This window comes from Lepisma saccharinum, chromosome 1 (genome assembly GCF_977018435.1).
Source record: "Lepisma saccharinum chromosome 1, izLepSacc3.1, whole genome shotgun sequence".
Taxonomy (NCBI): Eukaryota; Metazoa; Arthropoda; class Insecta; order Zygentoma; family Lepismatidae; genus Lepisma; species Lepisma saccharinum.
Window position 1 is genome coordinate 178,148,117 of NC_139229.1, and position 70,368 is coordinate 178,218,484.

Genomic DNA, 70,368 nt, shown 5'->3' on the forward strand with positions numbered 1-70,368 from the left:
AAAACATGTCCTTAAGAAGACTAGAAGCAGATGCTTCATCCTCCCATTTGATTTCTGAAAGTCGTCCTTGCTCATCAAAGCATGCCGAGAAACGCTGAAAATGGACACTCACAGATGAACACATCGTATACATCCAGAATTGTGTTTCATGTGACAAAAAGAGGAAATACAAGAGAATGTGAAGATCAAGGGAAACACTTACTCAGGTTCCTGAGCTAGGAATTGATAAGATATTGCATGTGACTGCAATTGAGAGAAGAGTGGAAATATCATCGCAATCAAATTCAGGGAGATCTTAGGTGCAGAAGAATGTTACCATAAATCTTATTACTTTGCCTACACCAAATTCAGATCAGATAAACCTGGAAATATTGGTGAAAGTAGTTAAGCAAGACAATCGGCATGTAAAACTTATGGTATATATTTTATCCTAAAAATTCAATGGTTGAACCTCAAAGTTACTTCCTTTCAAAATAATTAAGGATGATGATAATGAAGAGTCTGCCAAGAAAAGTTTCCGTTATAGCTTGTACTAAGAATTTGGTTCCTCCTTATGTATTCCAGCATTGACGGTACGATAGATAATCTGACTTAGAATTTGCTACTTGTAAACTATTTGAGGACGTAAATCATATTAAAAGCAGCTCTTGAAATGGAAAAATGTTAGCTGAAAGGGTGTTTGGTCGAGACTTGTAGTTAGCTGAGGGGATGCTTTTATAGAATGAGGTAACTGGGGAGATGATCAGCGAAAATTTTGCTAGCTTTGGGGATACCATTCCCAAGCACCCCCCCCCCCCTTCCCTTAACTTTGATCACTGATTAGAAGACCACATTCTGGCTAAGGTAGGGGGCAACCCTATTCAGGGAGCTGCTAAAAACATAAAGGAAAATGCGAAATGTGTAGAAAAACCCCATCATCATCTCATGAGCTTTACATGAATTACGTAATCATACTTCCTAGCAAGATTGCCTGGAACCTTTTAGATAGTTGCAATTTTAAATCACTTAAGCTAGAAATGTAACTACACTAAAGTTTCAGAAATAGATACAGCGTTGTGTATAGAACAATTGCCCACAATTTTTTCAAAGTATGTTATCTTGCATACACGAAACTGATATTGCAATACTTTCTTGCTTTCTCCGGATAACTAGACCTTTGTTGCAAGTAGACGACATTTTTTTTTTGGCAATACCCTCACTTAATGTTTCCTCTTTATGATGTATGGTGTTTGTCACACAAAACACAATTCTTGATGCATGTATACGATGTGTCCATCTGTGAGTGTCCGTTTGAACGGTTTCTCCTCATGCTTTGATGAGCAAGGCCTTTCAGAAGACAAATGGGAGGATGAAGCATCTGGTTCTACTGTAGTCTTCTTAAGGACTTGATATTGGTAAAATTGGCTCGACAAATGCGATAAAATTTTTCAGCCGATAAATCATGCATCTTTATTCTCAATCAAAATTTCTGCTCACGGCAGCACTGTACAAAACTGTATGTCTCTTGGTGAATGCATTTCCCCCACATAGGTATAATATAACTTCTCTGGTCCATCTTCTGTTTTTACAGATTTTTACTTTCTTGAAAACAGACATTTCGGCTGTAAAAACTAATAACGAGTATACACGTACGTATGTTACGATGTTCTTCTGAACACTCCCAAATGTTAACCTCATTTCCACGTACTTCACCTCAGCAACTGCAGTCTTGGAGACCAACGAGGTTCTGGCATCTGAACCTACGGCCAGCACAATCCTTTGTAGTGTTGTTTGATTTGAGATTTTCTTTTTAAGTACACTTTATGCACAGATAGGAAAATCCGGAGTGGACGTACAGTTTAAAGTGGGATCCAAACAACTTTGAGCCTCCACAGGGTATCAAACCCGGGTCCCCTTGATCACAAGGCGACGACGTTACACTAAGCCATCGGGGAGGCTACCTTTGTATGGTTGTATGTATGGTCTCCTGTGTATTGCTCATAGGAATATATGTGCTGAATGCTCCAGTACCGCCTCGGTTTTTACCCTGGGTAACGAGATTTTAGAGACGCGCATGGTGATTATTTATACATTGTAAGGGACCTGGCCTCATATAATATGACGGGTGAAAATAGCCTTAAGTGCGGATGCATACAAAATTTTAATTTCAATCAATCAATAACATTCTTTAATGAACATCGGTAAGAATTACAAACAAAATTAATAGCTAGTTAATACTACAACAATAAAAACAACTATTATTATAATTAATAATAATAATAACAATACTAATATCAATTATTATGATTATTATTAAATGTGATTGTATGCATATAACAATAATATACTATTCAATTGTCAATACCAGTTACAATACGTGTAATTATATAGGACTAAGGACACATGCTGCTAGAATAATTCGATGCACACACTACATAATTCATTTGCTTTATATGAATTCTAAGCTGAAAACCAACATGCGTAATATGTCAAATTAAAGATAAGTGTTTACACTATAATGTTTGTTTGGAATATTTTCTTCTGAGATGCCTAGATTATTAATTAATGATAAATATAAAATTAATAGTAAAAAATATGATTTTTTTACTAATCCGTTATTAAGTACTTAACGGTTGCTCCTATCAAAAAACTAAAGATAACATTAAATATAGAACATATATTATGCTTTATTTTTAACAAAAAGTTCGATGAGATCCGGCCGTTGGTTTCAGAGATATAGTCATTTCTTCAAATGTCAACATCCACCATCTTGGATTGGCCGCTATCTCTATTAGCTACCACTTTGAGGTGGCAATCATGGCTTTTTGGCATCCATTCATAACCATGCAACTGTGGTATAAAGGGAAATTAGCACCCCCCAAATTATACCAACATCTTGATTTATAAGAAGCACGTTATGAAATTAATGTAATAATCAAATGATAGAGCAACAATTCCTGCTAGTGTTTTGCTAGCTAAATATTTAAGGCAGATTTTTAACGTGAATTACAAAAGTACACCAAATATCTAAGTAGTGTATGCTGTGGTGAAACAAATGGCTTGATAGCTTCATAGTAACTTGATGGCACAGAATTACAGAGATTCATGTTGCATCATAAGGTGAACCAAATTTTCACTAAAATCTTCAGTTACTTTCATGTTATGCTTTATCAGCCTAGTACATGAAAACAAATCCTTCACCAAAATATATCTCTCTCCACGATAGAAGCATGGTTAAGAATGGTAGTTTGCTGGCAAAGAAATATGTACAAATTGTCCAGAACTTCCTGAAAAGAAACTATGTAGGTCTCCTGGAATATTTGGACACCAAACACAGGTGCTCTTTACCCACTTCCAAACAGTGGTTGAAGAAGATAACTGAAGACAACTGCATAAGAAAAGAAAATATTCCAACAAAGAAGATAAGGTATCACAGCAAGTACACCATTCTCCAGTTCAATTATTATGATTATGATTATGATATGTCTATCTTATACTTCAATGACAATTACAGTCTTCCATTTCAAGAGTGATGAGTTCAATAAGTTAGCTTATGTGATAGAAGATTATCCATTTTTTTCTTGTTAACATTTTGCAATTACATTATGGTGATACCAGCGGTCAGAACAAGCATACAACTGAACCTGCATCTTTACTGCAAAATTACTGTAGCTTGTATATTGTGTCGAACCTTACTCGTCACAATTTGTACGGGATCCACCTCTATATACACAGATTTCTAAAAATCTAAGGTAATTGAAATTTAATATTGTTTATCGTTAATATTTAGGGTTGGATATATTCTTTGGAGTTTGCGATTCTTCTACTCGGTTATGCTATCGTCGCCGAACCATTATAAAGGCGAGATCTCGGCTAGCAGCTCAGTTGGCCTCCGCCTACAGGCAAGAGTAAGACACTCCATCTTAGGGTGAGAGAACCCACTCCGGTTCCTAGCGAGAGAACCCCCCCCCCCCTTGATAGCGAGAGATAACGTTGGGAGATTATGGTGATACCCCATCATATCGATGCTGGGAAATTCACAGCTTCTAGATCAACCTCTCATGGTACACCGTCTCTCTGAAGCAGGAAATAAAACCATGTTTCCATGGTTACTCTCAAACGTTCTCTTTTGGGGACTTTATCCTAAACATATAATATTACAGCCTATGAGTAAAGGCATATTTTAAAAGGGATATTAAGTATCATACCGTAAGAGGTAATTATTCCTTGTAGTTCAACTAATACACAAACTAATACTGTTCTCAAAATGTTCTTGGTATTCAGGTAACCGATTCAATGAAAGTTAGGTCTGTAGTTCGAGGACCGGAAGGTTAAAAAGTTTCTAAATGGTGGTGACTTTCATACATGTAACTATAATAGTATTGTTTTAGTGTATCACCCTACTGTAATGGGTAAAAGCTTCGTTATTGTTTTAATTTTGTTTTGAATAAACCTTATATGTAAAAGTTCTTTTTGAGTTTACTCAGTATCTCGCTGGCAAAAACTTCATTAGCCTGTAGTGAGTGCACATAGCACCCAAACCATGAGTGTAATAGATTTTCATGCTCCGTCTGGAGAAAGGCTAGCATTATGAATCAACTTGCAACTAGGTATCTCCATGTGTGAAGATCTTTTCCACCCGATCGATGTGTGAAATTTTGTGGTGACCATGACATGCTGCATTCCTGGAGAACGTTGCACTGACACTTAACCCTTATAGAGATTTCACACAGAAGTGACAAGCAACACTTCACATGTTGCTTGAAACCTAAATGAAATTAACCTTAAGACACAAATTTACCCTTTGGCAACAAAGGTTGTTTTTATATTATCATGTGGCACGTAGCTTTAATCAATTTGTTCCACATATGCAGAGAATGCTTTTTCGAGACAGGAGGCGATTGTTCACAAGACTGGTGTTCTTGACGATTGCGTACATCCAGTCAGATCATGTAGGAGTTCTGCTTAATTTTGAATACTAACATTTATATTGAACACGTAAACAACATTAAGTGTCTCATGTGTACGAGTTAATAAAGCCTAAGTACCCCCGAAGTTTGTTACTTAAAGACCCTCCCAACTGAAGCCCTTTGCTAGAGCTTGCCATCCTACAACAAATATCTCCATAAGGTATCCATCTGATATGCAATATGATTCTTACTTTGTAACCTCACATCTCTGACCAGTGTTAGATATCATGAAGTATATACTGTGGATACAAAGTTATCGACAGTACAATACTAAAAGGGCTAGATTTGGAGCTAAAAGCTCCTTGGGGCATTTTCAAATTTTAGGAGCAAATAAGTGCACGAAATAACCACATCTAGCTCCAAAACAGCCAAATTGGCAACTGCGCAGGAGGGGAAGACCTCGCGTCTGATGATGGAAACCCTTCCTACATACCATTAAGTCAACTGATCAATCTGTAAAATGTTGGAGAATTGATCACTTGTTTACCATAGTGAACTTGAATTGCATCAGTGCTCAAAGAGAAGGTTGATTGTATCCCCCAAGTTAAGAAAATTTTATGCAAATAATCCCTCCCATCTAAGTTCAAGGCTTGAGCAAACACCCTCCACCTAACAATTTTCACTTCACGCGCTGAATTGTGCCAGTAACAAGATACTACCAAAATGCAAGTGGGTCAGATCAATACACGTGAAATCACCCGATTGAAAGACAAAAAGTTGCTTCATAGTAACAGATTTGCCTCCAAATTTTTTACTGATAGTTACATGATCCAATATGACAAATATGTAATATTAGACTTGTCCAACAAATATGTTGAAAGTTTATACATAAAAGTGTGCTAATGATTCACAAACTGTTAACACTATTATGATCAAAATTCACATTTTCGGGGAATCTTTTGATTTGATTTAGTTTATTTTACTTTGCGTTTTGTGCCTCTTGGCTAATTTGCGAAGATGGGGATGACTGATGAAATGATGAAATTAATGAATGGACATTCACAAACAACCAAGCCCGAGCGGGATTCGAACCCGGGACCCTTGGCATCGCAGCACGATGTGCTAACCACTCGGCCACAGGGTCGGGCACATTTTCGGGGAATCGTCAGTTAAAGTAATTATCACATAAAGAGCTTGTCAAATGTGCCAATTTGAACAAATGACCTAGTTTCATGCCCAATTGTTCATAATTGGTGAAAAAATAATTTGCACCCTTTTAACAAAAAAAAATGTTCTAATTAATTTCTCTCTGAAGTAATTAACTTGTGTTACCCATTGTGCTGAATGCCCACAAATTTTTCACAAACAATTGGCAATGGTTTGAATCAAATCTGCATTTGCAGGAAGGCTAGGATAACACAACCTGGTTAAATTAAAGCTTTTGCATTTTTATTTGCACGAGTATGTGAGCTGTTAATCTATGTATGGCATTAAATTTTAGAATAAGTAGCATCGTTTGACTTAGTGTACTTCTCTGTACGTAACACAAGGGCACTACACTAAGTTCTTTGCAATACTTAGCACTGTTCTATTTAGAACTGAGGTCATGTAAAATGACGGCTCATCACAGTATGCATTGTTCACCATTTATCCTTGTTTCTGAATAAAGCGAGAGGTAGAAAAACATTTTCAGAGGAGCCAGAAATCACATCAGCAGCTGAGAGTTTGTTTTTTAACAAGGCCATTATATAAAACCATATGTCTACATGTGGGATAAAATATTTATTTGTAAAGTAATTTAATACAAGCTTGACAGAAAATTACCTTCCTGTCAGTGGAGCCGATCTCTGTGGCGAGGTGGTTAGCACAGTATGGCTATGACACAATAGGTCCCGGGTTTGAACCCTGGCCTGGGCATGGGTGTTCTTTGTGAGTATTCCTTCATAAATTTCCTCATATCATCATAATCGTCGTGATTAACCAAAAGTATAAGACAATCTACACTAAATAACAAAATCAAATTTTACGTCGGTGCTAAAACAAGCTCCTGCATCAATCCTTTTTTTTTAAAAAAATAATACACATCTGGTCATCTTGTGCTTTTGAATTTTTAAACATATGAACACAATATCTCGACAGATAACTGTCTACTTCCTTTCACACACACACAAAAAAGCAAATGAGTACTGATTGACTCCTACAAGCTTGCTGATGGAAAAAAAAGAAGGGGGTGGGTTGGTGTCGTCTTGTCAAACTATGAGTCACCAACAGGTTGTCCAGTTTGCTTACCCTGATTAACCCCTTAAGTTGGTGTTTCGATTTTATAAATTGAGTTACAAGCAGGTTACCCAAGCTGTGTTCGGGGTTGCAATGTGTAACGTTAAGTGGGTTGCCCAAGCTAGGTTCGGGCAGGAAAGTTTATTCCAACTTCAGATCGAGTAACGCAAATTGTTCTCGGTTATTCTTGTGTACACTATGCGGAATTCGATGTGCAGTTGTTTTTGTACTTTTGTAGTTTTGTAAATGGCAGCACGGTATTATTAACTGAGCGGGAATAGCTTGCGTTTCTTTCATGTGAGAAAATAGCTGAGCAAATGCAAAGCACCGACCAAATTCGACTTCTTCTTGAGGATTCCAGTTGTGATGAAAGTTCGGAATTTGAAATTAGTGATTGCGAAGGAGATACAAACTATGATATTTCATCAGAGGAGAGTGGAAGTGAAGAAGTAGAAGGTGAACAAGAAGAATATGAAGCTTGGACCATTATGCCTCAGTGTCAATGATCAGAGATTCCTTTCACAGGTGACTCTGGAATAACGGTAAACTTTACAAATTCTTCTGATCCATTATTTTTTTTCTGATATTTTGTAAATGATGAACTAAATGATGCAATAACGATGAAATAAGTATATACATAAATTCCAAGATGAGATTGTATTATCCAATGCTACTATTCAAAATGTTGAATAATATTTGACGATATTTTTGTTTTGTCAATTTGCAAAATAATTAGTAAAAGGAATAATTATGTACATAAATTCCAAAAATTATTTCTGTTTTGTCAATTTGTAAAATAATAACTCAAAGGAATAAATATATACATATATTCCAATATGTAAAATGAAAACTTTGAACAATATTCAATGGAAGTTCTGTTATGTCAATTTGTCAAATAATAAGTTAAAAGAATAAATATATGCATATATTCCTAAATGAAAATGTATTTTCCATGGTATTATTCAAAACGTTGAACAATATTTGAAGTTTTTTCTGTTTTGTGTGTCCGCTAATTTCTCTGTCTCACTACATTGTCAAGGAGAGACATAGAGTGAGAGAGTGAGGGAGAGTGAGTGTGTGTGTGTAACTTAAACCTAATGGGAACTGAAACTACTGCACACATAATTTAAAGTAAACTGACTCACTACATTGTCAAGGGGAGGGAGGGAGGAAGGGGGAGGGAGAGGGGGAGAGAGAGAGAGAGAGAGAATGAGAGAGAGTGTGTGTGTAACTTAAACCTAAATGGGAATTGAAACTACTGCACACATAATTTAAAGTAAATCGTATGTTGAATCTTAGACCCCAAGTTCAGCGAGCCCCCAGTCCGCACCTGTCCAAGAGGGCACATGGCTCTGGACAACATTATAACATTATAACATTACATGTCTTGTAAATGAGAGAAAAGTGAATGAACACACAAACATTCAAGCAAACTGTACAAAACGAAATGTATCTATGTATGTACTACTGTATATACATTTAAAGAAAATAATTCCCCGCTACAGGAACATTGACTGGATCTGAAATGCACAAAAAGCTGCCAAATTCAAATGCCCGAGCACAATTCGGGGCTCCCCGCTTAAGGGGTTAAGCGACATTTTGAATTTCCAAAGATCTGACTCTTGAGATCTTCAAATCTGGCGAATACCAGATTTCAGTCAGTTCAACATCAACAAAGGCTTAACTTCTTCAATGTAGGGAAAGCCAAAGGCATATAAAAAAAATCTGAAGTAAGCAAAAATTGCATAATAGGCATTTTTAGGCATGATGAAATAGGCACTAACCTTCAAAATAGACATTTATAGGCACTATTAAAATGTGTTTTTGTACTAGAAAGACTAGGGTGACCAGACGCCCTCTTTTATCTGGACATGTCCTCCTTCTTACGTGTCTGTCCGGTGTCCGGGCGGATTTTTTAGAAATCGGTAAATGTCCTCCTTTTTTGGAAAGAGTATGGCATCGACCATAGCAAATGTACTGTATAGAGAATGCTTCCACACATAACGATCATCATATCACTTGGGGTGCGTTAAGTATTCGAACAATGCTCACGTAGCATCTGGGAGCTCAACACGATCACTTTCCCATCTGAGTCATTAGTAGGGTGTGGATTTATAGGCACTAAAAACCTCTCAACTGGGCACCAATATGATGAAAATAGGCACTTAAAAAGGCACTATATACTTACAAAAATAGGCACACAAAATTAAAAGAAGACATAAAATGGGCAATGAATATGAACTTATTTCAGTTTTCCTCTTACAATATAGAGTTCATGCGCGTGCACTCCGGTACAGCAAGGTCAGCAGTGGTTGCACACAGCATAACTGTTACAAATTACTTCTTTAACTTTTGTTTTCTTATTATTTCTTCCAGGTTGCCTCAATCTGCAAGTTTCCAAGGTTCGTCTCTTTCGGATATGGGGCCATCAACACCCTCTCGCGGTGCGTTGACAAAACATGTGCGTAACATCACCCTTGCCAGCCTGTAGGCAGCCAATGCCATCAATGTCCCCAGGAACCAACGGGCGACCTTGACGGATTCAATGGAACTTTAAGCTATGTAGGGGGAAATTTGGTTTCCCAATGGGCAAGCGCTGAATGAAAGCCAGAGTGCCATCGTTTTACTCAGTTGATGACTTCAGTGTTGCGAACTTCACGATAAGTGTCCAAGTGCGCTGTATACTGTCAGGGATGTAGCATATCCATGGGCGTCCGGAAGGAGGGCAAGGGGGGCCGTGGCCCCCTGGAAAAAAGTCAACCAAAAATTATGTATTTCACACATATAATTTCATTTTAGCCACAATAATATGTGTTAATTATTGCATTAACATCATAAATTCAAATTTAAGCAATGTTTTTTTAGGGAACTACACTATTTTTGGAGAAAATGTGCCTCGTTTGCCTCCCCCTGGAAAAAAATACTTTCCTTGCCCCTCCCTGGAAAAAATCCTGCGGACGTCTATGAGCATATCCACCAAGCTAGTTAAATTTATATTCATAAATAAACTTTGAAGTTTTCTAAACACAGGAGAAACACAAAAATATGATTGCTGATATACGGATGACATATTCTATGGGAAGATAAACGTTTCTGAGCGTTCAGTCTATTAAGACAGCTAATATGTCCATGGACCCATCCGCCAAATAGAGTTGGTAAAACTTGGTGGCCTCGGTCACACTTTTTTCAAGCACTTTGCGAGGTGAACAGTTACGGTTTCTCAGGCGGGTGAATTTCAATTTGTTTGCTTCAAAAACTTTAGTGTTGGCATTGTTTACTATTTACTATGGGAAGAACTGCGTGGTGCCAGAGTGGATTTGTGAATATTGCAATGTGTGAAAATCTTGAAAATTGTTTAATCATCCCCGATCGTTTGTTGCATTAAATAAGTTTGACAACAGACCAACTGAAATTTTAAAAATGAACAACTGCACCAGGACATTCATCTTTCCCTTAGAGACGTTATGGAAACAGTATCAGGTAGAGTGCTCATTTTTTCAGTATAACGTACCATGTAGAAGCAATGAATTCTTGGTTTTCTTATTTTTTCTGGATCTGCCTCCCAGGGTGCGAAATCCTGGGGAAGACGGGGTATCCCCCCACCAAAAAAATTCTGGGGGGAAGAGTTTTTGTTACAACAAACGAAAGATAAGCAATTACTTTTAATTTTAAATATACTGTACTAATAATAAATCGAAAACATACACAAATTAGTGTAGTTGTGAGTGTTCAATGCTTTTTCTCCCTCAAGAGATCATTAACAAATCTACACCAATACGCACAATGAAAGTAAAAAAGAATGAAAAACAATAATAACTATGAAATCTACTTGATTTATATTAACATAAAGCAAAATCTAGATAAAAACTTACACACAATAAAACCACTTCAACTATTTCATAATTTATTAACATCTTTAACCAGTTAGTAAAGGATTTAGTTTGCTACTTTATAATATCTCATATATAACAAATTTATTTCTTTTTTGTAATTAATAATTTTAATTTAGTAATTTATTTTTACTTTTAATAACATTATAAATATGTATATCGCATAATTTATATGTATGTTTGTGGGGGAGGGGATTTGTAGATTAAGATCTTTCTCCCCCCCCCCCACCAGTCTTAAATGATTTCGCACCCTGCTGCTTCCCCAACGGAAAATGTCACCGCATGCCACTGATACAGTTATACTGTATTAGAACTTCAGTTTATACACAAAAGTGCGATAACGATTAATATTTAACTATTAATACTCTTTTGGTCGAAATTCACATTTGTGGGGAATCGTCAGTTAAAGTAATTCTTACAAAAAGAGTTTGTTCTTACGACTGTGCGGATTTGAACAAATGATGAAAAAACAATTTGCATTATTGTGACAAAAAAAATGAAAACAGTGTTCCAATTGAGACCCTCAAATAAACAAAACCTTCTTCAATGTAGGGAAAGCCAAAGGCACGTAATAAAAACCTGAAGTGGCCTCCGCAATGGCGCAGTGGTAGCGTCCTCGCCTTGTAATCAAGGGGTCCCGGGTTCGATACCTGGTGGAGGCACATAGTGGTTCGGATTCCACTTTAAACTGTAGGTCCAGTCCCGATTAGCCTAACTGTGCATAAAGTGGACTTAAAACACCAAATCAATCAATCAAAAACCTGAAGTATGCAAAAATTGCACAATAGCAATTTTCTTGGTACAATTAAGCTAAATAGGCACTCGCCCTCAAAATGGGCATTTATAGGCACTATAAAAATGAAAGAAATTAAATAAGAAAAAATTCCACACCCTAGTCATTAGTATTATTCTAACATGTTGCTTCACCCTTTGAGACTGCAGGAACACACATAGTCTATAAAAGTAAAGTGCTTCCCTGTGCTTCGCACCTTGCCATGAAGACGTATAGGGGGTGTGGAGTTAGTGCCCCACACTTCCTTTGCACATCGTGCTGCGATGCCAAGGGTCCCGGGTTCAGATCCTGCTCGGGCTTGGTTGTTTGTGAATGTCCATTCATCAATTTCATCATTTCATCACTCATCCCCATCTTTGCAAATTAGCCAATAGGCACAAAACGCGAAGTAAGATAAACTAAATCAATCAATCAACCCACACTTCCTTGATCACAGCCAAAGTTGGGGGTGATGTGATGAGCACCAAGCCCCTGGCCACCTTACCCCGCAGAGTTTCTTCCAGGTATCCACTTAATACAACACTGGGTGAACGTCGGAGCCGCTTGAACAGGTAGAAACAATTCCGGATCTCCCCCACCGGGGATTGAACCTCTCTCTCGCATGGTAGTCAGACACCCTAACGACTGAGTCTGTGCAGTTCCTTCTCAATTGATTGATTTGGTTTATTTTACTTCGCTTTTCTGCCACTTTTGGCCAATCGTGAAGATGAGTATGAGTAATGATATGATGATTTTGATGAAGGGACATTCACAAATAACACCCATACCAGACCCGGGATTACAGAAGGTTGTTTCACGTTGATGGTAACGATTTCGATCACCAAGGAGCAGCACGTAGGCATAGAAGAGAGCAGCCAGAGCCAGTAGGACGAAAGTACTGTGTGTTGACTTGCAAAAACGATGGTTGGTGTGTGAGTGAGTGTTTATATGGCACCAAAAATTCCAGTCTTTTGGGAGGGGTACATCTGAGCCCTTTCCGACGTTGGTTATAGTTATAGCTAGATAATTAAACAGTGCCACATGAAAGCATTCCATGTGTCAAAGAAGGGCATCAATGCAGTGTTGAACCGCCATAGAGCTTGCACCGTACCTGTTGCTGGAACCAGTCAAAGTGGGCCTCGGACATATCGGAAGTCCAATCGTTCCTCCGAAGTTGTGCGGAAAGTGAGATCCTTGGTGCGATGTGAAAACCCTGCAACGCAAAGAGTGATTGCACAGGCAGTGCAATGTTTCCCTGCAACTGTAAATCGCATCATAGCCCAAGATTTACAACTTGTGTGGAACCACAAGGCTCAAGTTCATAAGTTGCGTGCCTCACATGTCCAGGAGAGGAAGACCAACAGTCGGAAGCTCTACGAACGTCATCTGGCAGGGGATCGCTGGAAGTATGTGGTGTCCCTGGATGAAGCATGGGTGTATCTGTCGGGATGTAGTAAAAAAGGGCCATCTACTATCGTCCACGTGATGCAAGAGGTCGATCTGAGTAGGTACGTGAATGTGCTGAAAGTTTTCCACGCGGGTTCATGGTTGTTGGTGGTTACTGCCATAACGACAAACTTCCACCGCGCAGAGTGGTAAAAAAGGCTAAAACAAATGCAGCCTATTACCAGACGAATATTTTGGAGCCACTTTACAGACATGAAATTACTTCTCTCTATGGCAGCGACACATCTCGTGTTGTCATCCACCAGGACAAGGCTTCCAGTCATACGGCGAAGTCCACGCAGGCATACATGGATCGGATGGCACGTGAAACGGGCATTCATGCAATCCCCTTTACAGACATCCCTGTGAAATCCCCCGATGCCTCTTCCATGGATTTTTCTGGGTTTCCGTTGCTGAAACGAGTCTTGGGAAGCAAACGGCCCCTCACAATTGAGGGTCTTTGGAAAGCTTGTCAGGAGGAATATGATCGTTTGGACCAATGTGTTCTTCAACGCAATCTCCTCCAATGGAAACTCCGCTGCAGGGCCATTGCTGCATGACAGGGGTATCACGTAGAGCACCACCGCTCGTGGCGTCATGGTTTTTCTTAAGGTCAGGTGGGTTCTAACTTTGTTACCATGGACATGAAACGACCTTCTGTAGAATCCGGGACTCCTGACGTTGTGGCGCAGTGTGCTAACCACTCCGCTACGGAGATCGGCCAGTTCCGTTTCGAGTTATTCATAGGTGATACAGAAACGTGTAGTGAGAATTTTCATTATTAAGTTATATTTACTTTCATGAAATAACGAAGCAAAAGTGTAAATTCAACAATGATCTTGAAAGAAAAGGATGGAAGAAAAAAATATAAGGTAAGTGTAAGGCGTCTGTCACTTTCCCCTGCTTTTGAAAGAGTGCTAGAAATGGTCCTGGCATTAAAATCAAATTTCTTGAAACAATCTAAACTACCTAAAATGTTAATTCCGTTTTTGAAAATAAGTTAAAATAAATCTTACTTGTTACATTTGCATTCAGTTGTGGGGATATTTAATCTAATATCCAAGAATTAGAAAAGAGTAAAATTATGTGCTTCAAATTGTAGATATTCTTTGTCATTCGTTAAATAACAGATTAGGTGATAGCTTTCTTTGCTCACAGGCAAGAGGAAGTTATTGAAAAAGATCACGTGAAAAGTATCTGAGCATATGTTGCTAAGATTTGATATTGCGTAAATTGTGAGTAATGGAAAATGTGGTGCAATTTTTTTGCGGTGTCCTCTTTTTTATGACTCTGTCCTCCTTTTTCGCCCTGCTCTGTCCTCTCTTTTGAATGTATGTGTCTGGTCACCCTAAGAAGGACCATGAAACAAACTTTAAATATTAAAGCTTATGTTTTACTACAATGGAATAAAAAAGGCAAATAGGTAAAAATCTGCACCCTAGTGATGATTTAGGTATTGTTGGAGAGGAGGACAGATCTAACAGAATATAATGTTATCATTCTTACCTGCTCAGAAAGTAGAAAAATCTTTAAAGAAAGTAATATGTTGTGATAAAAAAGACACTCCAATTCGGTTAATTGTTTGATAGGGAATACCAGGTATTACCACACTGAAAATTGTTGCACAGCATAATCAATACATGTTCAACCTAATATTAAAAAATTAGAAAGGTAATATTGTTCATGATAAACATATCACAGGTTTTCAGTATTCAATGTATGAACCATTGTCTCCATTAGCACACAGTTATATTTTTGACCAGTGGCCTTAAAACACTCACAAATTATCACTAAAATGAGTACAATCAATCTCGAATATTTTTTACAGGTACCTATCATAGAGTACTCTTTACAATGTAAATAGTAATTTTTTTGGGGTCCCCCACCAGTGATATTGGAGCTCAAATTTGGGGGAAAAAAATGAAAATCGAGCATTTTCAAAGATCTTTAACTAAAAGAGGAAACCAGTAGTAATATTTTCCACTAAAACCTTCAATGTATACGTTTCCTCTAAACAAAGTTATCGCTCTGATATTATATTACTTCCATGCTAAAAAAAAGTCCTAAACTTTGATTTTTGTTCAAAATGGAAAATTACTTTTGGCGTTACATTTCAGCCATTTGCATTTGAGATTGTGAAAAAAGGTACAGGACATAAAATAAACCTTGGAATGTACTGGAAACAATGTTTTTTTACCACAGCTTTCTATAATTTCTCATAAGTGAGTTATCATAATTATCACAACTGTCTGCAAAGGCCAAAAATTCCGGAAGTCATGAAACAAAAAAAAGGTCATTATTTTTAAACAGTCAAGATTTAGAAAAATTATGAACTATCCTTGCATAGGGGCTAGAACAACAAAAATATGACAATTTTTAGAAATGGTCAAGCAACCAGTGCTGGATCATTCGGTATGGACTGACCCATATGCATTCTGGACAAAAACTCTGGTCTTAGTACAATTTCTATGTGCTAAAATTGGATAAACATCATAGTAATGCTTCTCCCATGTTTTCAACATTTCTAACAATATTATGTGTACTCATTTTAGTGATTATTTGTGAGTGTTGTAGGGCCATTTGTCAAAAATATAACTGTGTGCCAGTGGAAATAATGGTTCATACATTGAATACTGAAACCTGTGATATTTTTATCATAAACAATATTACCTTTCTGATCTTTTAATATTAGGTTGAACATGTATTGATTATGCTGTGCAACAATTTTCATTGTGGTAAAACATGGGATTCCTTATCAAGTGGAGTGTCATTTTCATCACAACATATTACTTTCATTAAAGATTTTCCATTTTCTGAGCAGGTAACAATCTTCAAGATATTTGTTGGACAAGTCTAATATTACATATTTGCCATATTGGACCCTGTATCTATCAGTAAAAAAAATTGGAAGCAAATCCTTGACTATGAAGCAAGGTGATTTCACATGTATTGACCCAAGTGTTTCTAGATTCCTCTTGATTCTCAGCCTGGTAGAAGATTATGATGCATTTGAATTTTGGTCCTACATAGACTTGTAGGTAATATATTTAATTAAAACTTGTAGTTCCACTGTACTGATTGATAAATAGGTTGAAAATATGACAATAACTATCTGAAAGGTTGGTGAAGAAGAGGTTATCGTCTATTATTTTACAGATCTTGGTTATTGTTGGCATTTACATTTTGTTCTGGCAAGAAAAGAAATTTTGTTAGCAAGATTGTAGAATTTTACATAATGAATATTGCAGAATTCCTTTCATCATTTATAAGCAAAGCGAACAGCATCTGGAGAAATTTTTGTTTCCTACAGGAATTGTATAGCAAATCTGATAGAAAATGTAGTTTATGAATGTGGCAAGGCAAGGACTTATAAAACTTTTCCCTGCTCCCACAAAAATAGGCAATAGTTAGGCTAGAGAGTTTGAACTAACTGATCTCTAAACTACGCACTGGTAATGGTTAGGCTAGAGAGTTTGTATGAACTAACCGATTAAAGAAGCAAATATTCAAGGTTGCCACTGACAGAAATATTTTCTATCACAAAATGACAACTTTTACAGTACTATGAACACGATGTGTAACCAATACAAAAAAGGGCCACCTAGAGAGTATAAATAACACTGGAAAATCATATGGAACCCATCTTTAACACAAAGACATGAATTAGCATGTGCAAAATAAACTGCTCACAAAAAGTTTTGCATCACCAACCAAAAACTGTATTCCTGGGAAGAAAATAAACATACAATTGCTCAATCAGTACAAGAAAGAAGAAAACGTGGAAAACAGGGGAATGGCATGAAAAAGAACGTTCACACTAATCCAAAAAAAAGAAAAAATGACACACTGCTGAAATAGCAAAGGGAAACAAATGGCACAACAATGCTATCTGCCTATTTGTTATGTCAGACAGGATGTTTACCACCTGGTATGTCCACCTCGAGCTGCAATGAGGTCTTCAACACGCCGGGGCATGCTCGCAATGAGATGATCAAGGTCATCCTGTGGTAAACGATCCCATTCCTCCTGTGCTGCCAAAAGAAGCTCACATGGAGAGTCTGGGAGCACAGGACGGTGTGCTAAACATGGCCCAAGCATGCTCGATACAATTCATGTCTGGGCTTCCTGGTGGCCAGGGCATTCTGTTAATTTGGGCCTGCTGCAGATAATCTTGCACCAGCCCTGCACGATGTGGCCGGGCATTATCATTCATGAACACAAGAGTTGGACCAATGTTCCGACGGTATGGTTCCGCAGTTGTTTGTAGGATGTCTCTGATGTAACGCGGTCCTGTCAGTGTCCCTTGAATTGCAATTAGTGGCGTTCGGTGGCCGTGCATAATCCCTGCCCAAACCATAATGCCACTTCCTTGGAATGGATGAACAGGTTGCACATGACGAAGTCTCTCCCGTGGTCCTACGCCTCTCCATACTCTCACACGTCTCGAATCAGGCCTCAGACAAAACCTACATTCATCTGTAAAGAGTACACACGACCAATCTGCAGGTCCCCAATGCACATGTTCGTGTGCCCACACCAAACGATCACGCTGTTGGTTTGCACTTAGAGGTTGCCGACGCATGGGTCTTCGGCAACGTAAGCCTCTTGCTCGCAGTCTATTGCGAACAGTCTGGGTCGAAACACGTACGCCTGAGGCTTGTTGGAGGTCATTTCGCAACTCATTTGCAGTCCTGGTATTGTGCCGCAGGGCTGTGATTCCTAGCAAATGGTCCTGGGCTGGTGTTGTTACCCGTGGTCGACCTGAACGGTGGCGAGCTGCTACTGTCCCACTGTCTGTGTACCTTCTCCATGTTCTGTTGACATCGCTCTGTGCGATTCCCATCGTTGCGGCTACCACCCGTTGTGACATCCCACTCTGCACGAAGGCGATAACCCTTGCCCGATCGAACTGCGATATTGTACGCCTGGGCATGTCTACAACGCAGCTTCACTACTTGAGTCTCTCTACGTAAGTGGGAGATATAGCCTTGACCATTACCACCCACAATACTGAGATGTTCGAACACACAAATATGCTCAGCTGGTCATGGCTGTCGTCTGAAGAGCGAGTTATGCAGGGTTGAATGGGTATCTTGCACAGCACAGTGTGCTTTCTCACTGCTGGCCCAGTGGGACATGTTGCGATTGTTCTTTCTGTCATTTCTTGGGTGATGCAAAACTTTTTGTGAAAAGTTTATGTATGGACACATGCATGATTTACATGGAAGAGGTTAAACCCAGAAATGTCAGCCTGTTGAAATAATGCAGTTTCTATAGAATATTATTGCTTTTAGTATATTATCAGGCGGAAAAATAAACTTCACTGGCAACCTTGAATTTGTACTGCAGGTTGAAAATTTCTCAACATCTTGCCAGCCTCCTTTGCATAGTGGTTAGCACAGCATGATGAGATGCCATGAGTCCTGGGTTCGAATTGAGACATGGGTGCTCTTTGTGAGTGTCCCTTCATTATATTAATGCTCATTCTCATCTTTGCGATTAGCCAAAAGTGGCAGAAAAGCGAAATAAAATGTACCAAATGAAATCAAATAAAGGCCTCATATATTGTTAAAGTTTGTTGGTGTTGTATGGTGAACACTGCATATTCTTATTAAGCAAACATGTACACAAAAAAGTGTTAATTTTTTCTAATAAATTCAATAAATTCTCAACTCAAGAGATCAGCCAGATTAAGTTGGCATTGATTTCCTATGTACATATTTTACTCTCATCATCAGGAAACATGTGTGTTAAGTAACATCTGAGATACAAAAACAAAAACCTACCTTTAATATTCTGTTGCCTCATGTTGGAAATAGCAGAATAGACGAAAGATCTCTCAGTTCCTTCATGTCAAATGATGCAAGTATGATAACAGCACATTTAAATGCGTCCACATATTCTCTTTGGAACCTACTTAATTGTAACCCACGCATTTCTCCTAGAAATAGATAAAACAAAATTTAATTATTCTGAAAAAATATTTTCTGAATATTTAATTTGTACTGCAGATAAGATACAACTGATAGCATGTAGAAATACTTAAATGCTAGTAGTCCCTGTTCAAATACAAAATGTCAAGAGAATTTCTCTCTTCTGAGATTTCTTTCTTAGGCACTATATTTCTACTGTTTACAGTTAGAGGGAAAAATCCCTTAAAGAAATAAATATAAATATATATATAGGTAAGGATTCTGAATGTTTAATGATTTCCCACATATCTTGTAACTTAGCATTATTCCATAGAATAATGGAAATAATTGTAACAGTAAATTTGAAGCTTCAAGTTTGAGTTTCACGAAGTACTATTTATAAGAGAAAATATTATGTAAAAAGTAGCAAATGCAAGTACTCATTTACTGTGATCTTGGACATGGACTACTGTCTTATTCTTACACACTCAGAGAGCTGTCCTGCTTGAGACAAGACACGAAATGATCAGCTGTTCAAAGCATTTAGGGAAGTTATTGCTAAGAGCCAGAAAATCCCCTTTCACAGCATGTATGCAAAGTAGATGGTACCATCAGTCCATATCAATGTTGACAGCAAATGAATGGCTACTTGCAATTAATTACAAACTTACGAATGTATGGAAGGGAAGAATCACTCTCCAGAAAACATACCAATGAAGTATGTGTTAAGAGACATAAATAGAAATGGAACCAGTTTGCATATGTATCTAGATAAGTTCAGAATTAAACAAAATCGGAACTTGAGCCTGAATATCAAGAATTATTTTCCTGTAGTTTACGGTTATTACAAGCATAAGAAAACAGTTTTTCTTTGTGACGTTTCAGGAGAACACACGCTCCTTTCATCAGACATTTATTTTCATTTTGATTAAAGATACAGTTATAACAATGTTATAACCATTGTAACAATGTTATAACCATTGTTATAACTGTATCTTTAATCAAAATGAAAATAAATGTCTGATGAAAGGAGCGTGTGTTCTCCTGAAACGTCACAAAGAAAAACTGTTTTCTTATGCTTGTAATAACCGTAAACTACAGGAAAATAATTCTATAATGCAAGCAATGCGTACATACAAGAAAAACTATGAATATCAAGATTTCCATTACTAGAATTTTAACACCATTAAGCCTTGTTTCCATGATTTGAAAAACTCAATATGCTGACCAAGGAAGAAATTTATTTTATTATAAAACATAAACTAAATGTAACGTTTCAACCGTCTAGCAAGGTTCAGCATATTGAGTTTTATTAGAATTTAATTTTTAGGAAGAAGGCAATTACTGAACATTTCAAATATTCACTTAATACACGATACTGCTGAAAATGTACATACAAGTATTCTTAAAACAAAAAGAAGGAGCTATAGCTTTTTTAAACATATCAAAAATATTACTCTTCCTTGTTATATTGAAATAATTTAATCTTGCTTCCATTAGTATGTTATGCCAATGCGTGCTAACAGGAAGCTGCCCTTGGAATGAGGCGAAAACGTCTACTTATTCTTCCAGTCTCCATTTTATCCATAACTCTTTTTTCATTTCTTACATCTTCTACCTTTCCACCTTCTTTTCTTAGTCTCAGTATATTTTTCTTCTCGCTTATTCCCTCTCTTCTTTATTACTTTTTCTGATTTAACTTATCCTCTCTGTCTGATTATGTTCCTTACTCTCTCTCTCTCCATTGATCTTCTTCTACTTCCTTTTTCACACACACACACACACACATGCACTTCCTCCCTATGTGTCACCTCTTTACTCCTTTCCCTTCCCCTGTTTGTTACAGTGTCTCTGGTTTCGATGTTTCTATGGCAATGAAGCAACACTAATTGGTAACAGTTCGGTATATCGGACACACATTTCTTCATTTTTACAGAAGAAACTACTTACGGAAATGAGTTTCTCTAAGGTTTCCAACGTTTGTCGAGGTATTTTCTTTCATCGTGGAATCTATTTGACTGGGAAATCATGTATTTTTCAAGAGAAATATGTCACCGACGCACAAGTGCCATTGCTTTCGCTACTTGAACCGGATGCTGCATACGTTTCATGACGTAACAACCTGTCAGTGTTTCCAACCCCCTTTTTTTAAACTATGCTTGCCTAACCTAACCTTATCAGAAATGGTTCATGGGGCTATCAGTCAGCTACCCATGCATAATGTACAATTTGCACACGTGACGAACACGATAGTAGGTATTTTTCGGTGAAGAAGGTTGGATACACTGCATACCTACAATGGTAGTCAACCTGTGCTAGGGTTAGGGAAGCGAAAAAAGGAATAACAAAAACTACTCTCTATGTGAAAAATTGTGTTTGTTTTTGTGTAAAAAGCATAATGGCACCTTGAACTATGTTCCGCAATACACAATTGGTAAGTATGAACCATGCGAAACACAAAATATCCGATTTTAATGTGTCTCCGATATAACAAACTGTTACCAACTAATTGACTACTCTTGAAAGGAGGGGATCTAAGGAATGTGTCCAAAGAAAGAGGTCAAACCAAAAAACTTGAATGACAAACGTACATGTGGAAATGTAGCATACTTTTGATTCTATGCACAAATCTGTCTAATAGGCATCTTTGTGAATATCAAAATTGGAATTCAACAGACACCAATAATTTTGGAAACTGAGTAGTTGAATGTAGAACACTAAATGTCTGCTTTATATCTTACCAGGATATATTGTTTATTTTACAAAATAAGTGAAGATGAAAACACAAGTATAGATGGTGTTGCACGTCTTTATAAGATAATACCTAATAAATATTGGTAACATTATAGTATAAGGGAAACGGATTTCTTCAAATTTACAGGAGAAAGTACTTACGCAAATCATTTTCTGTAGCATATTTGATGTTTTCGGGAATGTAGTTTTGATCCATTTTAATGCGAATGCATGTGGTTTTCTACGAAAATCTATTTCCGACGTGCTATTGCTGCTGCCGCCATTTGCTTTCTGCACGAGAGCTACAAGCCGATGTTGTCTGAATATGCTAAATTGAACGAAAGGAGTGCTAATGGAACCTAACCTCACAGGCCTAACCTAACCTAGTAGACATACCTCGTCCCCGTGATGGTTCATGAGGCAATCGTGAATATTTGGGCTAACATCAATGGTTTTGGGGGCTACCGGTGGATGGTTTGTGGGAAATAAGGAACAACAGCAAGTACTCGTTAATGTAAGAAATAGACATTATTTTCATTAGAAATTCATTATTTCACCTTAGGAAATGTTCCACAATGCAGAATAGGGTACTACTTTACTAAACCGGAGACACCTATCAATGATTTATTTTGCAATTTTTTACATTGCTAACGTACTATTCTGCATTGCTGAACATTTCTTTAGGTGAAATAAAGAATTTCTAACGAAAATAATGTCTATTTCTTACATTAACGAGTATTTACTGTTGTTCCTTATTTCCCACAAACCATCCACGGGTACCCCAAAAATTCACGATAGCCGCACGAACCATAACTGGGACGAGGTATGCCTACTAGGTTAGGTTAGGTTCCATTAGCAGTCCTTTCGTTCAATTTAGCATATACGGACAATACAAGAGCGTATTGTGCTCCCGTGCAGAAATCAAATAGCGGCAGCAGCAATAGCGCATCGGAAAGAGATTTTCATAGAAAACCACATGCATTCGCATTAAAATGGATCAAAACTACATTCCCGAACATCAACAATGCTACAGAAAATGATTCGCGTAAGTACTTTCTTCTGTAAATTTCAAGAAATCCGTCTCTGGTATAGTAAAGTGTTACCCAGAATAGTACGTTAGCAATGTAAAAAAGTGCGTAATATATGATTTATAGGTGTTTCCCTTATACTATAATAGTACCTAAATATTTAATTGATCTATTACTCTCATACAAATTTCATCACACAGAAAGGTACGTGATTCTATTCCTTTACACCTATATGATGTCAATTTTGCTTTCAATATCAAATAGCATATCGATCAATTTGTTTTTCTTTGATACAATAGATTGGATATTCCATATAAGCAAGCAAGTGAAGGCTATTAATTTCGATGAACCGTTAAGAACAGCATAACAATTTAAGTAATTAAATATTCCTAGAGTGTGACCTTAAGTGATTTTATGAACTGTAATAAAGGCGTCGCCTGGACATCTCAACTGTACACCGAACTACCTCCTTTACTATACGACGCACGCTTTTAGAAGCGATATCAGGCGGGGCCACGCAGAGGGTGTGCGTGGCGATCAGCGAATGGCAGGAGTGCAACGTTGTACAGTTAGGAGACTGCGGCGCGGAAGTTAAAAGCCGTATTCTGTATTTTTCTTGCGCGCAAAAAGTTTTCATAAAACTCTCCACTTTAAGGTTCGTCATAAGATGGGGCAAGACATTTTGAACCTGACTGTCCAAGTCCCATGAATTTCCGTCGCCTACAGCCGGAGTTATCGTTCCTTGAAGAAACAAGGGAAACATCTCCTTTCATTTCCTTCCGCCTGTTTTTTTCGTTGCCACCGTGTTGACGCAGCTGAGTTGTTGTGTCTAGGGAAAACTGTGGGTGTTAAATTCGTCTCGATATAAACAATGACCCTTCATTGTTCTGGGCGTTCTCGAACATTGAAAGGCTGGGTCAATTTGAGTTCGGCGTTTTCGTAGCAAGGCTGGTATAAAATTATTCGCTTATCGTTAACTCGTGCGCCACGATTACGAAGAACAGTTTGTGAAAAGATTAAATACAGCCCTTTCGTGCAATAGTGTATGTTCCGTGTGTTCTTTTTATTTTAAATAATGTCACACTCAAAACCTAGCACCAGTAGTACAGGCACCAAGGGTGCAAAATCTAATCATTTACCTCCAGGAGAGTGACTCGGAAATGAGGAGTGAAATCAGTGACACGGAGACCGAGGAAGACGACGAGAGAGGTGATGAATAAACACCTTCAAGCTTCTTTCAGGTATGGGTTTCTCGTATATGCTACAGTGTTAAGATATTGTAATCCTGTGTAGAAGTATTCACTATATCATTTCACTGTACTCATATATACTGTGCATGCATTATCAAAATAATGGACACATCGCGAATCTTCTGTCCTTCTCTTGCGCTAGCAGTTAGTTTGGCAACAGCGCAGTAGCACTGGCTGGGTATTGGCTGAACTCATGTTCCTTCTAAAAGCGTACGCCGTATAGTCTGTCAACTTTATGAAAGGACAGTATTGTCATTAGGTAAAATCAGTCCTTGTTGAGAGTATTTATCTTTGACTAGGATGCGTATAGGACTATGTTAAATAACAAGCACAATGTATTGCATTTCACAATAGGTATTCGACAAAATTGGAAACACGGGTGACGCCGTATGCATATACGTAAAGAAATGTGTCATTGTTAACTCGTTCCTAAAATATTAACGAATACAAATGTTTGTTAAGAAATTATTAAAGAAGGAGAACATTCGACAGGCCTGTATGCGATTTCTTGCACGTAGACAAAAATTTGTTGCTTACCCTTCAACCAAGTTTGTAAAATTTCATACGTCTCCTCTTGTACAGATGGTAAAGGTGAGTGTTTCACATATCGCACTTTCATCACTAACAAAAAATAATATATAAACGCGGTAGTCGAACCAAAATAGGATCGCACTAGATACATAGGCGCATAGAAATCTTTTGTCGCTCAACAACAATATTTTTATTCCAAGTCGCACTGAACCTTAAATGACTACTTTCCCTTTTTCACTCTCTGCGCGATTTAATCACATACAGAACTATGCAAAATATAACACTTAGAACTTTTTAATCTGTACACACACGTCGCGGTCGCACAAATACAAGTGCGCGATCACGAAAACATCATTTCGCGAAATTCTACAACTCCCAACTCGAACAACCAATAACATTGTAGTTCAGTTATTCTGCTTTACCAACGTAGTTCAAGATCTAAAATGTTATTGGTTGTAGTCCTAATTACGCTTGCCTGTTACAGTATTCCCGATAAATGTACTGAAATTTTCTTTCGTGTCTAAAAAATGATACGCGCAAGAAGTGGATCTGGAATTATTAGCTAATGCAACTGCAAAACAATGTTGTTTTTATTGAAAATCATCATTTCCACTTTCAGAATTATTCCTGCAACAATGATCAATTTACGACGAGATTTAAATGAATATTTGCAGTAAATGATAATGCATGTACACCTATAACGATATTTAGAAATATATTATTAATTTATTATCATTATTTTTTATACCTCTTCTCGAAAAGTAATCGTGACGTTTCCTGGACACCTTTTCCTAAAAATAAAAATATTTGTGAAAAAAAAGACGAAAATATCTGAAACTTTAAATAAAGTTGTCGTATAATCTACAGCTTGCGCTTAGTTGAAAAACAATCCATTATTATGCTGATAAGTGGTATATTTTCTATTTTAAAAAAATGTTTTAAACGAGTTGTCTGCACTGCACTTTCGTTTCGATTCGCCCAATGTTTCGCATGTGATCTCCTCAGAGGATGACTCTTTATTCTATTATAGAAAAATTGTTTTGATTTTATTATTATTTACATAATTTGAGGTAAAAGGGATTAATATATCGCGTCGAATAACATGGGAACCTGGGGGAAACCCTGGAGGGGTAAAGGCGGCCAGGGGCATGATTACCGATCACATCATTCCACTCGACCGGATCAAGAAACCCACACCCACTATACGTCTTCATGGCGTGGTGCTAAGCACAGGGGAGCACTTTACCTTTTTAAGGGATTGATATATCTTTCAACTTTGGTTAAACAAATGTGATGAAATCTTGAACGTGAAAGAACAAACCAATATTCTATGACCAAACGATCACAGAGAACGATTCTTAGCGTAGTATATAATCTGTGGTTGACAAAGGGTATATTTTGTTTTGTGTGTCTGTGTATTTACGTCGGTGTCTCTGGTTTATGGAAAGTTGCTACGAAAGATGAGTCAGCGGTGTTTATGTTCAGCTTTACAGATGGTTCGAGCAAGAGCAGTTAATTGTAGTGTTATCGAAAATTTCTGCAGAAACAGTACAAAGTATGATCATAAGAGTAGTGTGATATTTATTAAATGTATGAAATAAATTGGGAGTGCAAGGCAGAGATATGTCCAGTGTCGGTAATCCTGAAAGTTCATACGGTTTTGAAGAAAAATGTGCGCCAACTACAGCACTGTGCCATGATAAATTGCATGGATTTCTATAAAATGATGAATACACATTGAACAAATTTACCACAAACGGTAACACTTTGTTATATAGGAGACACATTAAAATCGGATAGTTTGTGTTTCGCATGGTTCGTAATTACCAATTGTGTATTGTGGAACATAGTTCAACGTGCCATTAAGATTTTTACACGAAAACAAACAATATTTCACATACAGAGCGATTTTTTGTATTAATTTAGGTACTACTTTACTATACCGGAGACACCTATCAATGATTTATTTAGCAATTTTTTACATTGCTAAGGTACTATTCTGCATTGCGGAACATTTCTTTAGGTGAAATGAATTTCTAACGAAAATAATGTCTATTTCTTACATTAACGAGTACTTACTGTTGTTCCTTATTTCCCACAAACCATCCACGGGTAGCCCCAAAAACCATTGACGTTAGGCCAAAAATTCACGATAGCCCCACGAACCATCACGGGGACGAGGTATGCTTACTAGGTTAGGTTAGGCCTGTTGGGTTAGGTTCCATTAGCACTCCTTACGTTCAAATTAGCATATTCGGACAATACGAGAGCGTATTGTGCTCTCGTGCAGAAAGAAAATGGTGGCAGCAGCAATAGCGAGTCGGAAATAGATTTTCGTAAAAAATCACATGCATTCGCATTAAAATGGATCAAAACTACATTCCCGAACATCAACAACGCTAGAGAAAATGATTTGCGTAAGTACTTTCTCCTGTAAATTTGAAGAGATATTTCTCTTGAAAAATATATGATTTCCTGGTCAAATAGATTCTACGATGAAAGAAAATACCTCGACAAACGTTGGGAACCTTAGAGAAACTCATTTTCGTAAATAGTTTCTTCTGTAAAAATGAAGAAATGTGTCTCCGATATAACGAACTGTTACCCAGATTTCTTCATTTTTACAGAAGAAACTACTTACGGAAATGAGTTTCTGGAGCATTTTGAAAGTTCGTGGAGGAGTTTTCTTTCGTCGTGGAATCTATTTGACCAGGAATTCATGTGTTTTTCAAGAAAAATATCTCTCCAACGCACAATGGACGTTACTTTTATTTGCTTCCCTTACGTGTACCGGATGTTGCATACATTTGATGACGTAACTCCCTGTCAGTGTTTCCAACCACGTTGTTGTTTTGGAACAAGATGATGTGTCCAGGATGCGTCGTTAGATTGTTGGAGGGTGTTGAAGATGGTTCGTGGGGCTATCCATCAATGGTTTGTGGGACTACCTGTGCATTTAACTATGCTTGCCTAACCGAACCTAACATAACCGTACCTGAAATGATTCGTGGGGCTATCCGTCAATGGTTTGTGGGGCTACCTGTGCAAATATAGTTAAATGCACAGGTAGCCCCGCGAACCATTTCCGGTAAGGTTAGGTTATGTTAGGCAAGCATAGTTAAAAGAAAATATCCTTGCATTATGTACAATTTTCACAGGTGACGAACACGAAAGTAGGTATTTTTTGGTGAAGAAGGTTGGAAACACTGCATACCTACTGATGATGCACAATGCGACCCAAGCTGAGCCTGCCATATTGTGTGTTACACAAGCGAAAAAAGGAAGAACAATAATTACTGTTAATGTGAAAAATTGAAATTATTTTTGTGAAAAAAGCAAAATGCAACCTTGGAGAATCTTTCGTAATGCAGAATACGTAAGTAGGAATGTTAAAAATGATGAAATAAACGAGTGAGAGGTGTTGTGCCCATACGAAATTGTTACCGAGAATTAATGTGCAAGAACATGTGGGTTGGTTCATTATTTTTCATATCGTATAGAATTCAATCTGGATGGACATACCGTCCGTCGATTGTACAGAAATTTTGATAGAGATTCCAATTATGTCTCTGAAGTAGTGAAGCCTTGAACTGCATTAATGACTTTCTCCAAGCTTCTAACTACTTCCACAATAGTTTCTAGTATTCTAAAGCACTTCCTAATGCTCCTATAAAACTTGTGAAAAATCATTAAACATTTAGAACCTTTAGAGTTCCATTTCTTTGAAGTATTGATAGAGATATTGCCTTTGGGAGTCATATTCGTTCATCAGGGTGAGAGACAAAGAAAGCAATAAGCGATTGTGGGTAAAGAAATGGCTCGAGTTCCGATTGTTGAATTCCCAATTAATTAATGTCCACATGCATTTTTTACATGGTTCGTCTTCTATTTATGTCTGTTAACACATACTTCAGAGTCTGAGTGATTACTTACTCCCATATAATTCTGTAACTGTATTAATCTAAAGTCATATACAGGGTGGGAAATAACCTTTTGCTAGGGGTCCACAGTAAAAAGTAACAACAATTAAGAAATTATGGTAATACCAAATGTTTACTACGACAATTGTGGTTACAAGAACAAAATTAAAAGTTAGTATGTCCGCCGTTTGCTTCTCTCACAGCACGAAGACAATCAGGGTAGGAGCTCAGAAGATTCGCAAACAGTCCGTATTCCATTCCATGTCACGGAAGACTTGTTCCAGATGTGCAAGGAGTGTTGGCCAGGAATAGCGGTCCGGTCCGCGTTCCACTATCATCAAGGACTCAACTACGTCCTTCGGAATAGCCAAAAAGTGCTCCACTGCATTCAGGTCCGGTGATGCACCCGGCCATTCAGAACTGCTGAAGAAGTGAATGCCACTTCGCCGAAGAAGGTCTTGGTTTTAACATTTGCCTTGAAGCAAGGGGCTTTGTCGCGAACTAACTTTTAATTTTGTTTTTGTAACCACAATTGTCGTAGTAAACATTTGGTATTACCATAATTTCTTAATTGTTGTTACTTTTTCCTGCAGACCCCTAGCAAAAGGTTATTTCCCACCCCGTATATTTATACAAAACTAAAAGATGAAAAATTTGAGTCATTAACCACGTTCGGCGAGCCAGACAACTGCAAGATAAATCTGAGAGGAAACACATCAGTACTAACTTCCGGCTTAAGATTGCTGAATGATAAAGCAAGTCTCTTGCAGTCTGTGGATGAATATGATATATCTTTGGTTGTATGTTTAATTGGATTTAAGTAATTAAAACCAATTTTGAGTTCATTTTCATATTCAACTTCATAATATTCAATCAAAATATTCTTTTGTGAAAAGAACATAACCACATTAGGTCTCATTAGAGACATATACTTAGCATTCATGAAAGTACATTGTATTGTGCAAATCGTATGTCGAAGTCACACTCTTGTTGTTTGAAGCAAGCTAGATATTCAGTGAACGTGGTCTTGATATAAAACAATTAAATTCTTTCTTCTTACACTTCAATTTAAAGATTTTCAAAGTATACTTTATTTATCTTGAATACTAAGAATGTTGTCAGACATCACCAGGAATAACTGTAGTCATTCCCACAATAACTTTATCTCAAACGGCTCAGTCGGTAACGTGTCTGACTACCATGCTAAAGGTCCCGGGTTTGATCCCCGGCCGGTTCAAATCTTGGAACTTTTCTAACGTTGGAAGCGGTCCCGACGCCCACCCAGCGTCGAATGACATGGGTACCTGGGGGAAACCCTGAGGGGTAAAGGTGGGCAGGGGCGTCATGCTGATCACATCACCCCCACTCACGACCGGATCAAGAAAGTGTGGGGCGTTACCCCCACACCCCCTATATGCCTTCATGGCGTTGTGCTAAGCACAGGGGAACACAAACTGCATGGACACTGCCATCTTGCAAGATCTTGTGCAGACGAAACAAGACAACTTCTCCTTGACTTGCTCTGGCTGCAAGATGACTGTAAGTGTCTGAATCCCAAGAATCTCTTACTCTGTAAGACATGACATCAACTTCCATCCATCGGATACTAAACATTCAAGATCTGCAAGACGACTTGAAGTTGTCTAGCTCACCGAACGGGGCTAATGTGTGACAAGGGCAAGTTATCCCAAGTTAAAGATATTTCTGGTACAGTATATTTTGCTCACTCATAGTATCATGTGTTTTGCACTAATTGAGTGTGATGAGTAGAGACCGGATGTTTAGGCACTAAAAATATATAAAATAGGCAGGCAAATAAGCACTTATAATTTTCAAAATAGGCAGTAAAATAGGCAATAAAAAAGGCAATGAAATTTACTCAAAATAATGAAGATAGACGTACAAAAATAAATTGGTGTTTAAAAATTATAGAAGCATACCTGTACATTCTTTATAGTTGCTTAAAATAAACCAGGAGCTCATCATTAGAGACAGTAGTCCATTATTGTACTTAATAAATCACTGCAAACAGGAGCCACGTCAGCCCAAGATTTTCCATTGTATAATGGCTACACACCAGTGGCGTGGCGTGGGATTTTTAAAAGTGTTACCGGTTATCAGTAGGACATTTAAGGGAAGAGCCGTAAGACTTGGGCGCCTCTCCACCTCATGCCCCCCCCCCCCCCCTCAATGTCTTCCAAGTAGTTAGTATAATATTATTCTGGTACGATTGAAATTCAATACCAGATTTTGGTAAAGTTATTAATCAGGGGGAAAAAATGTTGGCATATGCACTGAAGTGAAATCACACACATTGGTTGTTGACACAATAAACATTAGCCTAATAAAGAAATACGTAATATGATACTTACAGAAACATCGAAGGCTACTTATAGAGCAGATCAATCCGACGACTCTTCTTTGAAAATAGTTCTATGATGCTGTCATAAAATGAAGTTTTCTTCTTGAGATCTCGAAGGAGGTTTTTTTCTATTGCCATCAATGATAGACCCGACAATCTATTCTGTCCTTGGGTGTTTCTCTGATACGTGTGTATCCGCCGCAAAGCGGAAAAGGATCGTTCTGCTGAAGCACTTGTAGCAGGAATAGTTAATATCAAACAACACAATTTGGTTACTTCAGGTAACGCCTCAGTGAGTCCAACGGTATGCAAGTGCATGTTTATGTCATGAACTGATTTGCTTCTAAATTCAGGAGAAGCATATATGTATGCAAGTTCATTCTTGAGGCGTATCATGTTAAAAAACTGTCCAAAGTTTCTCAAAAGTACGCGAAGCGCTTTTTCTGGGAAGTGTTTTGAATAAGTTATGAATCCATCACAATCAAGCAAGGCCAAGAATTCCAATTTATCAATATCTGCAAATTTTGTTATAAATTGACCTTTCAACGTATCGGTGATTTCGTAGAAGAGTCTCCGACAGATGTCTTTCTTACTGATAGCAACTCCACTACCTTTTAGTCTCTTTGACTGTTGCGCACTCACACTTTCATTCAGATTTTCCATTTTCGACCACAAAACGTCAAAATCGTCAAGCATTCTTGTAAGGCTGTCAACAAAATCACTGATTTTCTTTTTGCAATACCCAACATCGTGTATTTTCTTTTGCAGAACACTGAACAAAATATCGGCTTTTGGAAATATAGCATGAAAAACTTCCAACATAAAGTTAAAATCAAAGTTTTGAAGGGCTCGAAAGTATCCTGCTGCACAAGCTCTAGTTTCGCCATCCCATTCATCCGTGTCTTCCATCATGGACTTAAACAAACTTGTCAATTCATTTTTGCAATTGAAAACCACCTCAATTATTCTATTCCTGTAATTCCACCTTGCGTTAGAAACTGACGGCAATCGCCTTTTAACTTCACGGTCTAGAGCTTCTGTTCTTTTCGATGATTTTGAGAAAAAAGAAGATAAACCTGAGATTGTTTCAAAGAACACTTTACATTCTTTTATGAAATTAACGGATTTTTCCAAAACTAGATTAAGTCTATGTGCATAACAGTGCACGAATATTACCTGTAAATATTTCTGCTTAACGAGAGTTTGTAGTCCGCCAATTTCACCGGCCATGACTGGAGCCCCATCGTAAGTTTGTGCGACGAGTTTTGTACCACAATTGTAGTCATCCACATAGCGACACAGAACTTGAAATAACCGAGCAGATGTTCTGTCAGAGCTTACGTCTAAGAAACCTACAAATCTTTCTTCTACGTTACCTTTCGAAGTGACATAACGGAAAACGGTCGAAAGCTGAGATTTGTTAGAAACATCCATCGTTTCATCCATTATTACAGCAACAAACGCACTCTCCTTAACTTCTTTCTTTATTTCGTTCATCATGTGAGACGAAATGCACTCAATAATATCATTTTGGATGTCGTTTGATGTTCCTGAGAAAACTGTAGAGGTTCGCAGGTGATGATTCAGTTTATCGTCAGTTTCGGCCATTAAATGAAGCAGTTCCACATAGTTCCCTCGATTCAAGGAATCGTTGGTTTCGTCGCTTCCTCTGAAGGGTAATTCTTGTGTAGCTAAGTAGCGAGTGGCGCGAATTAGACATTCTAAAATATATCTATTTCTTTTAACGTTGTCATTGTACTTATCCACAGATCTCTTAAAAGCTTCGCTCAAAGAAAAATCAATCCTTGTTTTACCAAATGAAGCTAGAGAACACATTGATGCAATAGGCTGCTTCGAGATCTCGTGCCGTCCCCTGATGGTTCTGAAGTTTTCCATGTTATCCACACCTGAATTCCACACGTTTTTTTCACCCGAAAATAGAGTACATGGCCAACAAAACAGTTTTGACAACTGCGCACATCCACATAACCACGGATTGTCGTTATACCACGAAACATTGAAATGTCGGTCATATCCAGCAGACGACTTTGTTTTTAAATCGTTCAAAATAGGCGTTGGCCTTCCTTTCGTCACAATTTCGCTTTTTTCTGCAAAAGAACGCGAACCAAAAGATTTCTTCAAAATATCTTCTATCGCACAATTACACACACTGTTCAGATAGGACGAACCAGACACCTCGGAACTCAGAGCAAGCTCCATTTCGCTTTTTAATTAATTTACAATGCCCGAAAACAACACAAAGACGAAAGACACCACTCACAAAAATCGCACTGCACAGTCCCTCCCGCCAACCGTTGTTTACTTTTGTAACACGTGAAGCACTCCGTCTTCCTTGACCCCCTCTCCTCTCAGCATCGGCGCTTTCCCAATAGCCAATATTTCCTTCGGAACCTTACACTGCAATAAATCTAGTTCTACTAGTGTTGCCATCTTAGTTATTTTGAAACCAGATTTGCCTAAATCTTGAAACTTTTCATTTCAATTAAGATGTATGTATTGTCCATTTTTTTCCACTACGAAGTGGATGTAAACAAAAGCACGTGTTCTAGAGAATGCCAGTGCAGCCCTATTGGTGGATTCTGGCAGTAGTCCCTCCGCAGACCTTTTGCACCCTGATAGATAGTCCATTCAATGCCGTCTTGAAACTAGAGTAATACAGCATTGTATGCTGTTGAAAGCATTTACTAGCCTTATCCTTGCTTATGAATTCATAACCATTCTTTAGTAAAGCACCTTCGGTGACATTCACTCATTCAAATTAACGAAATTCCCGCTACTTGTCCGTCACTCTGTGTTGTGCAGTGTTGCAAATTCGCAATATTAAATAAAGTCTATAATCTTGAAGCACCGGACTAGACAGAATCAGAAAACATGATTTAGACTGACAGTGACTGACATGGGAATCTCTAGATTACACACGTGTTGATGTATATACCACAAACACGCACACACTACTTTCAACTTCATGCGTTTTATCTAGAATGGTAAAACCAACACACTGCAAAAGATTGTAGGGAAACCTTTGAGAAAGCCAAAGTGGTTGGTGCAAATACAACCAGTGATGCTTAAAATCGTACGGAATGTTACTTTAGCATTTATTAAATGATCCACCTACGCTTCCTTTCCTTTACTTTCCACATAAAACATGCTCAGATTTCAGGAACCTGAATTCCCCCAGCTTGTCAAAGAAAAATGCCAGATGCATACACTGGCAACTGCTTCCATGAAGGAATTTGTAGAGGGCGGGGACACAAGCTTTTGGCGTTACAGATGGGCAAACTGTGCCATTCAGTGTTGCTACCCGACCTTTATAGAAACATCGTTACAATTCGGTAATATTCCAAAGATGTTATTGTATCTAATTGCTATATAGCCAATTTCGCAACTACAAAGTTTTATTAATGTTCCAACAGGGGTGTACGTAATAAGACCTTCACATTTCTTGTATCTAATTCGTAAGGGAAAAAATAACATAGTTGGAGACACTACTTCTCGTGGTCAAGAATCTTCCGAAACACGGCTATTTATAGCTTTCCTCCCCTCGACCCTGCAAAACCTGCCCTCCTCTCCCTTGCAGTGTGGTGGTTCTCGAGATTTTGCGTAGTGTTTATAGGTTGTAAATATCATTGAATGTTGATGTGGCTTCAACAGCAAGTGTTACAAAACATCTACATATGAAACTTTGAACAAGTGGCGATACCAAAATTGCGGTGGATCCTGAGTATTGTGTTGAATCGTTAAGTTCTGAACAGGTGTCTTAAAAACAAGCATTTATGCGGCCTGCAAGGAAATTCAGCCGAACAAAAACGCGGATGGCACATTTTAGCCGATTTTGGACTTGCTGCCGTTAGCAGGAAAGTGGATGTTCTTTTTCTTCATGGATATGAGTTTGTCTACGCAGGTTAAATTATTGCATGATTCATTTGGTTTATTTTACTTAGCATTTCTGTCACACTTGGTTAATCGCGAGGATGAGTGATGATATGGTGAAATTGATGAAATGACACTCACAAGGAACATCAATGCCCAGGCCAAGATTCAAACTCGGGACTCCTGGCGTTGTAGCGCACAGTGATAACCACTCTGCTACAACGGACAGCTGTGTGAATTCTTCTTACATGGTATATTACCACTGACGAGAACTGACATCGTTGGTAAGTGTTTACCTCTATTCTATTATATTTTCTTCATCTCTCGTATTTACAACAGTGTTCATTTTAAAAACTAATATTTGCACATTTTTAAAAGTCACTCTAGTTTCGAAACGTTGTGGAAAATACTGACACTGAAGCTAACACGTGCGCTGGGAGGGAGGGGCAAGTGCTGGCGAATAGAAAGTGGGCACCGCGCGCATTAATACAAATTTCGGTAACTTATTGGCCACACCTACTTCGTTTTAAAGCTGGAAACAGTATAGAGTAGGTGTCTTCATTTGTTTCCTAACTACTCTCATTCCCATGTTTCGCTAAATCCACAGAAATCTCATCTCTGATACCACTACTATTTCGTATATTTTACGTTCCTTGCTACCTTTAAGACTTTCGCTTTATAGGATAATCGTAATCGTGACGATGAGGATGCATGGTGAGTTATTGAAATAAAATTATTATTTTGTGTATGTAATTATTAATTTTTATATAACAACAAACATTGAAATAACCATTTCTTGCTGAGGATTCGAACCTGCGACACTTGACACTTTAGAGCGTGCTAAGATAACAATCTTGAAATTATGCTTGTAAGTAATGTTTTCATCCAAAAACAGTGCTGCTACCTCAAAAACATTGCTTCAATCCGAAATTATCGCATTCCTGCGTCAATCTCAATCGGCCCTTTCAACAATTATCAAAAATTCCTGTAACCGAAATAATATTATATGTGTGAAATATAGAATTTTAGGTTGACATTTTTAGAAGGACAGCGGACCCCTTGATCATACCCACCCCTCTCCTCTCCTTCTTGCCCATTATGTCGAAAAAGGACATAGAGGACTTTCGTAATCGCTGATATTTAGAGTAAATACAAAATATCACTTGGTAGTTTGTTTTCCCCAAGTGTGATATGATTTTTTTTAAATTTTGATTTGGCGATTTAAGTCCACTTCATGCACAGTAATGCTAATTGGGACAGTTTAAAGTTGGATCCGAACCACTTGTGCCTCCACTGGATATCGAACCCGGGATCCCTTGATTATAAGGCGGCGACGCTACCACTGCGGCATCGTTCCCCAGTGTGACTGGACACCTGAGTAAGATAGACCCGATTAGGCGACTTAGCTCTTTTCTGTCAATTGAATATGGCAACACTGCTCTGTTTCCTGTAAGGGTCACCGGCAACTGTGCCGGCTAAACAGACATGCTAAAAACCCGCCTCTTCCTCCCGCCGTAACAGCCTTTGCTGCGACGGAAAGTCTTCCTTGGGTGGGCTCAGGGTCCTTTCCCCATGTTGCCTGTGGAGGGTACCGGATCATTCCTCCGGATCAGTCTTCCGCTTTTGCCGGTGTCAGAAAAAATGTCAATCTGCAATGTTTACTTTACGACAATATTACCAGTTTATGTACCTAATAATATTTTAAGACGGGTTCTTCAATTCTTTACATTTTGGTGTTACCTGCGGTAACAGCAGCTACATGCACGCCACGCCTCTGCTACACACAATAGTCTGACAAAATAAATTGTTGGCTACTCAACCAGTACGCAAATTATTTAAATATACACTTTATCACTGCACGCAGAGTTATTTCAGTTAAAAAATTTACACTATAAATATATTCCACACAGCAGTTCGATCTAAGAAACTGTTTAAATGCATTTCAAGTTTGTACTGTACCGTTTGGCAGTCTCTGAATAAGAAGCACTAATTGCGGTTGTACATCACAACAAGGTATTTCTTCAGGTGATCAACCGACAAGTTATGTCTGCGATTGGACAACACATTTTTTAGAATTGAAAAAGATCTTTCAACCTCCACAGATCTTACCGGAGAATACTTAAAGCACGTGAGAACTTGTGGATCTAACTCAGTTTGTATATTTTCACCTTTCAGAACTTGTTGAATTGCCCTTAATTTGTCCAAGTCCTTATTAGCTGCAATAACTCACTGACATTTCTCACGAACAGCCTGACCTTTAGCACCTGGTACAGCACAAATTTGGTCAACTCCTGAATGAAAACGGTCCATCGAATTTATCAGTGTTTCACTTCTCTCTTCCAGTAATGTTATTGTGTCTGGCAAATTTGAATAATGGGTGGTGATGAATCCTAAGTCGTTTCGCACAACAGAATTGTTCAAAAGACGCTGTGTTACGCGAATTGATGTTGCATCATCTTCAGATAGAGAATTAATAATTTAACCACCTTCCGATAGTTGGTCGCGTAATATCGTATACTGCAGCAGATATCCAAGTACCCCTTCTAGTTAGTATTGGCTGTGGAGGCAAAGTAAGTTCAGGGGCTGTTTCTTTAAACAAAAGAACCCGGGATGGTGCTTTGAGGAATATTTTCTTAGCATTGGAAATTAAAAGAGTCAACTTCGGGAAATGAAACATGAATTTCCTCTGAAACTCGATGGAGAGCATGCGGGAGACATGTTATGTGTAGCATAGCAGGTAAAATAATTTTAAAGGCCTTTGCTGCTTTTTTCATATATGGCGCTGCATCTGTTACAAACAAAAGCACATCTTCATGCTTAACCACCATCCGGAAATTGTATGCACCGAGTTCACTCATGTCCCAATTTTAAAGAAAATGCCTAAAATAGGCAATATCTGGCATTTATGAAATAATATAGGCAATATCGTATGAAATAGGCAAAATTAAATTGCCTTTAAATGAAGCTAATCCCTCCCCGCAGGCCTTCGCAACATTCGTTTTCATCATATCTCTAACAGGAAAGAATAGGCATTTTGCCTAACATCCGGTCTCTAGTGATGAGCTAACAAGTAAGCATCTGCGCATGCTCTGTTTTATCAAGATCAATATGTGAGCCCAGGTGTTCCAAAGGTGCAGGTTTATTAACCTTTTGAATATGCTTCAAAAAAGTGGAGAAATAAGGAGGTGCTCAGTTATATTCATACAATCCACATGAATTTATCCTGTAGCATACAATTTTATGCTCTGACCATTTTGAATTCTCACAAAGTAATTTTACACTGGTGTATATTATTTTATGGTTGTTGTGTTAAGTAGCCAGTTCAGTCTTCTTTACGTGCAAGAAAATCTGATTTTCAGTTTCGCTGCATTACGTTTTTTTCATACTTTTCTTGTTTCAGTGATGCTTCAGCACGACCACCTACAGGACAAATGTCAAATCTCTGTGACATAGGAAGCCGCTCTATTTTTACTTCTGAACAGGACATATTCAGGGAAAATGTGAGAAAATTTTTTAGGGAAGAAATGGTTCCACACAGAGCAAGGTATGTACGGTGGGAGCAAAATGATCATAACTTCAGTTGTTACTTAAATTCATTGGTTATTTTCATGTCTTCAGATATTATAATTTATTTCTATCCAGATACCTGCTTGATCTTGTTATTTGATTCTTTCATAAGAATTATGTGCTAATGCACCCTTTACAGATTTTAATAAACAAACAAATCATAACAGTTATGGATGTATTTCATGCCACCCCTAGTTAAAAGAACATAAATATGAATGCATACGGTGTATTGGTTTCTCTCTCTAACATAGTTTGGATACTATTCCAGATCTCAGTTTGTCACCTTCAAATGTAATTCTAATATTTCTCCCCTCACCCTCTGCCAAATTTTTGTGTTTACATTTTCAGTATATTATAGTTAAGAAATAATTATGTATATTAATTTTATATCTTGTGCAGGTCCAGTCCTGATTAGCCTCTGTGCATAAAATGGACTTAAAACAATAATTCAACAATATAGTATCACACTTAAAAAAAAACACTTCCAACTGGCTTTTTGTGAAGCAGTTTAACCAGCTCTTATAGGTTTAGAAATATGAACTCAGCCATAAAAACTGAACTAAATTCAGTGATACAACAATGCTTTTTGCAAACAGAATCTGTCAAGTGGCTTTTCATTTGGTGATTTGTTGTCCAGGCATCAAGTTCCATTGCCACTGTTTCTTGGCTTTCGAGACCAGAGTCTGCTACTATTCGACTAAGCAGGAGCTTAAAAATAAGTCATGGACTAATAAAATATTACATTGATTGAGTTATCAGTACTTTATGGATAAATCACTATGATATGACATTTGCTAACAATCATTTCAGCTTTGCTAATTTATAGTGAATGTATTTATTTGGGTTAGAAGTACCAATGAATTCAGTTTAAGAGTATTTATTTATTAAAACATAACTGGAAACATGTTTCTCTCCAGGTGGGAAGCTGAGGGTTGTTTGAGTCGTGACATCTGGCAGAAAGCAGGCACTCAGGGGCTCTTGGGAATTACCATCCCTGCAGAGAAAGGAGGGATTGGCGGTACTTTTTCTGATGCAGCTATTGTCATTGAAGAACAGTAAGTCACTTGTTTTCATCTTTACCGGGTGTTTCAATAAATTTTATATCATTTTGTAATCTAGTAACATTACCAATTCTCGTGCAAATTATGTGAAAATTTAATAGTATGTGTAGAAACACCTCAAAAGTCAATGTGTAATGTGGCACCAACTGCAATGCAGATATGGACATGGTACAAAAAGTTTAAAGGCCAAAGGATCTGGACGTCCACCAGCATGGGACGATATAGTCGACCGGGTTCGGGGGACATATGTGCGAGGTCCCAGGAAGTCCATAAGAAGAGCAAGTCAGGAAAAACCAGATTCCTCCTACGACAGTTCGGCATGTCATAAGGAAACACTTGCAAATGACATTCTTTAGGCTGCAGCTCGTTCTGGCCTTAAAGACAGATGACAAGCAAATGCGCAAGCAATTCTGTGTCGATATATCGTTCACCAGACCTGGCCCCTTGTGATTTTTTCCTCTGGGATTATGTGAATGGCCTCATCTATCTCCCTCCTCTTCCTACAAGCTTAGAGGAACTCCAGCAGAGAATCACCGTTGCACTGGAGACTGTTACCGCATATGGAACATTTGTGAACAATCATTTGTAACAACCACAAACCTTTGAATTTCTTATTCTAATTCTTATGCATAAATTTTGTTGAGTTGAGCATTAAAGCTGTGTAGTTTCCTTTACCTTGACTAGTTACTGAGATATTTACATGTGTAATGTTATCAATTTTTTTTAAACACACTGTATTTTTGAGACATATTTGTTCCAAGTGTGCCATATATGTGTTATTCCCAGTTATTCATTTGGATTTCTCATGAAGCTTTTATTGTTATTCTTAACAGTTGATGTTAACAAGTTCAAGAGTTCTGGCTGGAATCTTGGAGAAAAGTAAAATTATCTTTTTAATGCCACAAATTTCAACATGTTTGGAAAATAGATTCCTATTTCAAATTCACATTTAGTTCCACAGTGGATGTTATTGCATTTTTGCAATCCATTTTTTAACAATAACGATAAAAAAATCACAAAATAGGATGTAAATGCTTCGTGACCTACAGTCCCGAAAGAAATGATCAACAGTTTGCCAAAAGAAGCCTTTGTCAGGCCAACAATAAGGTAACCATGTGCTGGAAAGGTGTGGAATGTTGCATATAGTCTCTGAAAAGAGCCAGAAGATGGGACTAAAATTGTGCCCAACCAAGATGGTATAAATATGTGACGAGGTAACACAGGTGTCAATCAGCCATCAACAGAGAAATATGAATAAGAAATAAGTGTAATAATATCGTACAAGTTATTGTATTTGAAAAGTAATTAAGGTTAGATAAACCTTCTTAAACATTAACATCAGTAGCATAACACATCCTGAGAAGGCCGAGGGCAGCCATTTTGTTAGCAAGTCTTATCACTGTGTCACATAAAGATGTGGGGCAGTTTTCTACAACTATAGAATAGAGTGGTCTTTATTTAATCAGGCTTTTTCGGCCTAGTGGGCCATTCTTACAACCAACCCTATGTAAAGATATCACATGTGTCAGACCTCCTAAAGAATTTACTTCATATTTTTTGTTGTTCTAATTTGCAATTTCAGGGCAAGGGGGAGGGGGGGGGGCGTTAGGAAATAAAATGTTATTCAGACTGTCTGGTTAACCTTATCTGTTTCAAATGTTTTTAGGTATAGTTAACATTCCCAGTGCTAAATTTTATATAAATTGAGACACTGTATTTGGGAAGGATTCGTACCATCTAGCACAATGTGAGAAACTATAATAAAAAAAAGAATGCTCCCATGTATATTGCAAGTATTTGTTATATATACAGCTACATTTCTGTACTATGCACTGAAAATAACACTTCGTAAGATGTAAAGAAACCATTAAAGTTCAAACCCTTTCTTTCCCCTCCCATTACACCCTCTTAATCCATGGTGGTTGTATTTCTTTAAAAGATATTGTTCCTTGTAGCTTGATCAAGCAAAATGTTCTATCACTGATGATTTTTTCATGCTTGAAATTCTGTATTTGAGACCCACACTAAAAGATCTTTATTAGAAAACTATATGAGAACAGTAAAAAAGCAGTGTGACATTTTTAGATAGATATGCTAACAGTTGGGCTGAAAAGTTCGTAGGCTAACATAGTAAAAAATATATTTTTGACAAAATTCGATTTTATTATTCAATATAGTTGCCTTCGAGGGCGATACAACGATTATAGCGGTCATACAATTTTTCGATGCCATTTTTATAGTACGATTTCTCTTTAGCCTCAAAATAGGCCTCAGTTTCGGCGATTACCTCTTCATCAGTGCTAAATTTCTTTCCAGCGAGCATTATTTTAAGGTCTGCAAACAGGAAAAAGTCACTGGGGGCCAGATCTGGAGAATATGGTGGATGGGGAAGCAATTTTATTACGGTTGAATATCGCTAAACATTGCTCCGAATCATCAAAACGTTGTTGCTTTTGATCGATTGTGAGCACGCGCGGCACCCATTTTGCACACAGCTTTCGCATGTTGAAATATTCATGCACAATATGTCCAACACGTTCCTTTGATATTTTTAAAGTCTCAGCTATCTCGATCAACTTCACTTTACGATCATTTAAAATTATTTTGTGGACTTTTTTGATGTTTTCGTCGGTAACAGCTTCTTTGGGGCGTCCACTGCGTGCATCGTCTTTGATGCTCATTTCGCCTCGTTTAAATTTAGCAAACCACTTCTCAACGGTTGATTTTCCTGGTGCAGAGTCCGAATAATGTTTATCAAGCCAAGCCTTGGCTTCAACAGTATTTTTTTTTGCCAAAAAGCAATGCTTTATTAACACACGAAATTCTTTTTTATCCATTTTTTTCACAATAACAAAAGCTGTTTCACTCACAATGCTATATCTCAGGAACTAATTATCCGGCAGCTGTGAAATTTATACATGTATCTTTTGAAGGTTAGTACTAAGTAAAAATCACATGGATTTAATTCTAGTAACGCCATCTATGAGTCAGCCTACGAACTATTCAGCCCAACTGTTAATTAAACGTATTGATGTACATAAATATTCATAAGCTAAACATAAAATATTGGCAATATTGACGACTAGAATATACTGACAGGTACTATATATATTTTTCCCATAAATTTGGAACTAGGTGAAACCTTTCTTCACCTACAAAGTAAAATATCTCATGTGTGTGCCAGTAAAATCTAAAGCATGTGGGTCCCGGGTTCAAATCGTGGCCTGGATGTTTCTGCGTGTCCATTCATCAATTTCATCATATCATCACTCACCCCCATCTTTGCAATTAATGAAAAGTGGCACAAAAGAAAAGTAAAATAAATCAAATCAAATCTAAAGCATGTTGATAACAGGAGACTTGAAATTTCTCCTTATATTTACATGAAAATCAATATTCTGTTTTATAATTAGCACCCAGTTTTAGAAATGGAACCCCCACATCATAAATACTGGGTGCACTTGTTACAAATTGAAGTAAATATTTGTATGGATTCTTTCCAGAGCTTATGCAGAAAGACTAGGCCTCAATTTCAGTGTCCATTCTGATATAGCTTTGCCGTACATTGCCAAATATGGGACGAAGGAGCAGATTCAGAAATTTATTCCAGATTTAGTTGCAGGGAGACAGATCTTAGCAATAGCAATGACTGAGCCTGGAGCTGGGAGGTAAGCTGTGTGTTCTTTGGTGTTTATATGAATTCATAATGTAATGTATAACATTTATGTAGGTACCTGAAAAATTTGTGTATAAAAAGGAAAGAGTGCATACAATTTAACAAAACTAAAGTTTAACAGTATTAAGTGAAGGTAAATTATGTGTGTGTTTGGGGGAGGGGGTTGTCAAGTTAATGTAAATCATAAAATTTAGAAATATCATACAAATACTACGGTTTTTCTATATCTTCTAAAACATCTCTTGAAGTGTTAATTGACTTCTACTGACATTGTCCCTTACTACACACCCCATACTACTTTTGATGATACAGATATTTATGTCATGCATGAAAAAATACACACCATTCAGTCATAGTGCCTACAGTACATTCCACCTCTGCCCGAAGCAATAAAACTCACCTTCGTTCCCAAAAATTGGGAGCTGTTGACCTTTGACGCAGATGTGGAAGGGGCAGTGAAGGTACAGATAAAGAAGTTCCCTTATAAAAGAACTTTCTAAATTCTAGAGAATCTTCTACCTAGACTTTGGCTCATAAACAAGATGAATGAATGTAATACGAACTTTTACGAAGGTGCCTTATTGGCCGAGTATGTTGAGTATTCTTCAGTTATCTGGGATTGACTTTTTCTGCCTGTCTGAACATATCTGTTCCCTTGTGTTGGTCTTTCCCACACATTTATTTTTATCATTCATCCTCATTGTTGCAAATATCATGAAATAGAGGAGTTAAATAAAAGGAGGGGAAAATGAAAATGCACAAAAACTCCATATTTCAAAAGAAAATACAAGAATTCCTAAAAAACTTTCATACTTACACTTGTAAAAACAAAATAAACTATAAAAAGTATACTTTTTTTATGAAATTCAAGTGTATGATTTTTAATGTCCCTATATACATTCATAACAAGTTAAAAAAAGAGGAAAAACACACCAGAAACTTGAAAAATTTAAATTTTCTTGGCCACGAGCTAGATTGTCAGTGATAGAAAGAAGATCGCAGAAAATTTAGACCTAGTACTGGCAGTGGTGCAGGTCGAAAACTTCTGTTTACGCTATCTTTTTCTATCACTGATTATGCAGCTTGTGCCCACTTTTATCCACTATACATATACATGTATGCATATACATGATTATGCATGCAATATATATATGTTACACTTACTTAATAGCCCTTTCAGTCAATACCGATCTCCTCTTGTAATCTCACTGCACTGTCTTCCATCTTTTCTTTCAAGCTGACAGTACAGAGAAGGTACATATTATCAAATGTTTTATTTGTTGGTGAGTATTCCTTTCTCTATATGAATATTAGTAAGGAACAAGTGTGAAAATAGTAACTTATATTGTGCAAATTGGATATTAAAGTCTAAATATTTCTAGAAGGATTCTATGATATCCTTAATTAATGGAGGACTCTTAATAGGTTTTGCGTAGAAAATCAAGCTTTGGAGTGGATATTTGTTTTCTAAAAACATAGAAATATGAATTACACCTTCATGTTCATATCTTATAGGTAAAGTTGTTTTGCTGATTTATCTGTCCGTACCGATACAGGAGCAATTAATGGGCATCTGTAGTTGTGTAGTAGAAACTATGCTACCTTGTATTTAAAGGGTTCCAAGTCTGATCAAGTCTGGTGGAAATGCAATAAACGGTGGTTTGTATCTTAGTTTAACCTCCTCAGGACAGCTGATACCTATACGTACCACCATGTGTATCATACTCAGGATGGCTGCTACCTATATTGCCGGCTGAATATGGTGATGTTTTATGTCCATCCGCACTAATTTTTCAGAAGAGCTGATTGAAGTTTGATGCTTGTTGATTTTTAATACACTGCAAAATTTGTGCAATCATTTTATTATTGTTGATAATTCACACCACTTGACATCCACATATATCGCTTTAGAACATGACTCTAAGGAAATTTTTTTCTCCATTAAGCTAACCTTTTGGTGTTGATAAAATTAGCAATTTCATTGTCCTTGGATCAGTGTAGTTTCTTTTTCAATATTGAAAGAAAATAATTGTATTGTAACTATTTCCAGTGACTTGCAAGGAGTGAAATCTTATGCTAAAAAGGATGGGGATGATTACATTCTAAATGGAAGCAAGACTTTCATTAGCAATGGAAGCATGTGTGACGTAGTGATTGTGGTAGCTGTTACAAATAGAGAAGCGAAGGCAGCTCATGGAATCTCCCTCTTCCTTGTTGAAGAAGGGATGCCAGGATTTAACAAAGGACAGAAACTGAAGAAGATGGGGCAGAAATCTCAGGTTGGTAAGCGATAACATGATCTCATTTTCATACATATTGATTGATTTTTTTAAAAAATTATGAAACATTCAATTATGCAAAATTAAACTTATGGTTTTATTTTTAAAATTTATATGAGCTTAGTTGAAGAGTGGAAGAACTATTTGATACCTCAATCAGGGCCGGATTAAGGTGGGTGCTATTGATGCTGCAGCATTAGGCCCATTCCTGAAATAGGCCCAGATGAAAATGCGAGAATTTTCCGAAAGCTGAACAGTTTTCTTTTGCTGTATTAACCTGAAAATAAACCTTAGCATGAAATTTGGAACCCCAATTTTGGACGCCTAAACACAGCATTACTTATTATACAGTTACTATTATTCTTTGCACTGTGACGTAACGATAACGTCGTTGTGTTTATTGTTCACCGAAGATTTCAAGCTTCAGGCCCAATTTCATCTTAATCCGGCCCTGACCTCAATCATCCAATGTCAGACACCTTCTCAGCAGTTTTGATCATTACTGCATTCTTCCATTCAAAGTGACTGTTAATGACATTAATGATAAATCAGGTGAGGCCAGGCTGGCTCGGTAGCTCAGTGGTTAGAGCAATGGCACGGTATGCCAGAGACTCTGATTCGAGTCGAGCCTACATTTTTCGCTGAAAATTTCTATGTAGTACATCTCCTGTGTGTGCCTAATCTACAATTATTTCAAAATGTACTGTAATGCCCAGGAGCCACGGAAGTACTACAGAGGTTGTTTCCGATCTATGGTGACGATTTTAAACTGCACCTACCTTAAGAGAAACCATGTCACCACCATCGAGAGTGCTCTATTTAGTGGCCCTGCATCTTGGCAATTGCCCGACAGCAAAGTTTCCACTGTAGGAGACTGATACGAAGTGTAGTCATGTCCAGCTTCAACCACTCCTCCTGACAGGCTTTCCATAGCCCTTCAATGGTGCAGGGTCGCCAGGAGACCAGGTTCATTTTAGTAGGCCGAAGGTGCAAAAGTCCATCGGTGGGGCATCAGGTGACTTCACTGGAATGTCTGTGAAAGGAATGGCACGAATTCGAGTTTCTTCTGCCATTTGTTGGAGGAAGAGGTGGGTTGAGGGAGATGTGTGACTTGACGCCTTGTCTTGATGCACCCACACATGATTCTGGTCCCTCCCGTAGAGATGGGGAATGTCATGGCGATAAACGGGTGTCAGGACGTTAGCCTGATAATAATCAGAATTAACCTTCGTATTTTTGGCAACACGATGTATGGTCAGCTTGCCATTGGACGAGTATCCAGCAATGATCATGAAACCTGTGCCAAAATTTTCCTTACATTCAGTGAACCATCTTTGAAAGTCCCTCGCACCTGTCGATCGATAAAAAATTGCATGTGGCTTGAGACAGTCATCAAGATAAACATATTCCTCGTCCAATGTAACAACGAATTTGCACTTTTCACCTGACAGGTGCCGCTCATAAAGCTTTCGACAGTTGGTGTGATGTTCCTGGATGTGTTTTGGCAAGAGGTTATGAACATGCCCGGTTCGCGATACTTTTCTGTGTGGCTGGACTCCCTGGTGACCAGTTCCCTGACGAATTGTAGCTGTTGTGGGGCTAGTGGCAGACCGGGGGTTGGGCTGTTTCTGCCCCACAGGAATCATCAACACCGGTGATATGCCATTTTTGGACACAGTGAATCCACGCTCCTTGCACAGTTTTATAATGGCACTATAACTGTAGTTTCTGTCGAAAAGTGTAGTTATGTTAACCCTCCCAATATGCACTGATTTTCGGCAGCATTCTTCCCGATATGCAATGACCACACCTGTCACGCACAGTCAACGATCCAACGTGCCCACATGACTGGCAGCTTCATTCTCTTCCCGCTTGGTGGTGCTGCAAGAGGTGTGAAATTTCGTCACTAAATATCGGAAACAACCTCTGTAGTCGGTAAGGTGTCTGATGCAATGCAGGAGACCCGGGTTCAATTCCCAGGGTGGTAATCACCTTCAAAAATTGGCCAAGAACGAGAATGTGTGTGACCCTACATCCACATCCCCCTATCTGCCTTCATAGCACCGCAATGTGCACCTACCTACTCTAATACTCCATTCAGTAGGAACATAAAAATGTATTTTATTGCCTAACACAACACTAAAAGCACTCAAAGTGTTAATTGTTCAAAATGTTGAAGATTCAATGTGTATTAGTGTGTTCAGTTTTTTTAGTGATGTGTGCTGCAAAATAAAAACAACTTTCATATCACATATATTTCTTTTACACACAGTACTGGTGCTAAACTGTACACGAGTATTGTGTAGTGACTGGAAGATATTCAAACTCTAGATAAATATCAGCTTGTATTAGTGATTAATTTTCAACTAATGCTTTTTGATACTGATACATCGGTATGGTATCGGCTGAGCCCTACTTGTACCTTTTAAGTGTATAAATGTTTTGTTGTCTTATTTCCCAGTTTCTTTACAGGATTTGGCTGAACTGTTTTTTGAGGATGTACGTTTACCTAAATCAGCTCTTTTGGGAAACGAAAATGAAGGCTTCTATTATTTGATGGCTGAACTGCCCCAAGAAAGGCTATCAATAGGCACAGGGTCTTGTGCTCATTTGGAGTGGATGTTTGAGGAAACAAGGAAATATGTGAAAGAGAGGAAGGCTTTTGGAAAAGCTTTAATAAATGTGCAGGTAAAGCCCCCTTGTTGACTGCTATTTTATTTGTTAAAAATGTAGTTCAATTTTCAAATAATTTCATATACAACCTTGGTGACAATGAAGTTCGACCAGAAAGGAATACATGATTAAATGCACAGAGGCATAGGCGGTGGAATGGGTGACCCGCAGAAGTGACGCATGTGTGTAAGAGGAGGTGTGTGAGCAGGCAAGAATCGTGATGCCAGCATGTTGCACCCAAGGTCACGTAAAGAACGAAAACGGGGAACTATCCGCGTGACATTGAACTTCGACCAGGCACCAGACCCATACGGAAAATTCCAGATAGTGGCGCATTCGACGGAAGCATGACGTCAGGGACACGATAAGGGAGTCCGCCGTATATAAGCGCGTGCTGTGCACCGAGGAACCGCAGTGCATCATCACCATGGCCAGGGGCAAACCTATTGACAACACCGTGAGGAGAAGAGTGGTGGAGTTGCAACGGGATGGACTCAGTGAACGGGAAATAGGGCGCCAACTGAACTTACCCAAGTCAACCGTCCACTGCATCATCAAACACCACCAAAATACGGGTACTACAGAGCCAGGTAAGGCCCCCGGTCGAAAACACCTGCTGAGCGTGCGTGACCTACGGATATTTAGGCGCTATATCCAGACCAACAATCATGTTTCTGTGGCCAAATTACGACTGTGGACTCGAGAACGCTTTCACATTGAAGTGTCAACCGGAACCATTCGCCGTTACCTACAGCGATGCGGTTACCGAGTGTACAAGGCGAAACGTAAACCCTTCCTTTCCATGTTGAACAAAGGCAATCGACTACGGTGGGCACGAATGTACCGGGGATGGACATTTCGACAGTGGAACAGGGTTTTGTGGACGGACGAATCCATTTTCAATGTTGTGTATGGGAAAATACGGAAAACAGTCATTTCTCGGAAGGAGGAACAGAATGAAGCAAAATGTTATGCACGTCGGGTACAGAAACCTGCGTCAGTGATGGTATGGGGATGCATGACGGCATCTGGGGTTGGCCCACTACACGTCTGTGAGGGCATTGTGAATGCACACGCCTATACACGCATACTGGAGCGGCATCTTCCCACGGTGCGAAGGCACCTGTTCCACAGGCGGCGTCTCATCTTTCAACACAACAATGCCAGGTCTCATACAGCACGGCTGACAAGAGAATGGTCGACTCGCCATCACGTGCGAACTCTGCCATGGCCACCATCGAGTCCCGACCTCTCGCCCATTGAGAATGTGTGGCGTGTTCTTAAGCGACGTGTGCAACAGAGGGGACCCACGACAGTGGCTGCTCTTATCGCCTGCCTGCAGGAGGAATGGCACCGCATCGATGTGGAATACCTTGAACGACTCGTCCGCAGCATGCCCCGACGCATTGCCACAGTTATTCGCCAACGGGGCGGCGTCACACCATGGTAAACAGGATCTCCTCTAACAGTGGTCGAACTTCAATGTCACGTGTAGATGGACGAAAATGTTTTATTTTGTGTGAACACCATACATTGCTGCGTTGCAGCGGAAATTTATGTTTTCCTTTGTTCCATGTAGCCTGCTGAATAAAATATGTTCAGCATATGCATGTGTTCCCCTTCTTTCACAACGCACTCCTATATTTGTGCCTGGTCGAACTTCATTGTCACTAAGGTTGTATATTGTTATTGTGTAACAGCTGGGCTTTATCCAGAATTTTTCGTTTGGGGGGGGGGGGGTGTATGTTTGTGATCTATTTTAGGTTGATTAATTTTTTCATCAATATTTATAGTTATTATTCTGTTGTATTTAAGGATTGGGGCCATTATTTGTATTTTATTAGGTCTATGAATCTGGTATAATATATTAGATCTTTCCTAGTTGAAAATTCTTCATTTTTTAATAATAATATTATAATTATATACTATGCTGGGGGGAGTGTGATTTCTTCTCTATTTGTCTTCTGGGTGTTTAATTAATAGTTCATTTTATTACGGAGTTGTAAGAGTATATTTAGAGCTGAAATGACCATTAATTGGGCCTTTGTGAAAAATTTTAAGATGTTGTTGAGCACATTTGGGGAGGTGTTAGGGGGTTGTTGGGGGTGTGTGAATAAATCATTATGTAACAGTTCTGAATTTGAATTTAGAATATCATAAAATACATGAGTTGAATTATTAATTTGCTTGTCTTTCCCATACCATACATGAAATGTGTTAAACGGAATGACACACATTAAGAATATTAAAATAAACAATTTCTATTTCAGACTGTACAGCACAAATTGGCTGAAATGAAGACTGAAATATGTGTTGCACGAGCATTTATCGACCAGTGCATTCAACTTCATGATGCAGGAAAACTTGATCATGGAATGGCTTCAATGACAAAATATTGGTAAGGAGATGTTAGCACCAGGATATACATTTTCAATATCAAAACTTGCAATACGACACTCATTATTCCAAACAATATTTTTTTGGAGTATAATGAGTATCGTATTGCAAGTTTTGATGTTGAAAATTTATATCCTAGTGTCCCAATAGAAGGTGCCACAGATGCATTACAGAGATGGTTTATTGAGATGAAGGTTAACCCAGTGGAATCATGGGAAATGGTTCGATGGTTTACTGTATGTGCAAATTACAATTACTTTATACTTGATGGCAAAATTTATCAGCAAAGTAATGGTCTATCAATGGGAAACCCAGTATCCGGAATCATCTCCAGCATTTTCCTTCATTACATAGAATCTCCAATTGTTAATCAGATGTCATACTCTACGTCAGTTATGTAGATGATGTGCTAATTATTGCTAAAAATGAGAACACCATCATGGACATATTTAAATTGTTAAATAAATTACATCGTCGCATAAAATTCACTTGCAAACTCATGAATAACAATGTAATTTCTTTCCTTGATCTAAAAATTAAGACAACTGACGCAACAATTCAAACATCAGTCCATAGGAAAACAATTAGCAGGAGAAAAATCATGCATGCCAATTCAGAACATTCTCGTATTAAAATGGATAATATATTTTTTAAATTTTTCCTGAGAGCACAAAGACTATGTTCTAATAATAAGGATATTAAAAATTAAGAAGAAAGGCTTTTTAATATAGCAAAAGGAAATGGCTTTCACACTAACAGAATAAACCAAATCAAAAAAACAAGTAGCTAGAAATCTAAAGGAAAAGAGAAATACAGACAAAGATGAAAAATCTGGTGAAAAGAAATTTGTGTGCATTCCATTCCACAAGGGATTTTCACATAAAATTGCAAACATTTTTAGAAGATTTAATTTCAAGATTGTTTTTAGATCACCAAGAAGTTTGGAATGTACACTTCGCAACATCTTATTTGACCGCCCTGAAAAATTTCAAAGTCCGGAATTCGTAAATTTGACAGCATAGCGCTTCAGAGCCAACTAAGAGTAGCCAACTTTGCAACATTTCTTCTTCCTGAATGAAAACGCTCGTGATTTTTTTTCATTCTTTCACATTCCATTAGGTAAAGATACCCTAAAGCAGTAATAAAATATATGAGTAGACAAAAAAATGTTAAGTAGAAATACATATATTGAAAATATTTCAAGATTCTTCGTTCTGAATTTGAAAATAGGAAAATGTATGTGCATTGTGAAACACTGAACACGTTCTCATCCACCTGGAAAGAATTGCGGTCACATTTGAATGCAAGAAGACAAATTTATGATGATTTTATGCGAAATGTTTAGTAAAGATACCTTGCACAACACTAAACGATTCTGCAAAGTGTGTGTTTTCCTTGGTTCTTGGCGAAAAATGGTTCGAAACTCCGGCACAATGTTGCTTCAACTGAGATTAACGTGTTTTACTGAGCTTTCTGTCAGCAATCTCCTGGAGTAGTTGGTTAGATGACAGCACTTTCGTTCCTTTTACTGTTTTCGTCAAAATCGAAACATCGTAGGTTCAAATCCCACCCTTTCCTTATTATTTTTTCCTTTTTATTTACCGAGTCGAAGTGTTCTAATAACGTAATATAATATTATATGATATTACTGTAAATATTTATGCGATGCGTGCTCAGTGGCGGCGATTGGGTTTCAAAACTAATGGGGCAAGGTGGGTGGAGGGTAAGGACAGTTTCTTTCCCTTGGTAGATAATGTTTAGCATAGTGCTGGGTCATCTGCCCCTCCACACTCCATATTCGTCGCCACTGTGCATGCCTCAAGTAATGCTTCTACTAATGTTTTTAATCTTTCAGTGATTGGCAGGATTGTAGGAAATACTTTTCCCTTCATTCAGCTGTTATAAGTTAACACATATTAAGAACTTACATGTCAACTTTCTGCATCCGGAAATGCTGGACATAAATCGCATAAATATCAACGAAAATATCCAAGAAACGTAGATAAGCATTCTCATCCAAAGCCGTTTACTTCCCGAAAAAGATTTTGCAAAGAAGTAGGTTTGAACCCATTCCATAAGCAAACCATCCCCCTACACCACACTGTTCACGTTATTTTATGCACTCGGTTCAGATCCCACTTTAAACTGTAGGTCCAGTCCCGATTAGCCTTACTATGCATAAAGTTGACTTAAAACACCAAATCAACCAATTCATCTCCTTTTTGAGTGGGCCTTCTATGATACTTTAGTCGGTCAGCATCCGAAAATACAGTTCTGCTTCGCGTATACCAGAGTGTAATTGCATTTAATATTGTGACTAAAACTAAACTAAACCCACAGCACTACAGCCCTTTGTAGGGCCTTGGCTTACCTACCGACTGCTGGTCTCCCTCCCACACTGTTCCTCCGTCACCTGTTATAACATGGAGGTCTTAGACCAGTATTGGGGTGACGAGTGATCAGCCCTACGAACCCCCAGCCGTTGTTGTAGGTCTTCTTGACCGGGTTACGCTCACTCACTCGGAGCTTCCCAATTTCCTCACGATGGTGGGTTGCCACCGGCCCTATACGTAGGCTGAATAAATTCCGACCAGAGCCGGATTCGAACCTACGCCGCAGCGAAATATTGTGACTAATTTTACTTTAAAACTACAGATTCGGCGATAATAGTGACCAGAAAAAGAACCTCAAAGTAGATATTCACACGAAGTATTTTAATCCATTGCCAAACATTTCAGTTAAGAATAATATTATGCTTTTCCATTGACAGTATTTTCGATTCATGGTGAATTTGCTAAAAGGAAAATATGTAAGTTTTACTAGTAAATGCGTTTAAAATGCACAAAACAACAGGGGAGGAGAAAAATAAACCTCAAATATAAGTAAAAATGCAACAAAAACTGTTAAAAATACTGACAAATAAACTAAAAGCCAAAAAAGGCCGAAAAATGGAAAAAATGTTATATAGAAAGTGTTTTCCATCTCTAACTGAAGGGAAACGGACATGATATCAGGTTTAGCATTGTTTTTAAGGGTCAGAAAAAAAGTTGATTTTTCATCAACTTCCGGACCCTAATTAGTAATTATGACCATTGAAAAAGTTGGAGGTAGCTTACTTAAAATTTTCTCGCTGAGGGATCGTATCGTCCCATATCTCCACTTCATAATAAAGAAAAACATCAAGTTCATATTTCGAAAATGACTTGGAGTTTTCCACCACGAAAATATGTTTTTCATAGTTTGAAGTTCGTTAGTATTATCTTTCAAGGTTTCAATTGTTTTAATTTCACACGTATTTTATATTTCATACATTCCCCTCTCTTTTCATACAGTCTTTGGAAAAGAGCTGAAGTTTCTTGTCAAACGGGGTCTGGTTCAAATGACTCCTTTTCGCTCTCCTGTTCCTACTTTAAACAAACAACAAACTACTTCGTAACTAAACGATTGCTTGTTCAAAATGCGGAATTTTTATACAATTTGCAAAATATGACAAAACGCCAATAGACATGTTCATCATTTTTCCCTTTCAGCATTTCTCGATTTTATCTGAATTCGTTTATTCATGAAAATTGCCATGAGGAAATTATAGATATGACATTATGTGTGAATTGGTTTCTTCAAACTGGTAGCAAATTTTAACATGAGTTACCTGGAGAAGAGGTAGCGTGCTTGATTCTTACGAGGGAGGTCGTAGGTTCGATTCTCCACCTAGGCAGGATTTTTTTCAGGAGTATATCGTTGGGTGTAAAGTTTATCCACCGTGCTAAGAAGTTAACATTGGTCTCTGTATTTCACGAGAGGAAAGGAAATAGTAAGAGAAAGTTATTTCGATGATAGGAGAAAATCACATGCCACGTGGAATGCGCAGAATGAAGTTACACAGAGCTAAGTCTGTAATGGTGGTTTCGAATATTGCAAAGTTAGTGCGGAACGTTTGTTATATCTGATACTCGTACTTTCTGTTCAAAGAAGACAAACATTTTAGATACAAAGCAGTGAGGAATTAACGATCATTATGAGGTTTTGAATTTTTTGTTTGGCACTCACTATATAAATACTTATTAGTAGTTTCTTATCGAATCGGCCTTCGTCGCAATAAAAATGTATTTATGTTAATTAGCGATTTACTATTAGATTTAGACGCATGGCAAGATGGTGGTGAGGGGATTGACAACAGTCATTACGAAGGAACGGACATAAAATTACCAATCTTAGCAATTCGAACTCATTAAACGCTCTCCTTCGTTACAGTACTGCACTACATCGCTACTTAACATAACTGTATATCTTTTTTTAGTATATCGAAATCAAATAATCAATATTTTAGGTGTCAGTGAAGAACAAACAATACATAACTTAAATAACATTACATTTTGCATCCTGAATACATATATGTGATTTGTGAATTAATCATGATGTGTGTGTTAACACAACATATGAACAATAACTAAAAAGAAAAGTTTTAACATTAAATCCTGGAAATCTCTAACTTCTAAGGGGAAATACGCGCAGAAGGGACGTCCCTCAAGTGTGCATCGGATTCATTTTTTAAATATTCTAATATCAACGGTATCTGTTCTGTTCTAACTAACTAACTAACTCCCTAGCCTTCTTAAACCCGAAGGTTCATGGGTGCAGCAACACAGGCCTTCCATCTTTCCCTATCTTGAGCAAGTTCTATATACTCTTTTCCATCCCTACCGATTTCCTTTAGGTCCATCTCAACGTTGTCCCTCCATCTTCGTTTTGGCCTTCCTACAGGTCTCTTACCATCAGGTTTGCCAACAAGAATCCTGTAAACTCCTCTTTCCTCTCCCATTCGTGCCACATGGCCTGCCCACCTAAGTCTTCTTGATTTAATTATTCTAATAATATCTGGACATGAATACAAATTATGTAGTTCTAAATTATGTAACCTTCTCCACTCACCTGTCTCCTCATCTCTTTTCGGTCCAAAGATTTTCCTAAGGATCTTATTTTCAAATACTCTCAATTTATGTTCCTCTTTCAATGTAAGGGACCAAGTTTCACACCCATATAATACTACAGGCAAAATTACTGTTTTCTATATTTTAACTTTTAGTTTCTTAGATATTAAACAAGAAGACAAAAGTTTATGAAGAGAGAAGTAACATGCATTTCCTGAATTAAGCCTACTTTTTATTTCCTCTTTAATATAATTTTCATTTGTTAATATTACTCCTAAGTATTTGAATTTGGAAACTGTTTCAAACGAGTTGTTATCAATAATTAGATTTTGATTATTATTACCTAACACTTGTTTTCGGCCTGTAAGCATATATTTAGTTTTCTCTTTGTTAACTTCCAAACCTATCTCTTTAGCAGTTTTGAAAAATATTTTAGCATTATTCTTAATTGTATTCACATCATCCCCCAGTAAGTCTACATCATCTGCATATGCTAACAACTGAGTCACACCATTTAATTTTAGTCCTTCTTTAGTTTCTTTTACCTTCCTTACAGCATATTCCAAGGCAAAATTAAAGAGCAATGGAGATAATGCATCTCCTTGTTTTAACCCATCATGAATTGTAAATTTGTCAGACATATTAATACCCACACGAATTTTACTTTCTGTTTCACTGGTGCATGTTTTTATCATACTAAAAAGCTTCTTAGGTATTCCAAACTCTACTAATATGTTATATAATTTATCTCTTTTGACCGAATCATATGCTTTTTTTAAATCAATGAATAGCTGATGGACATTTTGATTATATTCCCACTTTTTTTCAAGTGTCTGTCTGATGTGAAAAATTTGATCTGTAGTTGATCTGTTACGTTTAAATCCACATTGATAATCACCTATAATTTCATTAGCATATGGTGTTAGTCTTGTTAAAATAATGTTAGATAATATTTTATATGTTGTTGAGAGTAGAGAAATTCCACGGTATCTGTTCAGCAAACAAAAAAAGAAAGAGGAGAGGGTGGGATTTGAACCCGCGACCTTTCAAGCTTGATGAAAAATAAGGATAGCAGCGTCTAACCAACTGCTCTACGTTAACGTCATGACGTAATGCTCTTAAAAACATGTTGATGTTTATGAAGACTCCCACCTTCCTGTGTTTCAAGCACATTTTCTCGACAAGTCGTGTAAAATATATGTTTTTGAGAACAATTCGATATTATGCAAGGTATTGTAAATAAAATGTCGCATAAACTCCTCACAAATTTGCTTCTTTCTGCACAAACTTGATGGCAATTCCATCCAGGTGGGGAAAAAAAACTCTATTCAGTGTTTCAAACCCCCTAAATTTCAAGTCGGGCAACCAGAATCGTCAATATCCTTTAAGGTTCTTTTTCCAATTTATTATTTCTTTTTGATTGCGTATTATAATACCGGTTTATAGTTTCTAAGTTCATGGAAAGTGTTAAATTGAAAACCTATCACCGCAGTGTTTTTCGTCTAGTGGAAGGACATATTCAAAGTTGGCTACTCTCACCTGGAGCTGAAGTGCAATGTTGCTAAGTTTACGATTTCGGGACTTAGAATTCTTTCGGGGCGGTCAAATAAGATGTTGCAAAGTGTACATTTAATGAATTCAAAATGAGAAACTCTCTACCAGATGTGGAAACCACAGGAATATATAATATAAGTTGTTCATGTTCAAAGGATTATGTAGGACAAACAGCAAGGATAATGGCAATAAGATGGCACGAACACGATTTGGATATTATAAATCTAAACCCAAGAACAAGTTTGTCAGCTTACATCATCGAAGCATTTGATTAAAAAGAGAAGGGTTTTAAAAAGATTAACGGGAAACACAGAGTTGAATGTCTGGGAAGCTTCGTTCATTGCAGAAGAACACTGGAATAAATTAAATAATGAAAATGGCAAAATAGATCCAGTATGGAGTTTTCTTTTTCACAAATGGAGTAAGCCACCATCTTTAAAATTTAATGTAACAGAAAACATCAAGAAACTTTGTGAAAACAATGATGACTTTGAATTACCTGATGATATTTGGGATTCATAATTTTAAATAAAAAATAATGTGATCAAAAATTTTTATCTGAAATAAAAATAAAACAGACTGCTTCTTTCACAGTTAGGTTGCTATATTACAACAATGTAACATTGACAACATCCATTATATAAGGGATTCTTTTTGTTTAAAAAATTGCTAACCATTGTTATAACTATCTTTAGTCAAAATAAAAATAAATGTCTGATGAAGGAAGCGTGTGTTCTCCTGAAACGTCACAACGAAAAACTGTTTTCTTATACTTGTAATAACCATAAACTACAAAGAAAATAATTCTACAATGCAAGCAATGTGTACATACAAGAAAAACTATTAATATATTGAGGTGACTACTTTTCAGAGTGCCTTGAATAAAGAGTAAACAAATGTATGACGTAGGTAGTCTCCCCTAGTTTTCTTTAATTTTTTATTCACCTTAATTAGACCTAATTTCAAAGTTCAGCAGCATTTAATTAACATGTTGGGCAGTTGACTCGCATTATCACTGCTAAGTGCTGAGTATAGTTTGAGTCCTGGCCTTTTGTGTGTGTCCCTTCATCAATTTAATCTAATCATCATCATGATTAGATGAAAGTGACATAAAAGAAACAACCTGTATTCTTTTCTTGCAGATCCCAGAACATAGATTTAAGTTATAACACCTAATATTTATAAGAAGCACTACCTGTGATGCTTATGGCATTACTGTATAAAAATCCACCATCATCATTTTAAGTCCATTTTATGCTCAGATAAGCTAATCAGGGCTGTACTTAGAGTTTAAAGTTCAATGCAAAGCTCTGTGTCTGCTACAGATTGATCCTGTAACCCCTTGATTACAACGTGGCAGTTTTACCACTAGGCTATCTAGGAGGCCCACGATCCAGAAAAAGCATCATAAGATTGAAGATGTGAATTTTTAACACTTTTTCTTGGACAATTTCAATCTACCATACACTCACAAATAGATGCTACTTGCATCAAAATAAAAGTCAGCACAGTATTATTAATATTCATTTCTTATTTTTCGTATTTTACAGGCTGTCAGAACTAGAGAATAAGGTGGTTGCTCAATGTGTGCAACTGCATGGAGGAATGGGCTACATGTGGGAGACTCCTATTGCCAGGGCTTATGTTGATGCTCGAGTCCAGACAATCTATGCTGGAAGTAATGAAATAATGAAGGAGCTCATAGCAAGGACCATTGTGAATTGATGAAATTATTTTAAATCAATGAATCTACTTTCTTTTTACTATATATTGTTAATTGTTTGTTATTTCGTTTTGTATATCTAAGGGTATATTTGTAATTGGAGAATATGGCTGTGATCTGTTTTATATGTGTAAATCAGGTGGAATAAATTTATTTTTGTTACTATGATATTTTTTAGTATTGTTCTAAAATTTTCTGGGCGTTGTAAGTAATTCAAATGTGACATATGCAAATCTCATGTATTGCTGCATGGAAAGGGCAAAGAAACATGCATGAAAATGTGGTGGCGTTTAGCTTTAGTTTCAAGTAATATTTACATAGGAACAAATTTCAGATTTAACCCACAGAATCGTCTGAAAGATTTTATGGTGGTCCTTCATTGAACTGGGGTTTACACTGGTTGCAAGGGAGAGTAAACTTGGAAAGAAAAAAAATATTCACTTTGATACGTGGGCAAAATCAAAAATCATAACAAAGCATTAGTGCACCATTTACTGCAGCTTTCTTTATGATTGTTTGAGAAGTGAAAAAAACTAGGCAAAATTATTTAATACTTCTTGAACTTTTCTCAATATCTAAACCTCAAGCATTCCGGCCTCTGTCATGAAGAGACAGTTTTTATCTCATCTCAAAATAATAACTACATATAAAATTTTAGGGGATGTATAAGTTAAGTGTAAATAACAATCAAAGCTAACCTCTTCGAACCTGAGTAATGTTCATTAGTTGTGAATTTTGAAATTCTAATTTATTTTGGTTTTGAATGAGATGAGACTTTTTTTTGTTTACAGTCTCATCTCGACAAGTCTCAAAAGGGTCTGGTCTTGTCACAATTTGACAGTTCTCTTTCACCCAATTAAAAATAAGTGAAGAGAACAGCCGGATAACTCACAGTTGGGTCATGTGAAGACTTTTATTCCACATAAGCATTTATTCTTTTGTTGGAACATCTGAGCATCTATTGTGGCAATGAGAATCTGGTGTGTTTACTGCTCTTTAGGAGATTCATAGGATTTCAGATTGTGTAAAAGGAAAACTACTGAATGCCTCTTCTTCAATTCAATCTAATCATTAATCATCCCTACCATTGCAATTAACGTAAAGAAGCAGAAAAGCGATTTAAAATCAGAAAAATGCAATTACAATGTAAAGATAAACCAACACACTTACTGAAGAAAAAAATGTCATATTTAAATATGAAGTGATCACAAATGTGGTATTTTTTCCCACATTTTCATTGTGAATTGGCAGACATCTAATCTTGTAAAACCATGTTTAACATAATGTAAAAATTCTTTCCATTTTAGTCTACTACTTCTATGTATGTTAATCCACAATGATGTGAAGAATAGTGTACATTCTTGTGCTTGTAAACATTAATAAGTACCAGAGGAGCAGCTAGAATCTCTGACCACCCTCCCCTTCACAATCCCCCACTGCTGTTTGGAACAAATGTAATTCTAACTTCCAATTCACATGCAAAAAGCAACTCCAAAAAAAAAAAAAATTCAATTTGTTTGATCCTTTGTAACAAAAATCTTTTGTTTCTCACTAAAACAAAGAAATGCACAATCAACATTATTTCTTTGTTCTGTTTGGTAATTTATGGTTTATTACTGTGCAGTTTATGGGAGTACAGTTCCTACAGCATACAGACCAATGGAAGTTATAATATAAGTTATAATAGAACGATAGAACGATATATCAAAAATGATGCACATCTTTAAACCAGAACACCAAGATGAAGTATCATTTATAATTGGCATTAACTAATACTGAGAATATTTTTAGGGCCCCTGAATAGTAGCCAAATGGTTAACGGTCTTGCATTTGGTACAAGCAAACCAGGGTTTGATTCCAAGTGAGAGACTCCAAAATTTCAGTGTTGACCCAGCATCGTGAGGACAATTGGGGAACTCTTTGAAAAGAAGAAATAGTGAATTCTGGTCTCCAAAGCCAGAAGACAGTGATGATGGGACTTTGCACTGACATCATGTCATCCAATGAGAACCCACTTGGGTGGCCCCTGCCTTGAGAGGGCTCTTGCACCATGGAATTTAGTTTTTAGTTTTAGAAAATATTTTTATCCCTCTTAATGAAGGGAACTGTATGATATACCTCAAGTATCACTTCATCAAATGGTCCTGGGTACCTTGTATATCACTTCATCACAAATAAATCTTATGCAATATATGTTTTTAAGTGATAAGTATAAAAATTAAGGAAATTATCGCAGTACCAATATATTGAGCAAGATAACTTTTACATCTACTTCTTTATAAACTTATAATAATATTAATTTAAAAGTGTGCTTGCCGATACTTTCATAGGGGCTGAGACATTTCACTGAAATTACTCATTCCAAACTTTTTCTCTTTTTGTTCATCTGACACACACTACCTTGACACCTATTGGATTGTATGAATAAAATTGAGGATGCTCTTTACTAAATCATTTGGAGCATGTACTTAATTCAGTGGGGTTGTGCTCCAGTGAAGAGCATGTGCTCACATTCTGATGTGAATAAATGAGAACAAGTTCTCAGAAACTAAGCTGGCACTTATGTACAATGCATGTCGCTCACTTCTTGAGCTCTTATTCAGTTGTCGTCGAAGTACATGGTCATGAACACCTACTGAATTTTTATTAATACAACCTATTGTGTCGCCACAATTAAATATTGTATAACACCATTAAGCCTTGTTTCGATGATATGAAAAACTCAATATGCTGACCAAGGCAGAAATTTATTTTATTATAAAGCATAAACTAAACATAACGTTTAGTTGTGGTAATAGGGAATGTAGACCTATCAAAAGAAAAGGAAGCTTTTTTAAAACTAGGAAGAGGTTTCAAAGTTAAGAAAGAAATGTAGATTATGAAGAAGTTATGTATGACATTGAAGAAGCATTGCTTCATATAAAAGAGGAACCAGAAAGAGAAGATTAGAAGAACAGCAGCCATACTGAAGAAAGAAATGTAAAAACAAGGAAAAGTAGATAATTTGAGTCACAAAGAAAGGAAAGAGATGAAGAAAATCAAGACAAGAAGTGATGTGGTGATAGAGCAGGCAGATAAAGGAGGAGCAATTGTGGTGATGGAAAGAGAATGGTACGAGAGCAAGAGAACAGATATGAGGAAATTTGTGGAACAGAAGAAGAACAAACTATAAGAGAAAGGGCCATACAAGACTGTAGGAGGAGAGGATTCAAGAAGTGCATAAAGGAAACAGGAAGACTACCAAGTTTGAAAGGCTTTCCAAAGATACACAAAGAGGAGATAAAGCTGAGACCAGTAATGGACTGCAGAAACAATATTTTGGAACCCTTGGAAAATAAATTAAAGAAAGTTATTGAAGTGTTAGTAACTCAGCAAGAAAGTAGAGCAGTTAAGAACAATGAACAAGTGGAACTCATAAAAGGACTTAAGTTGAATGAGATGAAGACGACAATGTTTAGCTTAAACATGAAAAGTATGTTCCCGAGCATTAAGAGGGGATACATTTCGGACATTGTTAAAAAGAGAATGGGACAAGAAATTATAGGAGAATGGGATAGTGAAAGGGTAGTGAAGGCACTGGAAACCATTTGGAACAATGGTTACAGTATAATGGGGGATAAAATAATGTTAATGAGTGAAGGACTGAATATAGGTTCTAGCCTAAGCCCAGCATTGGCTGAATTGGTTATGAATGAATGGGAAAAGAAAGTAGTAGAAAAAGGAGGTGACAAAATGTTTCTGTTTTGCAGATATGTGGACAATTGTTTTGGCATATGGAAGGAAACGAAGAGGCACCTCGACATATTTGCCAAAGAAATTTAAGATGAAGAAAGAGGGATATTATTGAAACTCGAAATAGAAGAAGACAAGATAAGCTACCTAGATATATTGATGAAAAGGAAGCGAGGACAAGAATTGAAACCGCTTGGCATCAGAAGAAGTGTGCAGCAGGGGTATTCTGCTACAAAAGAAGTGATGTAAGTGAGGTGACAAAAATAAATTTTATAAAGAATATGGAGGACAGAATCAAGAAAATATGCACGAAAGAATGTGAAAAAGAAAGCAAAATAAATAGCCTATGGAAACAGCTGGAAAAGAATGGCTATGAGAAGGAGGATAGACTGGACATAAACAGAAGAAGGAAGAAAAGTGGCAGGGAAGAAGAGGAAGAGAAAGAAAAAGAGAGGAGGTTTGGAATAGAGTATGGGGAAGACCACAGAAAAGATATGCAAAGTGCTTAGGAAAGCGGGCATTAAAACTTACAGGAGGGGAGGGAGAAGCATCTTAAGAATAGCGAAGAATGCAAACAAGAAAAAGGAAAACAGAGAAGAGGAAGAGAAAGGGATTATGTATGAAGTGAAATGTAAAGAATGTCAGAGTGTGTACATAGGAGAAACGAAAAAGAGGCTGAAAGACAGGTTGAAACTAATAGGGATGGTGTATGACTTAAGAGAGAGAGAAATGCGATATTTAAACACAGGAGAGAAACAGGACATGACATAGAGTGGGATGAGGCTAAGCAGATAGGAGGCAAGGGAGAAGAGAAAACTATTGAGAAAATGGAAGGAGGCCAAGGAAATAGAGAAGAAAGGTGAAGAAGACACAATAAACTGGAATAGGGAACTGAAGATAAACAAAGAATGGAAGAAGGTGTTAGAAAGAGTGGAAAAGGCAAGAGAGAAAGAGGAGAGAAGAATGAAGGAAAAGAGCATGAGATAAAGAGTACAACCACATTCCATATGGAAGAAAATGATTAACCTTTCAGGTGAAAGTACAGTTGACAAGGGAAAATCACCTGCTAGAATGTTCCAGAACAACTTTCTAATAGTCTGTATCTACTCTATGTGATCAGAAGTATCCGGACACCCACCTGAAAATAAAGTACAAGTTTGGGCAACCATCCATCGGGAACACTGGCATTCAATACAGTGTTGGCCCACCCTTAGCCTTGATGACAGCGTTCACTCTCACAGGCATACTTTCAATCAGGTGCCGGAAGGTTTCCTGAGGAATGGCAGCCCATTCCTCGCAGAGCGCCAAAATGAGAAGAGGTATTGATGTGGATCGGTGTGGTCTAGCACGAAGTTGGCATTCCAAATCATCGCAGAGATGTTCTATGGGTTTCAAATCAGGACTCTGCGCAGGTCAGTCCATTAGTGGGACGTTGTTGTCGTCAAACCGCAACAAGGGGGCCAAGCCCCCTCCAGGAGAAACATGACCACACTGTAACCCCGCCACCTCCGAATTTCACTGTCGGCACTATACAGGCTGGTAGATGTCGTTCACCAGGCATTCGCCACATTGTGTACTGTGATTCATCACTCCACACAATTGTTTTCCACTGTTCTATGGTCCAGTTTCGATGCTCCTTGCACCACACGAGGCGGCGTTTGCCATTTTTCTGTGTGATGTTTGACTTATGGGCAGCTGCTCGGCCATGGAAACCAAGTTGCCGCACCTTGCGCCAAACAGTAATGGTGCTTGGAGTAGATCCTGTTGCAGTTCAGAATTTCTGTGTGATGGTGGCGATGGATGATTGACGATAATGCTGTACGACCATCTTCAACACTCGATGGTCTCTGGAGGTCAACATGGGAGGTTGGCCTGCACGCTTTTAGGTTGTACACATTCCTTCACTATAACATTGGAAACAGTGGACAGAGGGATGTTTAGAGAGTGGAAATCTCACACACAGACTTCCTACACAAGTGGCACCCAAACAACTGACCACGTTGAAAGTCTGTGAGTTCCTCAGACTATCCCATACTGCTGTCTGCAGACTACTGAGTTCGCTGACTATGTGTTCGATGCGGTAGATGGCTGTACTGTGTCGCCCACTATGATAAACAGACGTTTCGCGGTGTGTCCGGATACTTTTGATCACATAGAGTATATCATCCTGTTTTGTACCTTGTTACATTTGTACTTGGTGCAGAGTCTGAAGAAGACCTTGCTAGAAGGTTGAAACGTTACGTTTAGTTTATGTTTTATAATAAAATAAATTTCTGCCTTGGTCAGCATATTGAGTTTTTCTTAAATATTGTAATATAATTAAGCCTTGTTTCCATATTAAAAAACACTAAGTTTCTGACCAAGGCAGTTTATTAAGATGTAAAAACACTTAACACATAACGTTTCAACTCTGTATCAGGGTCTTCCTCAGAGGAAGAACTAAACTAAAATGATCCTGCCAAGGAAGTAAACGTTATTTACCACTATACACTATTTATATTATATATTAGTAGGATTTTGAAGCCCTCCCCCACCACAAAGTAACTTATGTATCTATCAGTGGCGTGGCATAACTTTTTCAAAGGTGTTACCGGCTATCAGTATGACAATTATTCTGCTAGACGTTATCATCTACACCCCCTCCCCCCCAAAAAAGAACATGCCTTTGACCTAGATTTTTCTTCATTTTGTTCTCTTTTTTTCATCAACTCAGTTATTTTGCCACAAACACTCCTAGCAAGAAATACCACTCATGAGGCAATTACTACGAAAACCCAATAAATAGTGGTCGAGCCTTGTCAATTCTTCATTTGTTTCTTTGCAAATGAGGTAGAGAGAGGGAGAAGAAGAACGAGACATTTCTCGGGCCAGTTTGATGTTTGTGCGGTGAGCAGAAGCCAGAATTGCACTCCTCCAGCCAGTCAAATTGTGGAAGTGAACTTCAGCTGTACGAACTACTGTTGCCAACTTAGTATTTTGGAGCAAGGTTTGTCCAAATGACGAATCACACCAAGGAACTATATTTTCGTCTAGTACCTAACCAGCCTTGGCTTTGCAGTCTAGCTCTAGTTGCTTCAGAGAAATAGTATCCCCATACCAGCAGGTCTGACCGGTAACTGGGCCCCTGAAAAGGCATGTGAATAGCCCCGTAGGGCATTGTCCCAAAGCCATCCCTCGCTCTTCTCTTGCTTTGGCATCCACTCCCCATGTCGCCTCTTCAGGGTAGCGGAACGGCATTCCTCTTTGCTTCTGTCGGCTGCAGAAAAATGTCCTCTGCAATATCTACTCGACTGCAACACTATTGGTTAACGTATTTAACAATGTTTTTGTTATTTTATCGAAACAACTTTTTAATTCTTTACATTTTGCTGTTACCTGCGGTAACACTGGTTACATGCCTCTGGTATCTATGGTACAATAACAGATACTTTTGGGTTGTAATAATTCCATTGAAAGCCAGTGGTATTGTTACAACCCAGAAGTGTCTGTGACTACCCCCCTTATTACCACAGACATTGCTGCATGATATATTACTGGGAAGCAACCCTATAGCCTGTCTAGTACTAGGGCCACTATTTATATTTTGAGCCTTGGCAACACTGATTGAAGTTATGCGCGATTTGACGTTTGCACGGAATCGTCTGGCATTATTGACCATAACGTACTTCAAATGTTTTGTCAATAGCTTGATTTGTGTTGTTTATGTTGCCTTGGAGATTGCGCGACAACAATGAAATGGAATTAACTCGTGAACATTTTCGTGCGATGATTTTTTACGATTTTCGACGTGGATTATCAAGACAAGAGTGCATCGATCAACTTACTTCCACATTTGGCGATCAAGCCCCATCCTTTGCCACTGTGAAACGCTGGTATAACGAATTTAATCATGGCCGCCATTCGCTCACCGACGAGATTCGCGAAGGTCGTCAAAATCAGTTGTTGTTCAAGAAAACATTGATGCTGTGCTAAACCTAATACTGCAAGATCGTCATGTGACATACTGTGAGATTGAGGCAACCATAGGCATTAGTTCCACCAGCATATATTAAATATTAGATGATCATTTAGCTGTGAGAAAGGTATGTTCTCGTTGGATCCCACACAATTTGACAAATACTCAAAAAGACGCTTGCGTCAATTGGTGCAAACAAATGCTCAATAAATACAATCGTGGTGCTTCAAAAAACGTATATAAGATTGTAACAGGTGACGAATCATGGATATATGCATATGAGCCGGAACGTAAACAGCAGTCGACTGTATGGGTGTTTCAAGATGAACCCAATCCAACAAAAGTTGTTCGCGCTCGAAGCACATCGAAACCAATGGTCGCCTGTTTTTTTCGGGAAAACTGGTCATGTGGCAACTGTGCCTTTAGAGGAACGTAGAACGGTCAACTCTGAATGGTACACAACAATTTGTTTGCCAGAGGTCTTCGGTCAAATACGGAAAACAAACAAACGCCGTCGGATCATTCATCAAGACACACATCTCGTCTAACAACCGACTTTATGAACAGTCAAAAAATCGAATTGATCTGTCATCCGCCGTACAGTCCTAATTTGGCACCCAATGACTTCTTCTTGTTCCCGAATGTCAAGAATAAATTGCGTGTACAACGATTTTCGTCGGCGGAAGACGCCGTTGATGCGTTCAAAAACCATATTATGGAGGTGTCTCAAGAAGATTGGAAAAACTGCTTTGACAAATGGTTCGAACGAATGCAAAAGTGTATTGACCATAAAGGAGAATACTTCGAAAAACAGTAAAGCAGTTTTCAATGCCAAATTCCTGTTTTTTCATTGTTAGGCTCAAAATATAAATAGTGACCTCGTCGTGAAACTATTTGTTGCACCAATTGAGTCATATAATAGAACTAACTCCTATTGTTGACTAAGTTCATAGTATACTGGCAGTAAACAACAAAAGCTAAAATCGTGACACGGTTGTCCCAGCAAGGTTTAACCACACTAAATATACTTATTATTCCCCACAGTAATTAATTTCATGTATTCACAATTACACACATATGTAACGTATGTTTCGTAAATATAATTTTTCCATATCTGTTGAATATCTAACATTACACAACATTTTAAGAACGAATAGAGAACGATGCCACTCCTCATTACGGGGGCGGCTGCTACAGTCCTGGATTTGGCTTACACAAGTACATGCTGTGCACACGCAGTCCCTAGTGGTCCATAGCCCAAAGGAAAACTATCTGGGCAGCGTAAACCTATGGTGAGCAGTTGAGTGTTTTACACGGCAGGGTGGGACATTACAATATATATATATATACACACTTATATCCCTGCAAGAGTGGAATTCAGTTAAACAGCAGATTTTATGAAGTTTAGAAACTAGAATTACTCTTTTCGACAATTTAAAAAATGAATGTGAGAATGTTCCAGTGAATTGTTATTGAAATTGTATGGGACATTTTTTGATTCTTTCTTTTTGAAAACTAAGCTGGCTGCTATTTATTCATTATAACAGTTTACGAAACTTCCAGTCTCAGATGTTAACAAATATTTAATCTCAATAAACCTGTGTAAAGCTCTTCAAGAAATCATTTCAATTTGATTTTAACGATCCTCCAACCAGCGCATCGGTTGAAATGATATTCTCTGCCTTAAGGGAGAAAAATCATAGCTCGGATTAAAACTAACTTTGTAATGAAAGAATAGGAGAGAGATAGATAAACAAATGTTTATTTTTAAATATATTTAGTAAGAAACTCTAAATCAAGCTACAAGGGTCGTTTAAGGTTGACCGGGACTTTTATTTCTGCAGAGAAAATAGGTAGCAGAAGAAACACCAAACTATGTCAGTTTTTCAAAGTATTCTCCGTGCACGCCGAGGCACCGTTGCCATCGTTCTGGCAGCTCCCGAATTCCTTTGGCGTAGAAAGAACTTGGTTGTTGTCGTAGCCACTGGAGGACATCGCTCCGCAGTGCTTCGTCTGTCGTGAATTTCTTCCCTCCCAGATGGTCTTTAAGGGGTGCAAACAAATGATAATCACTGGGGGCTAAATCCGGACTGTAGGGGGGATGAGGCAGAACTTCCCAGCGCATGTCGGCCAGAGTTGTTGTTGTCACATTGGCCGTGTGAGGGCGGGCATTGTCATGGAGAAGAATGACATTTCCAGACAACATCCCAGGTCTTTTCTTGCGAATGGTCTTTCGTACATCACCACTCTACAATGTGGAGTAATACTGGGCATTAATCGTGCTCCCTTTGTCCAGAAAATCCACATGGATAACGCCCTTCATGTCCCAGAAGACACTTGCCATGAACTTTCCAGCGGACGGCTGCGTTTTGCTTTTCTTGGGGGGCGGGAAACCTTTATGCCGCCACTCCATGCTGCATCTTTTGGTCTCTGGGGTTGAATTGTGCAACCATGTTTCATCACACGTGATGATGGATTGCAACAATTCATCACCTTCTGCTCGAAACCGATTCAGAAGCTGTTCACAGACCGTCCTGCGTGTCCACTTCTGATCGAATGTCAGCTGGCGGGGAACCCAACTTGCACAGATTTTGCGGAAGCGTAAGTGGTCGTGAATGATTGTCTCAACACTCCCGACACTGATATTCACCTCGGCAGCAATATCCCGCACTGTTACTCGCCGGTTCTCAAGAATCATTTGCTCAACACGTGCGATATTCACTGGTGTGACTGCAGTCGGGGGAATGTGTCCATGCGCTTCATTTGTCACCAGCTCCCGTCCTTCGCGACACTGCTCACACCATTCGTACACTCTTGTCCGCGACATCGTTTGTTCACCATACTGTGCTTGCAATCGTCTGAAAATCTCAGCTGGTTTCACTTTCTCCTTCACGAGAAATTTGATTACACACCGCTGCTCCACAGTCACAGACACACTGTTTGCCGCCATGTTCGCTGCAACTGCTGCGCATGCGCGAAATACGTCATGCCCGGCGCTAGTTACTTGCGAAGGAATACATTACGTCACCCTCACGTTTCATCATGATCCGGCTATTCATCGATTTTTCACGTACGAAAATTCCGGTCAACCTTGAACGACCCTTGTATTTTCATTTGCTTAGTATTGCTTTTATCTAACGTAGCATATGTTTGTTGCTAGGTTAGCCATGGTAGAAATATAAAGAATACAGTCGGCATTTGATTTCAAGGAAACAAAATCGCTGTTCATCATACTAGGCTTACATCACTGGCGTATACAGGGGGAACTGATGGGGTACAGCACCTCCAAAATTTTGAGAAAATCAAAATTTTCAAATGAAAGTAGTTAAGATCTCGGGAGAAAAACACAGTGATGAATGCGAACCTTCTCTTAAAATGACCCCCGATCCGATACATTTTTGGTTTTTGAACAATCTCTAAATCGAAGGTCAAAAATTATAATTAAGATTTTTTTTATTGCGTATCCTGCCCTACCCCTAGAATCTAGAACGTAGTTATCCACTTTTACAATTTTAGCCGCCTCCGGAAAGAAATAGTGCGTACGTTTTAGCTCACCCGAATAGCCTACGTGGGAAAGTCTCAGAATTATTTGCAGAAAAAAGAGAATCACACTCACAAAGACAAAGAATGAGAGCGAAATAGAGAGAGAGAAGAAGAGATGTACAGAAACTGAGGAATAATGTAAGAGAAACAGACAAGGAATGAAAGATATGCAAAGCAAGGAGGAGGGGAGTTCTGGCCCCCCATGAAGGACTTACTAAGCAAATAAATTAAACTATGAAATAATAAATTAACTACAACTGAATAATGAAAATATACTTGTTCTTTAATCGAGGGTTATTTATTTCTACCAGACTTATTGGAAGGCAAGGATTACATTGGGATCATACGACTTTGAATGACAGTACCAAAGAAGATTTTT

At 37.9% G+C, this 70,368-nt stretch overlaps 1 protein-coding gene across 1 annotated transcript; it reads left to right on the forward strand.

The window, feature by feature from the left end:
• Nucleotides 1-26,166: 26,166 nt before the first annotated feature.
• Nucleotides 26,167-58,927, forward strand: LOC145990300 (long-chain specific acyl-CoA dehydrogenase, mitochondrial-like). Its single transcript, XM_083125994.1, has 8 exons — nucleotides 26,167-26,283; nucleotides 38,302-38,445; nucleotides 39,386-39,523; nucleotides 43,033-43,197; nucleotides 45,256-45,484; nucleotides 47,957-48,172; nucleotides 50,428-50,555; nucleotides 58,587-58,927. The coding sequence occupies exons 1-8, from the start codon at nucleotides 26,189-26,191 to the stop codon at nucleotides 58,759-58,761; spliced, it is 1,290 nt and encodes a 429-aa protein (XP_082982120.1). The 5' UTR covers nucleotides 26,167-26,188; the 3' UTR covers nucleotides 58,762-58,927.
• The last annotated feature ends 11,441 nt before the right edge of the window (nucleotides 58,928-70,368 follow it).

Excerpts from the sequence above, each read along its gene's own strand:
- LOC145990300 (XM_083125994.1), top strand. The coding sequence starts at position 26,189 with ATGAGTCAGCGGTGTTTATGTTCAGCTTTACAGATGGTTCGAGCAAGA. Across the intron at positions 45,485-47,956 it reads AGATGGGGCAGAAATCTCAG|GATTTGGCTGAACTGTTTTT; the intron begins GTTGGTAAGCGA and ends GTTTCTTTACAG. Across the intron at positions 50,556-58,586 it reads GCTTCAATGACAAAATATTG|GCTGTCAGAACTAGAGAATA; the intron begins GTAAGGAGATGT and ends CGTATTTTACAG.